The 71,083-nt window shown below is 42.1% G+C and overlaps 1 protein-coding gene across 1 annotated transcript; it reads left to right on the forward strand.

Annotated features, from left to right (window-relative positions):
- The first annotated feature begins 17,739 nt into the window (after window positions 1-17,739).
- SLC34A2 (solute carrier family 34 member 2) lies at window positions 17,740-56,192 on the forward strand. Its single transcript, XM_072861718.1, has 14 exons — window positions 17,740-17,814; window positions 34,949-35,004; window positions 40,829-40,943; window positions 41,048-41,185; window positions 41,757-41,885; window positions 42,822-42,965; window positions 43,630-43,741; window positions 45,280-45,475; window positions 46,199-46,294; window positions 48,743-48,863; window positions 49,582-49,749; window positions 51,138-51,254; window positions 51,342-51,466; window positions 53,070-56,192. Exons 3-14 carry the CDS (start codon window positions 40,838-40,840, stop codon window positions 53,643-53,645), a joined length of 2,028 nt encoding a protein of 675 aa, XP_072717819.1. The 5' UTR covers window positions 17,740-17,814; window positions 34,949-35,004; window positions 40,829-40,837; the 3' UTR covers window positions 53,646-56,192.
- Window positions 56,193-71,083: the final 14,891 nt, after the last annotated feature.

The raw sequence follows: 71,083 nt of genomic DNA on the forward strand, positions 1-71,083 counted from the left end.
CATGTTTGCCTTGGTAACTATAATATCTTTGCAAGCTCTTCATTATTGCTCTCGTTTGTTACCATCACTTCTGGGATGGATTTTGTGACTGTTCCTTAGCAGATCTATTGCAAAGTCAGTGTTGCTTATACCACTTTCTATCCAGCATAAGCTGATCCAGCTGTCTTTGCTCACAATAACTTTTCTGCTGCCTGTGCTTGAAAAGTAGTAGTAAGCATGCAGGAAAGATGACCTCTTTGCTCAGTTTAGATTCACAAGAGGGTACCAGACTTGGCAGTAAAATAAAGCTTCATCTTGGTATTATGTCACTAAGGTGTCAGCACTGGGAAGTGATGTCAGTTGAGATTGTTTCCTGAAGCTCCCTCTCTCAAGAGAGAGTTTTGTTTTAAATTCAATCTCTTTGCCAAATACAGTTTGAGTTACTAGCGTTGTGTGTCAGCGCTTCAGTAATATCTGAAAATACCATCACTCTGCGACACGTTGAGGTCAGGAAGTAGTAGTATCTGTTTTGCAGGATGAGAAACAACTGTGGCAGGACATGGATCATGCCATACATTACCTTCCTTGTCTTTTATTCTTCCAGCTGCTGCTGTCATATAGTGGACTCCTACAGTCTGCTTCTCAAGCCAACTCTTAATATGAGGTGGGGATTTGCCTTCTCTAAGGGCCTGGGATTTGCCCATAGGGAAACAGTGGTGGTGGAAATCCTGTAGTGGTTTCTGCAGTCAGTGCACTGGGTTGCTGTTTTCTGGTCTAATTTTTGGAGATTGCTTCCACTCTGTCTATCATAACCTTATTTAATCCTAATGCAAACTTGATAGTTATTTGCAGTGATGTTCCTAAATACCACACATCAGTATTGTTAACGCTTTAGATCATGGCCTGTGATTTTTCTGTTTGTTTGTTTTAGAGAAGGAAGACCTTTTATTCATTTAAAATCTCAGTACTCCTCCTACGTATCTAGAAGCCCTTTTAAAATGTGGGGCTGACACAAGGTGCTGTAGCTCCCTGACAGCTGGAGGTCTGTTTTGAGACGTGAGGGAATGTATTAGTTGTAGGTAGCCAGCAAAAATTTCAGGCACTGACTTTGAAAAAATATTCAGTGTTGCAGACGGCTGTATAAGCTGCATAGGTGACACTCTTGTTTCAACTCTATTCACTAGTTCTGTAGAAAATAGGGAAAATGTCATATGGCAAAAATAAGTAAACAGTATTTTTGTAATCTAATAGGTTCCTTAGTTAACTTAAACTTTTGGTTACAGGTAAAACTCAGATCTGCATACTCCATACTCATTTTCTCCAATTTTAACACAGGTAATAGTAAGGACATGCTTATATAACTGTATCCTTGACAAAACTCTTAATTTAATGCTTAATTTTAAACACTTGCAGTTCTATAATAGATGATTTTGAAGGAGCTGGTCGTTAATGTGAGGGAGACTGCATTTGTGCTTTCAAAGGACTTCCTATTCAATCAGAATTGTGGGTTATTTTAAGTATACTTATTTCTAGGATCTTGTTTTCTCAGTTTATGGAAGTGTTTTAAATAAAATGGGAAATACTTGATGGTGCCAGTTAGACTAAGCTGGGGGGGGGGAAATCTTTTTCATTCTAGTAGGCTTTCCAAGTGTTATTTTAAAGCATTTTTCCAGAGTTGAGAAATTCTCTAAAAATAGTTTTGTTTTGTCAAAGCAAGAAATAATTTGGAAGCATTGAGAAGAACAGATAAGTGAGAACATCCATGAGAAATGAAAATGAGTACAAAGCCTCTCTTCCTACACAGACATTATCTACATTATGGTGAAAGAGTTTTTGTTCCAAATGTTGCGATCCTCCCAGTTTCTTTCATTTCTCATTGCAATATCTGATTATGGGATTGTTTTTAGACATTTACTGAAGTAAGTATGTAAGGGAGGCACTATTTCTGTTACTCATTGCTGGAAGTTGCTTCATTGTTTGGATGGAATTTACCTAACATTTGTCCAGTAATGTAAACATTTGGACAAATATTCATAGTTTCAAAGAACTCAAAATCATTTAGCTAATAGAAGAAAAACTTCTTACCAGAAGTTGATTCTTTCGCAGAAGCTTGCAGCGAGGAGTGTTACAGATCCCTGAAACACAGTATTTGAGTTGCATCATCTTCACTGGACTCTGACATAACTTGTGTTGCAGAGGCCTCTGGAGAATGAAATTAGTAAACAAAGTCCTCTTTTGTTTGTGTTTCCACACTTTGGATAATAAGCTGTTTAGTTTTAGGAAGAGTAGTAAATGCATGTTCCTCTCACATTATGTATTCAAATACATGTTTTTGAAGTTGTCATAATTTCATAAAATATAAAACACAGGCCATCACAAAGACAAGATAGATAGAAAAAGTTTTTCTATTCAGGAAAATTCTGTTTGACTTGATATTGAGATAGGGAAGGGAAAAGAAAAAACCCATATGTGTGTATCAAATGTGTGCCAAATTTTCACTTTTATTGGAAAACTAAACCCAGCTTTGTCACTTGGGGAAAAAGAAAAGCAAAACAAGAAAACTATTTCAGTACTTTCCTTTAGCTAACAAAATATTTATCTATATTGTCTGTATGTTACCAAACATACGCCAGACAAAGGATCAGACACAAGGTATGATACGCATCATTTCATGTTTTCTACATATCCCCCTAATCTTTAACAGTGGAATGTTTTTCAGAACAGGATTTTTCTGGGTGCTCTTGATGGAGGGAAAATATTTGGTAGATACTGTCTGAGAGGTTGTTTCTACTAGCATGGGTGGGATATAAGAAGGTCCACAGCTGGGAGTGGATAAAGAATCCAAAAGGGTCAGTCATCAGTAATTTGGGCAGAGCATGGAGAGTGGGAGGTGAGTGGGGGAGGAAATGGGAGAGACGTAGGTGGAGATGATGTTGGGCAAAGCTGATGACATGAAACCTTGTGCCTTGAAAATGGGAGCGAGTGAAGACTTCTAGAGCAGCCCGAACTTGACAGATGCAGAAGGACATTTTGTGTCAGAGCAGTTTGATTCCATTATGGAGCGTACCCAGAGAGCTACTTCTTTTTCTGGTTTATTTCCACATGTAAAAATTACAGTTAAAACATAAATAAAAGAAAGGAAAGAAAGAAAAAAGAAAGAAAGGAAAGAAAGAAAAAAAAGAAAGAAAGGAAAGAAAGAAAAAAAGAAAGAAAGGAAAGAAAGAAAAAAGAAAGAAAGGAAAGAAAGAAAAAAGAAAGAAAGGAAAGAAAGAAAAAAGAAAGAAAGGAAAGAAAGAAAAAAGAAAGAAAGGAAAGAAAGAAAAAAAATAAAGAAAGGAAAGGAAGAAAGGAAAGAAAGACATTTTCTTTAGCAGACTTCCATCAAGTAGGAGGTCCAAACTCATTACTGTTCTTATCAACGTTGACACAATTTTGTCAGCAATTCTGGAATTTATTTATCTAACAGAATGTGTCAGCCCTTGCTAAGGTGCACCCTTTGCTATATAGGAGTGGTAGGCATATTAAAGGAGTGTAAAATTGCCATGCATCTAAAAATAGAAGTTTCTGGCAGAAAGCAAATGGAAATCTGCGTCATACATTTTTATTTGAAGGAAATTAACTGTAAATCAGATCTGGACATAAGAAAGGATTTGTCTTAAAATTAACAGTGTTTCTATTTGAAGGAGCATATCTGTAAATCATGTCTGGATATAATGAAAGGTCTACTTTCAAAGTGTTGTAGGCAAATACTGATAATGCTAATGCAATGCCAAATATGTAATGCCTCTTTTTTAAAATCTAACGGAAGTTTATTACCTATCTGGAAAAATGTGAATTAAAGTAGACCACTCCTTTTTGGTATTTCCCAGTACCTGCCCAGTGCTGTTTCTACATGCTGATAAGGCTATCTGTTATTAGCTTAGCTCTGGGTAACTCAAAAGGTCCACATAGGCAGGTGGGGCTGTGCTTTAAAAAGTCCTGTGCTGCATCTCTTAATTAAAACAGAAAATCTAGACAGTTGTCCTTTTTGTAGTATATGCAGTGACTTAACATAGTCTTGCTTTGTGCCAATCCATTAAATGCCTAAGGGCCAAGTTAAATGCCTAAGTTCCTTTAAAAATCTGGACCAGATTTTTGGGTGTATGGTTCCACAAACAAGATATGGCATAGTGGTGTGTTTGGATTTATAAAAATAAGCTACTGGCTGGTGAGTGCCTATGCACACCACTCTCACTTGGTAGCACCTATCAGCTCACTGGCACTATGCGATAAGGGTGTGCTCAGGGCAGTTTTTGTGAAATGCCTAGTATGCTGTAAATCCACACCCTACCTTAGCTTACAGCAACTCATGTAGGTAGTTGTGTCTTCATATCTTTCTATCAAGTAGAATTGTTTTTGGTAAAAGAACATCCTGAACCTTCTTTTTAATATAATTCTAATGAGCACATGGAGAGTATGTGCACAAAAAATGCTCAAGTTTTGTTGGATGATGTAAATCTACATTGGTTCTAGTTATTCCTGGGTTCACCAGGACTAACTGGATGTTTCCTGTGTCTGTGAGAGGTTCTGCACACCAGGCAGATACCTCTGAAAATCTGGGCTTGTCAGGAATGTTTTCCTGAGAATGGAACTGAAGCATTTGGGCATGTGCTCCTATTGTTATGAGCTCATCTGAAATGTATGTGGACCTGATGCATGCTCACAACAGATTGGTGTAGATTTTGGTGAAAGGCACGATTTTTATTTTTACTGCCTCTGGATAAAAAATTGCCAGCCTTCAACTTGCTTGCTGCAGTAACTGTGCACACATTGTAGCGTTGGTCTGTATATGCAGAGCGGCCGTTTATCAAGGATTTCCAGATACTTGCTAGCCCTATTGGAGCAGCAGTTACCTACATAGAGAAACACAGAGAAATGGCCAAAAAAATACCTAGAGGGGAAGAAGAGGGTCTGTGTGGTGGTACTCAGAAGTTTGGTGGTACTACTTCCTGACTGCTGGATAATTTGCATGTTTTAGTATGTAAAGCACTACAATTATTTTAAAGGTCCAGGTGTTTGGCACATGCATTACTTTCTCAAAGCCAAACTTTTAACTTTGTACCAGGAGACAGAAACCATGGAAGGCTTTTGATACTGTCCTTTTTCCTTTATGTCATTTCTATTTCAGCTGAAGACCATATTTGGATTTAAGATTTCTAATTAAACCTGTACTTTCCCATTTCTGACTATTTGTGATGTGATGCTAAATGAATATTACTATTCCTTCTTGTCTGGTCCTTCAGTTGTTAGACCCAGCTAGGAAGAGATCTGGGATGGTTAAGAGTCTGAGAGCCCAAGTGGAGAAGGCATTTTGTCAACCGCTGTGGGAGAAGCATTTTTCTCTTTGAGTAGATGAAGCTGTTTAAGAAGGAGCCATGAGATCCACCCTGTTGTATGAAACAGGAGGGGGGAAAAAAAAAGGAGGAATTATGTTGTGAAGTTTGATTTCAGAAAACTTCTTTGGGTTCACTGTGCAACTGGGGAGACTAGGAGCTGGGGAAGCATGTGGCTGGAGTTAATATGGGCCTTAAGAAGCCAGCTCTACCCATTACTTTTATTGCTTGCATACTTTGACTACATAGAATTGCTCTTTCTTTCCCCCTGCCCGGCTTGTTTAGGCCACACTTGTCCAGTCTGCCTTCAGTGTGTGTATTTAGTGCTGTAAGTTCCAAGTGATCTCTTTGTAGTAATTGCTTAAAAGTCAGTTTCTAAAAATATTCCACTTAGTCAAGTTGTTTGCAATAGTAAGAACAGACAGCAAATGCAGAAAATGAGAACACAGATTAGGTGGATTTGTTTTTAAATTAAATGAGTGGGAAATATTCACAGGATTCATTGTTCTCTAACTGTAAAAGCTGCTATTGAATTCCTGTTTGTCTTCCTCTTAAGTAAACATGTATTTCTGGGAGCCTTCAACCAATGTTTTTCTTTGTCAGATGCACACTTCAAATGCCAGTGTCTTCTGCTTAATGACCTGCCGGAGGCCTTGTTACGCTTTCTCTATTGACCTAATCGCTGTGTTTGGGAATCTTCTGATATGAAGGTGTGTAGGTCAGCCAGTGTCAGTAATCTTGTACCATGCTTTGATCATTTGGAGTTCATCCTAGAAGTGCTTTGAGGAAATGTACTTTGCTTACTAATAACTTCGTTCGGCCTATTTAAATCTGTACTGTCTTAATTTGTGCAGTCTGAAATATAGGTTTAATTCTCCTTTACAGTTTGTCCTAAAATGACTGTTTAGTATTCAAACCTATCACAATCAGTTGTTGTAGTGGTAGTTTTGATACATCTGTGATGTTCTGAAAGGCCATATTTTTAGGGAGAAACTAAGATATTTTATCAGACCAACAGAGGTAGCTGGAAAAAAGCAGAGTCGCTTTAAGGAAGAAAAGTGGTGCTTCAGTCTCTGAAAGCTTGTCTGTTACAGCAAATGATTGGTTGAGAAAAAACAAAATATTACTTCTCTCTAAAAACTTGTTTGGCCTGCCTTTTTAAAAAATCTTAATGACCATTTTCTGAGGTCATTATAATCTACTCCTTCACTCAAATAGTTGCTGTAACTGAAAGTGGGGTTTGTCTGAACTCACCAGATCAAGAGGGGAGAATGATTTTTACCTCTGTATGTATTCGGATGAAATGGCAGATTTGCTGTGAATGTTTCATTAGCATCACGTTCCCTAAATTTGTGTCTGATGCAGTTGTTTGGTTGCTGTCTCAAGATGCTTTTCAGAAGATGCCTGAAAGAACTTGAAGAAAAGTAGCATGCTACGTGCTAGCACAGAGAAACTAGAGCTGGTGGGCTGCGTGAGTCCAGAGATGAGAATAGAGACCCTACTCCTTTCTTTTCTTGCACAGGGGTTTGCCTTCTAAGCCATGGCATGAGGTCTGCTCTTTTTTTCCAGAGCAATTGCTGTTTCCATAGTCTGTATGAGCAGTGCTACCCTGGAGATAAGCACTGGTCAGGTGCAAAGAAAGAGAGACAAGCCCGTTTTCCTGTTGCAGAAATCCCACTGTGCTGTGGCTCGCTCTTTCTCCTCATCTCATTCACCTTATGTTGCCAGTGTAGCTGGAAGGATAAAGCACCTTTCAGCTGTATCTCTTTGCTGCCCCAGAAACGAAAGATTGGAAAAATAATGCTGAACTCATTCTGTCCTCCCTTCCTGCCAGGATTAGTGGATAGCATGTACTGAAAGATAGTTTGGACCAAAGCAAATGGGAAACTGGTAGCTAAATATTGGTTAGACAGCCAATGCATCACTTGATACCAGAATACCACTGAATTTTGGACTTAATCTGTAAACTCATCCAGTACAAATCTCTGGCTGTGGTGAAATGTGATGTTTGGGGTGGATTAATGATTCCCTCTGTTAGAAATTCCTAAATTAAAAATATGAGCAGCCTTTCCATAATCAGGAAATACAGACTAATTGCCAGAACTGTTTCAAGGGGAAGGATTTGATTGCCCATCATTCTAATAGCTTTAGCTGTTTTAAATAATTTAAAAATCTCTCTTAATTGCTTTCTAAACTTTTTAGGTTACTGTATTTATTCATTTAGTCACCTATACAAATATATTTCAAAATAAGGTGATTAAAGAAGCTTTTTCTTCCTTTCCTGATAAAAACAATAGGGGACCTCAGCCTCCTTGTAAGGCTTGTTTTGAAAACATCTAATAATTATAGGATGAATGAGCGATTTGTATTGCTTATTTATGATGCCTCATCTGGATTTGCCCTTGCCTGTGAAGCTTCATTTGGACCTTAATTAATTAGATTACTCTAATTAAAGGAAGGCCTTTGATTTGAGAGCAGGAAAGCATGTTTACATGGAGGCTACACCCTCTTCTTTATCTGACAGCATCCTTGAACGTTAGCAGCATGTAATAATTAGGTGTGTCAAGTTACGAGTTGATTCATCTTCAGGTGGTCCCAGAGGAAGAGATAGAGGATGACTGTTCTCCAGAGGAGGCTGCAGACAGTAAGATGCATAATGTTTCTTGAATGTTTCTCCTCAATTCCTGATACTTCCTTAGAATATGTAACTGCTGATATTTAAGTTCTTGAGCTCTGCAACAACCCTGAAGTGCAGACATGAAGGAGGCAAACGCTGCTGAAGTAAAAGGTAGGAGAGTGAGCAGAAACACAGCATGTGTGTGAAAGTAATGTAGCTGTGTTGGAGAAGTAGACCAAAATTAATTCATTTTATAGAGGTAAAACCAAAATCTTCAGCACAGCACTTCACCACAGCACAACACCTGTTTTGTGTGGTTTACTGTGCATGTTTCAGCAAGTGTATACACTTAGTCCCGCCTGTAAGTGATAAAAGTACTGTGTCCTTTTGAATATGGAGCCCCAAACACCACAAGCTTTATGAATTACCTTTTCTAGGGGTGATTTTCCAGAGTTGCTAAGCAGTGTTTATCCAGTGTTGAATTCATGATTGAAGCTAACCATGTTCTTTAGCTCTGATTTTTGGATTGCAGTCCACCTACATGTGGATGCAAGTGCATCCTGAAGAGAAGTTGCTATTAATTATAAAGCAGACGCAAAATACGAAGTCATGTCCTTGGTTCCCTAGATTCTGTAATAGCATCCAGAAGTGGCTAACCTTTCTTAGGATGTTTTAGCAACTTTCTGGTACATGTCAAACGGACAGCCCAAGCACAAAACTTTGTTCAGATTTCTGTCTGGGCCAATGCTCCACAGTCTTCTCCTTACACCTGATTGATTTCAGCAGCTCTGGTACCAGAGAAAGAGGAGGGGCTTCAAGTGTGTAGGAGGGATGATGGCAAGGTCCTACCTACAAGGTATAAGAGCTTTGTTTCTGAAGAAGAGGGCGCTGCAAATAGGAGAATGAACAAATGAGAGTAATTCCCCCCCCCCCACACCCCCCGTTTTCTGGCTTTCTGGGTAGGAAGCTACTGTTCATTATCCCATGCTTTGAGGTCTCAGTCTGAAGGAACTTGACTGGAGTGAGGGGTGTCACAGGAAGGACACTGAATTAGGAATTTTTACTACTAATTTGTGTTTGTTTTATTTGCTGTTACAAGGAATCTGCTGCTGGAAATGCACATCCTAACCCAGGTGTTTCCCTTGAAGGAAAACTATTCTTTTAATGGTTTATTATGAAAAAATTCACAGTATTGCCGTAATTTAATAAATAAATAAAAGCTTGAAAACTTCATCACTGGAAGAAGATAGTTAAACGTGGAAAAATTCACAGACAATTTTACTCATGTTTTGAACCTGTAACTGCTGTGAGATGAGCAAATGGTGTAGGATGAAGCCATGTATCTAGGATGTCAGAATTTTTGCCATTAAATTATAAGATCAGACCCCAGAACAGAAGCTAAGTCCAATAATATCTTCTACATGAGGTCAGGGTTCAGTGTTCAGATAATTCAGTGTGATGATAAGGCACAGGCATTAGTTAACAGTCATAAAGTAGAGATAGGGTGTCATCTAGGGAGTTTCTTCCTGCTCACAAAGCAAAACTAGCAACTTGTATTTCTGATTTTTAAGGTGTTAACCCCAAACACAATAAGGGAACACTGAAAGCTGACATAGAATTAATTGTCAAGAAGCTTTATCAATATTAAGGCCACTTATACCGAGAAGAAGGTACCAAATGAAACTTAAATTGTAACGCTAATTGTAAAATGGATGGAGGGAGGGGAAGATGGGACCCAACCTTCCCTCCTCCTCTAACTTGCCTTAGAAAATTTCAGAAATTGGCTCACACCTGGCTGACACGTTGATGCTGTGTGTTCCTGGCTCCAGCTAATGAGATACATCTCGGAACTCTCAGGCAAAAGCATCTCAGAAGGTATCCAGCTAAATATCAACTAGGTTGTGTTCTACGCTTGTGACGCTTTTGTTTTCAGTCTCCTAGCCTCACCTGAAATCTTCCTAAATAAGCTTTTGTTTGTTTTGTCTTTAAGATCATTTGGCACTGTAGGGGACAAGGACTCTGTGTGTTATCAACAAACTTTGGAGGCTGCAAATCGGGGGGGGGGGAAGGATGTATCACACCCCTGTGAGAGGGCCATGGTCAGGTGATCATGGGGAATGCCACAACTGAGGCAGTTTTAGGTGACAGCACAACGGACAACACTGGGGAAGACCAAAACCGAATGCCTCTCCTGCAAGGGGACAGACAGGAGAGTGACTTCCCATTGCTCTGGGGGAAACCTTAAACCGCCACCTGAGGGGCTTTGCACAAGGAAAGACATTCTAAATATTGGGGTAAGTAGGGGAGGGACAGGAAAGTCCATGAAGATAAGGCAGGAAATACAACTTGCAATTTTACAGGGCATCCTGAAATAACGATTGCCTTCTTCGAGGGGAGTGCATGATCCTCATCTGGTTTTGGCATAAACATCAGTGCAGGTTAGTGAGTAAATACTTTTTAATGGTTGCTGTAGGTTCAGTTTGGTTTTGCCCTTCCTGAGAGATAACAATCTGGATATGCAGCTATCAAGCTGTCTTTCGCAAAGAATACTTGCATGTGTATATGTAAGCATACACGTAGCAAGAAGTTTGATTTACATCCAAAAAAATAAATCACTTTGTTGTCAACACTGTTCCTATCTGCCTGCCAGATATAAGATATATATCCCAAGAATAACAGGAAAACTGGGTCCTCAAATTGGCATTGTGTGATCCTAAAAAAGGCTAATTTTTTTTTCCTAAATGCAAGTGAAATGGTTTCTTCTGCAAGTGAAACAGTTGTATGTAATACCCACTCTCTCAAGCACAAATAAGAGTTATTGGAATACAAGTCTACAGCCAGTTGATATATTCAAAGGGGTCGGTCTTCATTGCTGATGTAAACTGATCTGAGAATAGGTTGTCACCAAGGTGCAGCCCAGTCCTCCTCCCCCTGCACTGGCTGTATGTTCTTACCACGTAGCTAGATGTTGGTAGCTGCTGGTGGCCAGACCAGAAAGACAATCAATAAATTCATCAAGCTAATGTCTAATTGTCTGGTTTCAGATGATCTCTTCTGAGCTCAACTTCATCTTTGTTGATAAACAGTGATTTAGAAGTGCTTTCCTACTCTGATAACTGTATTTAATTCATTGCCACACTAATGAAATTAATACACAGATTTGATTAATTATACTTTTCTGTAATTCTATATTTTTCTAAGATTAAAATAATGAGAAAAAATGTTTCTTGCAGAAGTCAACTGTCTGGCATTATCTCTCATAACAACCAACTCCTGAAATAAACTTAATGAGTTGCACAGCTTCCTTAACCAGGCTAGATGAATCATTAGATAATGTTGATTGTTGTTGTTTACAAGTTTTCAAGTTCTGTGTTCTCGCTTGCTATAATAAGTGTTAGTATAATAAACAGCATTATACTTAGGTTAAAAACCACCACTTAAACTCAAAGATCAGAAAGTGATGTACAATAACCCTTCAAGTTTATTGTAACAGATCCATAACTGCTTCTGGGCTAGGTGGTGGTTAATAACATGATATGAATTCCTAGTTCCTGCAGGCACTCCCATTCACAGCAAGCGTGCTGCTGTTTAAAATGGAAAGTAGCACTGTACCTTGGACATGGGGAAAGGCTGAAAAGGCTCCTAAGCACTGGATTGCATCCCAGGGGTTAAAGAAAAGCATGAACTTGGTGGCACAGACTCAATTGCTCCTTCATGTCCTGCCTCTCCCCAAGCTTGTCACGTCTCCCCACCTCTCCAATCTGAGCCTGACCTAGCCTGGTTCCTTGTGCACTCTGGTTGCTTTGTCATCTCCTCTGCTCTCTTTAGGTATCTTCTACCAGTCTCCTTCTCCAGCCAGTCCCAGATGTCCCCCTGAGCTCACTATGGAAAGCACTACCAAAGCTCTTTGAGCTTCCTACCTGCAAACCTCTCCCCCTCCCCAGACACCACTCTCCTTTCTGTGGTGCCCTTGTCCTGTCCCCCATCAGTGCCCCAACATCTTTTTCCCATTTTGCTTGTTTAGCTGGTTTCTATTGCACCTAACTGCCCTTTTTCCTGATCTTTCCCTCCCTCAAGCATAATTTCTTTCCCCAGTCTCCTCCTCCATTCAAAGCTTCCCTGTTTCCTGGCTCTGTCTCACACTTTACCAGCCTTACCAGTACTCCTCCTCAGATCTGTCTCCCCTCTTGCTCATCCTAGACAATTCATTAATTTCTAACCCTAGTCTCCTTATCTAGACAACCCCAATGACCAACTATGACTGCAACTCCTCACTATTAGGTGATTGATTCTTGCCAGACTCTAATTTGTTTCCTCTCCTAATCTGTTGTTTCTACACACCTTTGTTCAGGTTAAATGGCACTCCCTGCCCCAGTTGTGAGCAGTGTCACCAAGGCCACTGCAGGCGTAGGAGACCAGGCTTCCCTGGTTCTAGCTTCAGTGCTGGTTCCACCTGCCGTTGCTCCTGCCGCTTTGGGCTGATGTGTGCTTTGCAGTGCTGGAGCACACGTTGTCCAGAGCTGTGCCGAGATGGAGCCAGCTCTGATGACTTTAAGTATAAAACCCATTACTTCTTTTTCATTGTTGGTAATTTTAAGGGCTTTTGTATTGTTCTGCTGTCTTTGGGAGTGCTTATGGTTACTGTAAGCATAACAATACTCTCATCTAGTGCAGACTGTACATATTCTATCAAGCTTCAGAAATACGCTACATTGGTTTTAAACATGACAATGAAAGGCTAGCTGGAGTTGTCAGTAGAGATTTTGACACCTGTTTCAGAAGGGCCAAGATTTGTCTCACAACGGTCATAGCTTTTTATTCCCATGCTCGTACCACTCAAAGCACAGCACACTGCAGTTATCTCTGTAGGTAACCTGTGAGTGCACTTCTCAAGGAATTAACCGAAAGCATAAAAAGCCTGTAGCAAGTACACAGAAGTCAAAATACAGCCATGTAAGCCTGCGCATGTAAAATTTATGCTGCTGCTTGTTATCTGTAAGTCTTTGTTATAAAACATAAAATTTCTCAAATAATATGCTATCAGGTCAGGTTTTTTTCCCCAGTTTTTTGGGGAGTTGGACTTGATGATCCTTATGGGTCCCTTCCAACTTGAGATATTCTATGATTCTATGAAATTGAAGTGCATCTTGTAAGACTGAATGTGAATGAATTCAGCTCTGTAGTAGCTCTGGCTTGTTTAATGTTTTATAGTGTATATAAAGTTTTAGGGAAGTCACATACAAAATGAGTCATCAAAACATTGGAGCAGCGCTCTAATGCAAGATGCTATTTTTATTTTGCGAATGAGTCTAACTTAAAAAAAACATAAGACCTTCTCTACCCTTAGCACTTCAGTGGCATGGAAATTGCAGCTATACTTTGTTTGCACTTGAGAGTCTAGGAGGAATCTTTGAAGGTGAAGAGAAAGAAATCAAGGTCAAAGACCTGTAGGACACTAATAGAAAGTGGAGGAGAGTGGCAGAGGACTCAGAAAAGCAAACACCTTTTGTCAGAACTGTAAGAGAATTAAAAGAAAAAGCAGAAGGCTGGCAGTGAAGCAAAAGGAAGGCAACATCCTATGCAGAAGAGTACAAGCACCTGTGTCAAAGTAAGGTGAGGATGCAGCACCTAGGCTGAGGTCATTGCAAACTTTGGCAAGACAGGTTTCATGAAATTAAATACTGCATTACATCTGAATGTCACCTGGCATGAGATAGGGTGTGGCCCAATAAGTTTCATTTAGTAAGTATAGACATAACAGCAAGAACTTTGAGAAATCCTGCTTCTGGAGTAGCCAACCTTTCACAAACCTGGGCTGGTGTGGGCTGGCAGTATGGGACCCCCTTTACAAATCCGTTGCCTGCTCACCCGTCACAGGGGTTCGAAGCGGATGGCTGCTCTGCGGTGTGTGGTGGGGATTTTTTGGTCTCTCCTACTGCAATGTCTGGAGGTGCCTGTTGCTTGGCAGGCGTGGTGCAGGGGAGCCCGTGTACCTGCCTCGGGCTGTGCCGGTAGGTGCAGAGCTGCTGCACCTGGGGGTCTCCAGCCACACCACCCTCCTGCATGGGGGCAGGGGAGGGACCTCTCGCACCCTTTGTCTCTTCTGGGGCATCTGTGCGTAACCTGGCACTCATTATTGCTAAATTCCCCTTTGTTTTTATATCCATAAATACTTCATATAAAGAACAAAGATAATGAAAAAGCAAATACAGTAACAAAAAAAGATGCTTGGTTGTCATCTGTGGATTTGCAGAAATCTGTTCTTAGGCAGAGAGACCACGCTATCTCCATGGCCACGATATCGATCTGCTGTCTCTGGAAGGAACCATTTTGTAGGTGAGGAATAATGTAGTCTTTCGCGGCATCTCTGGTGACATTATAACTGAGGCATGGTGAACAGAGCTGAATGTGAATTAGGTTTGTGTGATTTGGCTGCATGCTCACTGGGAAATGAGGCCATTGACCAACAGGCAGCATAGCTGGTGTCAGTTGGTCCCAGGTGATGCAGTTTCAAATGTAAATACACGGTGGAGACGAATTAAAATTTTACCAGCTATGGAAAAAGTGTATTAGTACACGTACCAATTTTCAGCCACTGCTTTCGTAGTCTTCAATGTAAATATATGGCCAAGATTAATCAAAATTTTACCTGATGTGGGAAAGGTTTGGTAGTACGAATGTGCAAGGTAAATGATGGAGGAGAAACCATAGAACAAAACAAATAGACATAGAAATTATTCTTTAATTTTTGCAATGGTTTTTCTTCCACATGATAGCATAATTTATATTTTTTATCTATGAATGTCTATTTGCAATTTTAAACACATTTAAATTTATCTTCTAATTATAAACATGCTAGGATGAATACAGAAAACGAAAAATAGATTTGTGCATGGATTTGACTATAGCATTCAGTTCTGAAGTAAAAAATTATCTTGGAAAAATTATTTGATCTGCCCTTAAAATCTTTTTTAAACTTCTATGTGAATTTTTCAGTTTGGCAGGTCGGCAGACACAATTTTAAGTATGCTCAAGCTAGGACTTGAATAGTACCACATATTTAATTTCATTGCATCAAGAAAAATATTGAAGATCTTAAGGATGGACAGAGAGAGGCTTGGAATACGGTTCATGTTTTTAACTGTGAGGATCATTTACCCTGGAAACAGTTAATTCAGGGACATATTGGCTTCCTCATCATCTAGTCTCTTTAAATCAAGACTAAGTATTTTCTGTAAGCTAGATGCTTCAACTTAATCTAAAATTGTGGGTTTGATGCAAAGCCATTTGGTCAAATTCAGAAACTGCAGTTGTGCAAGTCAGAGGAAATAATAAATAATCATTCCCTCATATCTATAAAAAATTTTTCCTCAGTTGTTGCTTTTATAGAACTCTACACTTTCTTGAATGCATTTCAAGGATATAGTGCACGTTCTCAGGTACTGAAACAATTAAAATTATCATCACAATTAGGCAACAAGGTATGGCAGCTGCAGTCTCTGGTTTGGAGGAGAAAGCAGAGTGGATAGCAGTCTCCAACCTATTAATAAACCAATGCCAGTGCTATTGCTTCTTTCTCTACCAGGGACAAATCACCTAAATATGCTTTGCTTGTTCTCCCTCTCTGAGTTGTTAGGGCAGTCTTTCCTCTTGTCTTTCTGGAGCAGGTCCAGGTCTGTAAATGGAAAATACATCCAGTAGATTCTGATATTTATGTTGAGAAAGCTTTTCTATAGGCCAGGTGATTTAAATAGGCCCACTGTAGTGAGAAAGGTGCTGCTTACTGTGAGTGAGGACACGAAAACGCAGCCCTTTACTTGCCCCTCTTGCCTGCAACGTGTGTTATGCAAAGCAGTGCTCACTGGTTTGTACTCTCTCAACTTTCTGAATTTTCCAAAGTAAGACCTATTCGTTAGACATCCCGAGCATGCAGTGCTAAACTGGTCAGCGTTGCAGATACCTGCAGTTCTGGGTGTTATGCAGCTTTAAGACTCAGCGTTCATTTGTTCTTGTTCCCCAAGTTATTTCTTGCAAAGGCTCTTTTATCCAGAGCCATCTCTCTGGGGGTTGTTTACTTTTTGGTTGCAAAGGCGGAAGCCTCAGCTCTTCCCTGAGAAGTCAGTGGGTGGTGAGCCTGCGTTGCTGACAGAGAAACACGCCCTTTGATCACTGGCCCAGGAATCAAGATAGTTGGGTCCTGTTATATGCCAGCTTGTGCCTGCACATGTCTGGTCAAGGCATAGCACTTGCAAACTTCACAGGGGATGTTATTAATTTACTTGGACTTACTCTTTCCATAGTGCATAGTCTTCCTAGAGCTAGGCTGGGGTTACTGCCCTTTTGACTTTCCTTTCATTGTAGGAATGCGGCTCTACTTGTTTCGGTAACATTCAGAGAAGCATGTTGTTGGTGCTAAAAATAGTAACAAATAATCATGACTACAAAGCCAAAGAAAACGAAGAGAGAATCCCAGAACCCTGAGTATGTAAGTCTTCAGGTTTGGCTGGTGTTTGTTTGGCCTTTTTCTTTAGATTTTTTATTTGTAATCAAATGAAACTTTGATAGATAGGTTTGCAGCTAAGCTGACTTTATCTGAAAGGCTAACAAGCTTTTCAAACAAAACAATTTGGGTTTTTTTATTGGATCATAAAACTCTCTTCTGTGATACTTCACAGGAATGAAGCCATGTTAAATGTTTGAGAGGCTTAGCCCACATAATTTGACATTTTCGGAGGCCAGAAAAAATCTAGGCTTCTCAGCTTCTTTGTCTATCCTTATCTGCAGTTCATTGCCGCTCCAGCTGGAGGCATTTGGTCATTCAGATACTGCAAAATACAAGAAAAGTAGAATTGGTGTAAAAAAATGTATTCTGGCAGACCTTTTTCATGTTCTTCTCCCATTCTGTGAAATGGGGGAATCCATTAACATGACTTTTCTACTTATTTATTTGCATCTGTATTTCAGCTCCATCTGCTTTGTTGGCTATGAGGCTATCAGCACAGAGGATAAAATACAAAAGCAAACCAAGTAGCTCTTAGCAAACCCCTCTGAACATGAGTGTTATAAATGATGGAGAAAATTTATTATCTGTGTTTGGTGAAAAGCTTAACAAGTGAATAGCAGGGCTATAGGGCCACAGAAAAGGAAAGGGATAGTTCTGCAGTATTTCTGTGCTGAAGTGCAAGCAAATGCATGGAGCCTAGATTTTAGTATTTAACACCACCAATGCCTCAAAGGTTAAGCCTCTCATCAGCTAATTATGAGCATCCTCTGTGTTGCTCTGGAAGCTGCACAGCTGCAAGGTGTGACTCTGGAGTCCTGCTGCCCATGCAACAGAGGTGTGGAGAGCTGTACCTCACAGCCTGCAGTCCCATCCATGCCTCTCCTCTTACAAGGTTAGTTTCTGTTTCCATTCTTTTTTAAAAATTGAACTATTTTTATTACGCTAGATGTATATTATTGTTATTATCCTGTTTTATTATATATTTTTAATTATACTCAGAGACATGAAGACTGTTGGTGATCAACCATACGAACAGCTATGAGAATAAGAGACGTTGAAGAAGTACCCTGAAACGTGGGATGCTGTGGTTCCTCATGTGTGCCTGTAACTTGACTGTTTGGGCCAGAAAAGGAGTGTTTGTCACAGTAAAAGGAAGCCCTTGGTAATGTCAAAACCAGTTTCATTAGATGTCTGTGGAATTTGGGCTTCTAATTCACAGAGGACAGGTCAGTGCCAGCCACTGGAAAATGGCACAAGAAAGACTTGAAGCAGTGCCAACCCAAGCTCATCTATTCATAAACAGTGCCTTTGCACAGAACTGCGTGCTTGGATCCAAAATCAAGGTAGGTGCATTAGAGAAATGCTGCACTCTATCACGTACAACCTGGTAGTTCAGACACTGCTTAGCACTGATGTGGCGGCACCACCCCAGCCCTCTGAATTCTGCTCCCTCAGAGGTATCTGTGCTCTGTTTCAGCAGTTCATGGAGACCGATGTAAGCAAGCAAGGAGCCTGAGACACACACTGCTGTTCAACAAGATATGCTCTTTGGCACTTTCACTGTAATCTCATGAAGCAATTTGTCTTACAGTCCTACTTGCTTTAGATATAAGACTAGTTCTGTGGAAGTCAGGGAGTCCATTTGGAAAGTCTGAGCAGAATGAAGCTTTTAGTGAATAAAATTGGATGGAAAAAAAAGGGGTATGGCATTAATTATTATTAACACAGAAAACCACAGATATGTAACACTTGCCCATTGCTTTCCCACTTTTGTGAATGCAAATGAGTCTTATGCTTTAATTGAATTCTCTGCAGTTTCCATCAAACATTAGCCAACACTTGCTCATCCAGAAGGTATTAACACCCCATCCCACTGATGTCAATGGAAAGAGTGGTATGGTCTGATTTTGGCAATTGGATATAGTATAAATTCAGCATAGTTGTGAATGTAGCACAAGTCTAACAGAAATCAATAACCAGATTTCTGAATGTGAATAAATAGGCTAAAGACACACATTTGGGGTTGGGTGTCATATATTGCATGACTATACATTTTTATAGGCTTACAGGTGGAGCAACAAATTCTCATATCTAGGCTTACATATATTAGTATTTCTTAATCAGCACTATGGTGTACAAAGTTGGTAAAAGCATCTATTTAAATTCTTAATGTTACTTCTGGAATAACTGAAACTGCTTTAGAATACATGTTGAATTTTAACAGTAATTCAAATAAGTATAAAAGAAGTTTGCAACATACACATAGATCCAGAGCAATAGGCATAGCTCCACAGAACACAAAGCTGATGCAACCTCTTTCAGGTTCTTTTAGAAATACTAGAAACACACTCCAGAAAATCCAAACTACAAACTTGAGCTGATGGGAATGGTGAAGCTGGACTACTCTTTATATTGAACAGGAGGCTGTTATGCCTTTTTTTTAACCTAAAAATTCCACTACTGCAGAAAGATGAAAACAGTGGAGTTAGTTTAAGATGCATATTTTAGGGTGTCTTTATTTTAAACCCAGTCTTCCTCTCATTTGCTTAAAGTCAAGCAATGTTGCTTAGGTTTGTCTTGGTTTGGGATCTTAACTACACAGAGATGTAATCCCCCGACTACTTAAAAGGGAAAGAAGAGCTTCTTAACTACTTCTGCTGCACCACGTGTTTTATGGAGTTAGCCATTTTTCTGAGAATGGCATCTCTTCATCAATAGGAAACATCTAATTTATCCTTTCTTTCTTTTTTATGGCTTGCAATCGTAGAGCGTTGGCTTGTAATCTCCTCATACTTTGCATGCTGTTTGTCACCAGAGGCAAAGCTGAGGTTTCTGTAGCATGTACAATCAACAGTTGAGCAATGGGGAATCTTTCCTTTCTCATGCTTTGCATGCCATTAGGTTTGGGGCACTGTTATTTGTTTCCTTCTTGTGAGCTGGACATAAATTAGAGTTCCTGAGTGCTATGTTTAAATATCCCATGACATTTCTTTCCTGAACTGTGTAAGTCAAAAGTCAACACCCAATCTTTCTTCACCCCTGTGATATCTGCTGATATTTGCAAAGCACTGTGCATTGTCCTAGCTGAACTCTGCAAGACAGGGGAGTGTGGTACAGTGCACGAATGTGGCTGCAGCGCAAGGGCACCTGAAGAGTATTGCTGCTGTAGAATGGCACTATCTCCAGACTAATTACAGTGTCCTCTCTGCAGTACTACTTAGGCGATGCAGTTACACTATTTTAGTTCTGGAGCTCGTTTGGCAGTAGGTCAACAAACGTAAATACTGGCTCCATGGGGCACGTAAATATATCTCAGGTCTCTGCAAAGGTCTTTGGTAGACAGCAAGTTCAGACTGCGGTCCAGCTGGCATTGTAACTGAAAACATGGTGGGGGTTTTCCCCTCCATTTTCTTCTCCTTCTTGAGGGACCATACTTTAATATTCTTAGTGCTTTGCTTCTCCTCTGTTCTGGCCTTACCCCACTGCCTTAAGGGTGGGCTTGATCTGTTTAGTCCTCTTCTCTCAGGAAGCCCTGTCCTCCCAGGGAGGATACTCACCGCTGCTATGTCTAAAGTCATCAAGTCCTTCAATCTAGTCCAGTGGACAGGAAAGTTGCTTATCACTGCCTTCTGGGAGCTCAAGATACCAAGCTTATTCCCCTGATGTAACCCATCAGTCAGCAGGGTTCACAGTATGCTGATTTAGTTCAGAAAATGAGTTTAGGGAAAGAATTCAAATGAGCAGATGTTTGTAGGCTGTCTCTTCAGTTAGTAGAGAAAAAAGCAGTGGTACTGTGGTGAGCTGCTACACTGAACACCTTCTGGAAGAGCAGGTCTCTCTGCATTGGTTATGTCTGACTGGAAACTATCAAGAGTAACCTTGTGAGGCTAAAGCTAGCTATTTCGGTGCCTCTCTTGGTTATCGGTTCTCAGGTTTTTTACATCATTTGTCTAACAGTCATTTTAACACAAGCATCCAGCCCTGTGCTCTTCTGCAATTCCCAATTGCTTCTCTTTTCTTTCTGGATGTCAAATATTCTTGCTGTGCCTTTCAATGTGCTGCATCTTCCAAATTACCCCCAAGACTTTCTGCAGTGAAGGTATATGTTGTCAGAACAAACCCTACATGATAAAAAAACCCCCATAATTCTTTTTGCCTGAGCACATTCAGTGTAAAGCTATATAAAGAACTGGCATAATACAAGTACCTGAAGGTAGACTGGCCCAGGCTGATGCCAGGCTGATGCAGATGGACTGCTTCCAGAAGCTTCCTATATTGCTTAGTGCTTTTATAGCTTTCTTATCTATAGGTTGAAAGGGAGAGTCCTCATGTGGAGGTAAATGAAATACAGATGTCAGGAATTTGTAAGGATTTTCTTTTTTTTTTTTTTTTTAAGACTATGACAAAACAGTGACTATTATGCTAGTATTCATTTCACTGAGCTTAGCCTCTTCAGAGACCAGTAGTAGTCCAGGCTGCCTACAGTTAACAGAAGACAGATCAATCTATTTTAGGTAAAGTTTTTAATGTAGGCGAATTAAACAGTTTTTGGAGGTATCCATGTTTTTCCAGTGACTAGAAAGGAACCTCAGTGTTTCTGTTGCTCCAGTGGTCAGATGGTCTTTACACTTCGGAGGATGAGGGAAAGGATGAGAACAAGGAACCAGCTCAAGAGAACTACGAGAATGAAACGTATCACCTCTGTAGTTAGGTCCTCTTGAAATAAGGAATGCAAGCTGAAATTATTGAAAGTAGTTACAGATCAGTAGCTATATCTTACAATTAAAAATCCCGGTTTTAAAGTAAATATTCAACATGTCTTTCCATGTAAAAACAAGAACATCCTTTATTTCTGTTCTATGGAGTGGAAGCTACTAGAGGGCAGTTTCCATTATCGAAAGGACCGTCTGAAAGCTTGCCCTCTTTCTCTTTTCAGCTCAACATTTTTCAAATTTTCAAGAACTGATTTTACTTTGTCTTGTTGCCTAGCATTTGGATGAATACCAGATTTAGAAAGATCTTATTTTTCTTCTTCTCCAGTGGGAATAAGGGATTTACAGAGAAGCTGCATTTTTCTAAACAGAGGAAGTTAAGATCAGCACTAGAAAGGTCATGTACTTTCTTGTTGGTCTGTATCACTAGAAAAGCCAGCTTTTAGTAATGCCATTAAACTCTACAGATCTCTGAGTTCTTTAATGATATTCATCACATCCATAAGTACTTCTTGCCTCTTCTTGGCAATTACTTGCTATTCTTATAGATAGTCACTGTTCGATCTAATCTGTTTTAAATATCTGAATCATATGAATGTAAAAGCAGTAGTGTTGAGAAGAGGGAAATTTAATGTGAATTAATGCTTAAAGAAAGGTGGAATTATCTTATAGTTTGCTTATGTATCTGTAATATATGGCAAGCAACAGCATGAGGGAGGTGTTTCTATGGGAGCATCTCTTAAAAGTGTTGTCCTCAAATTACTCCTGTGAGTCACTAGAAGAGACATAGTTAAGGAAATTATCAAAATTGGAAACTCTGTTTTGTACATCTGTTTGTTTTGGGTTTTTTTAAAGCATGTTAAGCTTTGTGTTTAACTAAATTCTTCACATGGTACTGTAACTATTGTCTATACCCATTAGCTTTTTTCTCTCCTCCTTCCCTTCTTTGAACTTCTAACTTTTAAACTTTCATTTATTATGACCTTTATGTTTTATTTGCCTATAAATGATTTTTTTTTTTAATTTCCTGAGCTTTGATGTGACTAGCTATTATTAGGATGCAAAATTTCTTCCACACATGGGCCCTCAATTCTTTTTGCATCCAAGAGTGATACACATCTAATATGGGCAACAATAAAAAGGCTATTGTTTTCTCTATTTTCTGACCACTAGGTGAATATAAGATATACATTTCTAATCTTACCATGTTTCCTTTGTAGTCTTACTCACCAGGCAATTGGTACTTGGTGTTAAACATACAGAATTTGATATGCTGGTTGCTGTGGCAAATATTGGTCACTTCTCATTGTATGAAGGGCAACTGCATTAGCTAAATGAGCTGTATCTTCAGGCCCCTTCCAGATGGCCACCTCTGCTCCAAAGCCAGCTCTGCTGCTGAGTTGCTCAGGTTATCAACTCCTAATCTTTTCAAGTGAAAATGAGTTCAAGTAGCTCTTGACCCCAGCAATTGCTATTCAAATTACCCTGTCCACAGGTGTTTGCGTGGAATAGTTGTGGTTAGAAGAGGATGTACAGTCAAGCCTTACTGGGAGTTACTCATGAACTAAACTTTCTGGGCTCACATCCTACAAACCTTTCCTCTTTTTTGAACAACAGTCCAATTCCCAGTCCAAGAAAAACCTTTCCTTCAGAAGTTTTATTGTTATAAAATGTATGACTCACGAAGAGTTTTGACAAATCAGCATTCCCTAAGAAGCTGAAGGTCCCAAACACCTACCTCCATCTCTAACCTCCTTTCCTGACTCCTCGGGGTTTTAGGCAATGCTTCAGAAAGGCAGCTTGAGTGATCTGCTCCCATTTCTCTAAAAGCGCTCAAATGACAAAACGCTGAATATATGGCCAGTGAGACACTGGAGTATTATGTTGTTCCATCAAGCTGCGATGAGTGGCTTGACGTATCTAATTTCAGTTCCAAGTTCCTTATTACCTTTAGGTACACTATTGTTGAATACAAGCCTGTGTTTCCTGTGCTGGCCTTCTACAAAATATAATTAATAAATTATACAAGCTGTTTTGAATCAAATGTAAGAAAACCAAAGTTAATTGAAAGGGCTTAAAGGTGGAGGGTGGTAGAGTGGCTTCCTTCTTCTCCACGGTCCCTGAGATGTGCCATGCTGGCTCTCCTGCCCAGTGATTTCTGTATTGGGCAAGGCTCAAGTTGTGCCAGCAAGCCTGACCAAGTTCCCGGGAAAGGTGGGAGGACTTTCCTGTGAGCTTTTCCAGCTCCTGGTTTTGTACTCAAGGGCTATGGAGTGGTTTCCTCCTCCTCAGAGGCTTCCTCTGTCCTGGCCTTTTCATCTCAGGGTGGGCAGAGGAGACCTGCCACTGCAAGTTTAGCAGCCATCCTGAGCTGGTTCTGTCTGCTTGTGTCTCTGGCTGTGAGCAGTAGTCCTGAACTCAGCAGATACCTTTCAGAGGCACGAGATGTGTGACTTGGCACCAGATGAAGGCTGCACCAGGTGAAGGCTATGCCAGCTGCTCTGCATGACACACTAAATAAAATTTCTCTGCTGTCAGGTAGGAAAGTATTTACAGTAATGACTGAAAGCGTCCCCCATTTTGTTTCTCAATATTTTTGACACACTGCTTTGTATGCCACTGCATTTGGTGAATAAGGGTTTCCAGCGAGTTCCCATGCTGCACGTGCAATCCTAGATACAGTGTGCTCTTATATGTTATTATTTGATGTAAGAGCAGCTGAGGTGATGACACGCTCTATAAGGCAGTTCTCACCTCCAAGATGTACCTAAAAAAAGAGAATTTTAAAAAGTGATATTACGTTCAAAAGCCTAGAGCCTGAAAAGGCTCACGAGTGTAAAACAGAATGAATCCTCTGTACAGCCCTTTTCTGGCTGTGGAAATGATAGGTGTGTGTTTTGTCTTTAAGTAGCAGATAATTTGTCTTTGCTTATACACTTAGCACAAGGGAGGATCCACTCCCTTTCTGTCTACTGGACAGAAAGTCCAGTGCAGGTAGGTTGTGCTAACCCACAACATTTTTGAATAAAAACATTTATTTTCTAGGCTTGCTGAATTCCTTATCTGTGTTCCTGTGAAACTGAGTATATTCTCAGAAAGGAAGTAATATCTAAATCTGGAGAAGTATTAGTGTGAGAAGTGTGACATTGGTGAAGAGCTATCTGACAGATGTATATCAGTCAATCAGTATTGACAAGGTTTGGAGTATCCTACCGAAAAACCCTGAGGACTGCAATACTAGAAATCAGTCTAAACATATATAAAATACGAAATGGGTAGATGGCAAAAGTATTAGCAGTCAACTGTTGTTGGCATTGGCTGGAAAAGTAAGTCTATGGAGAGTAGCTTATCTAGCCAATTCTGGCTCCCTATTCTTCTGTAGCACTGGAGGAGTCATCTTCCAAGACTAGCAACTCCACTGTAGCTCTAATGCCACATTTTAACTTCTTGAATCTCAAGCCAAGGCTAAAATTCCTTTAGTGAGGCTTGTTCCACCTGCCAGAGTGAATACTGTGGCAGAAATGGCCTTAGCATCCAGATTGTCCCGATTCAGAACAGAAAAAATAAAGAAAAGGTGGAGCTGTATCTTGCAAACATTTCTTGCAATCCCTGCAATCCAAAGCCCACAAAAAACTATGCATTTTCTTATCTGTGAACAGTTCTACTGTATCACCAGGATCCATGGACTAGACAAAGCATCAGCCTTGAACCTCCGGGTCTGTGAACTTTCTTTCCTTCTGGCCAATTGTACACTCTTGGGGGAGGATGAGATCTGCATGTCTCCCCATGTGTTAGAGCTGGTGAATGTTTCTGCGTGGCAACAAATTACAGCACAGCTGGGTTTGCTGGTGGCCGAGAGCGAGGACCAGCTCACACATTAACAAGTGTGACTGTGCGGAGAACGCCTCAGCCCTCATCCCCCTTCCCTTCCTCCGTGCGTGCCTGTCCTTGCAAACCACAACCAAGCTGTCAGTCGTGCGGTTTATGGGGCTTAGTGGCACTGCTGTGCCATTCCTCAGCCCTGCCAGCTCTTCCTCATCACCGAGACGGGAACCCCCAGTTCGTTCCCAGAGGATGGCCCACCTTTGTGGGTGCCGGCGTGTTATGCCGGGACAGCTGCATGGGGTGAGCCGCCCCAGCGTGCTGGGTTGCTCCTGCATCCCACGGAGCAGAGGAGAGAGGTGTTTGGTGGGGGGATGCTCTGCACTGATGGTGGTCTGGGTGTCCAGCTCAAAGCAGAGCAACCTAGCAAGGGCTGTGGCTAGGGCAGGAAGGTTTCCAGCATTTCCTTACAGCTTGTGTAAGCCCAAATGTTCTTTCAAACAGTGGCAGTGTGAGCTGCCTGTGGGCAGCCTGACTGGGTGACCAAGGGGTCACAGGGAGCCAGAGGGAACTGCTCCAGGGGTAGAGGGGACCTGATGCTGTCGCCTGACTGAGAGGTGGCACATCTTAAACAACTTAGCGGAAAGTTTTTCAGCTTTCTCAGATTGGCCACCCCAATATTCCTGTGCTTACTGGCACGGATAAAACTGCCCTAAATCACTTCTTTTAAGAAAGCGCTTTCAAGTAGAGAAAGTTCTCAGCAATGGTTGTTCAAAATAGGCATGTTCCTGACCTCTCCTTCAAAGAACAATTTTAAGCTCAGGACTACCTGGAATCTGGAAAGGTTAAAATAAGGATTGCAAAATAGAGGCATGTTGGTATTTCATGTATGGTATGCTGTCTATCCCAGGTAACATTAACTTGTCCTTCACCAGGAATTGCTCTTAACCATTTGTATCTCTCTTAATCTTACATCTTCAACATGCTGTAACAGATTAATCCCCTTTAATGTAGAATGCGTTACACAAACATCAGATTTATTATTATACTATTATCAGACATGAGTAGCCTTATGCATTTTGTTTACAGAATGCACCAAAGGTGCTGGAAACTGTTCTATATGCCTCCTGAAAGAGATCGTGCTGCCTTTGCATTAATAACATTTATGGTCTGCTTCAATCTTCAAAGTGCAAAACCAGTAGCCGAATCTGCCACATAGTAAATACTACACCTTTCAGAAAATGGTGGGCCTAATACAACAAGAAGCAGTGACTTCCCAGAGGAAATATCAGTAAGTCAGTAAAAGAAGCACAATAACGTGCTTGATTACAAATAAATGGGTTGTGGGAGCTATTTCTCCTTCCTCACACTACCCTTTGCTGTGATGGTTTGCTGTCTTCATCTTCGTAATATCCTGCTGTGTCAGAGTGCTTCATCTTTGCAGGTAACTGCATGACGTATCACAGACACGAAAGACAAACTGCAACTGGTAACAGCACTTATGTGGACTTCTGTGAGTAAAAGGGGAGGGAGTTGAATCAAGTCTTGTGCAGTTGTTTGGTGTGTGCAATCACACTGTAACCTCCACTGGAAAGCTTGACAGTTTGCTGTGTTCCTATTTTCCAGGGCTTCCTCACACTACATATTCGTTTATGAGAAATAACCACGTGTTTCCCAAGGCACCATATCTAGACACGGATGCTCGACTGCCCCCAGGCCTTGGCGTAGCTGTCGGAGTGTGCATTAAGCATCCTCGCAGGAGCAGGGGCACGTCCGGGGCTGCAGCCTGGGCCGGCGAGCACAGCCAGGCACCTCCTCCCTACCCACATCCCCAGCACCGTTTGTCCCTGCAGGCTGCGGTTCCCAGCGGGCGCCTCGGACGGGCTTTCATCCCGGGCGCAGTGTGCCCTGTTGTCCTTAATGCACCTGGGCTGAAGGAAGTCTTGGTCATTATTCCTGATGCTAAGTTTCAATGAAAAGAATAACTGCAAGCACAGGTCAATTAAATCTGATCAAGGGCTTCAGTCTGTGGAAAAGTCATAAATAATAATTACTCTGAAATGTCTGTTTTGAACATCTCTGAATATCACAAGCTCTATGTTTCATCCTCTTCTGTTTTATTCAATATTTTTCAAATAAAGAAGCTCTACAGACTTTTTTCAAACTCACATAATAATGAAACAAAGTGCTACTGTGCTATATAGCATATGAAAACCCTTGCCGTGACTAACGGGGTGAAGGCTGATAAGTCAAAACTTATTTCCTGTAACCGGTAACAGTTTATGAGGCTTGTGGAGACCAAGATGATAAATAAATAGCAGACCAGTCCAAGCATGGGGTGGGGATCAAGGACAGCACGTAACGTATTTGTAAATGGGCTATACATAATTTATTGAAATTAGCATAAAGTCACAGTTTTACAACTCTGTGAGTCTTGAGTTACACATCAGCTGTAACAGAGACACCCCTTTAAATCTTAATATATGCAAAATGACACTTGTTACCTTCAGGTTTAAAAAAAAAGTCCTTCTAGTACAATTAAGAAGCAATTCTTGTCTTGTTGCTGCCCTAATTTATGCTTGTTCCTTAAACAAAGAAACACTTAATTTTTAAAGTAATGGAAGTCTTATGTTTGTGATATTGCCATTTTATTGATACCGCAACAATTTTAATGAAAGTGCATTAACTGATTATTACATCTATGCTCCTACAGAGTGATAGAGATACTTAGCAAGACTCAAAAGCAAGAGCTTAATTAGGTCATATTATGCCAGGAAACTTATGTTCATCAATAAGCATAATATTCAGGCTTAAGTTTGAAGAGGCTTTAGAAAGCAGACAAAATATATATATATCCAGAGGTTTATCAGCTGATCTGTTCAAGAGAGGCAAAATTATATTTTCCTATGCAGAGGAATTGTTCATAATAATTTCAATAGTTAACAGCATCCACCTTTTACAGCAAGATGGTCTCTGCTGTATTACCTCTTCGGACTTGAGCGATCAGCCAAAGTTTGGATCTGTTTGCTTTAGGAAAAAAAGCTAAGGATGCAGTCAGGTATGCTTGAAGTATCCCTCTATATTTCCAAGAAATGTTCAAATTCCTGTTCTGTGAATTCAGCTTATGAACAGGACAGAGCATATTTTGCTGTGATTTGATTTTTAAACCCCTTGGTTAATTTTCCCTGCCTCACTGCTCGAAGCATCTTTCTGCCAGCACTGAGCCCAGAGGTTCAGAAGTTTATTCAGTACCTTTGAGTTCTGCCCTGTGTGTCCCCGCATGAAAGGCTGTTACATATTTTCCTTGTAAAGAGACTCAACTGCACTAAAAACACTCGCATCAGTTTCTGTTTTTTAATGGAAACTGGCAGAGAAAACCCTGCATATCGGCTAAGGCTGAGGGCTGCGAGGAAATGCTTTCTGTCTTGGATCCCTCTTTAGGTTTACATTGTGGCTATTACAGTCTTCCTTTGGAAAAGCAAATATTGGTCTCATTACTCCCTTAATTACCCCTTATAAAGCCAAAAATATTTGTGTAAAAGGATGAACTGTAAACAGTTAAAAAGCAGCTACTGCCTGTGTGCCTTGGTCCATATGATGTATTATGTACGCACATGTAAGTTCTAAGTCAATAGGAATTGTAATTATGTGTCTGCGGTAGATTTTCATTTTCAATAGTTTACAAAGAAGCTATGCCGTTAACAAATGGAGACTGTCTTCTTATTCTAGCGAAGTCACTCATTACATGGATCTTAAAGAAGTGTATAAGAAGTCCACGGGAACAGAATTATGTTAAAGAAAAGAAAGCATTAAATTTTTCCGTGTGGACTTTGTTGTGAAGGCTGAGGACCAACATGAAATTTAAACTGCAAGGAGACTGGGGATGGCTCCTGCACCACGTACAGTGTCATCTTTCTGAGAATAAAATCCTCCAAAACCATCCACAGTTTTTACAGGTGACAGTAGGATTGGATCAAAACAGTTCATGTGGCACAGGTGTTGTGGGGAGAAGTTGCTGTGACAGAAGGAGAAAATTCTGCTGATGAGGGGCGCAGAGAGGTCTTCTAACTGCAAGATCTCACAACTGTGCAGCAAAACTAATTTGCCTAATGCAGTAAGAAAATGACAGTAATGCTCACTCCAGAGAGGGCCATCTCCGCACCCGGGTCTTTAAATGACTTGACCTGAGAGCCTTTACTGATTATTCTGGCAGAAATATTAGATGATAATCATACGTAATCACTCACGAACTATATTTTAAGGACAGTTACTGTATTTGAGATTTATTGCATACCAGATGGTTTAATTTTGCCGTTAATTTTGCAGATCTAGTTTAAAGATCTGTACAGAATTAGCATGTTGGATAATTAGTTGTATGGAAAGTAAGTTCAAATAAAACAGATTTATTCTTTCACCTTATGGCAACAGATCGCCTTTAAGGTACTTCACCTAAAGTTGCCCAAAAGCTGTTTCAGAGATGAAGATTGAGGAAGGAGGTACTGCCAAGCATTTCACAACAATAAGTAACAAACGGTGTCATCGGTGAAATAATTTGCAATTTTTAAACTAGAGTTTGAGGTGTTTAAGGCTAGATTTGGAATGTACAATTCTATACTGAATTAGTGCATATATACCCTTTGAAAAAGTAGTGTGTTTGTGGGAGAGTATTTATTTTGGCAGAAGTCCTCATTTTAAGTCATTCTCAAATGCGCCTTTTAGGCAGAAGTCATTTTGGTAGAAGAGAAAGAAGCGTTGTACGCTCATGGAGTTGTCCATGTGGCTGTTGTACCTGAGCAGCAGCTCTGCAGACAGCGTGTGGAGGCCAGCAGGCTGTGCAGCGCCGGTGCAGAAGAAGGGGACAGGCTGGAAATGTGAGATGAGTCTTCTCTTCAGTATAAACACACTCAGCTGGCTGGCTGGTAATTATACTTGCTCATCCTGCTACCGGCAACACCATGCCTAGTGTCAGCCAAGGGTTAACAAATTGTGCAGGAAGAAAACAATAGATTTCTTAAAGAAAAAATCTTTGAACTCTCTGTGAATAATAAAGGAGTCAACGACACCTACTTTCCCGAAGCACTTTGAGATCTGTAAATGAAGGTTTACATAAGAGTGTAAATATTATTATTTATTTAAGGGCTCTCACGTTTCCCTTCACCACTTCTCTTCTTCTTCTTCTTCCCCGTTACTTGTTTGTTGGGAAGATGCTATTTGCATTCATGAGTATATGTCCACAGTGGGAGGCAACGGGAGGATGCGGAATATGGGATTGGTTGAGAGAGTGAACAGGAGCAGGGAGCGTAGGGGGTATGGGGTGGGGGCGAGGCAAGGGGAGAGACTATAAAAAGAGTAAGAAAAGGTTAGCAAGAGGGGAATAATATTGGGTTTCTTTTGCGATTAAATATTTCTTGCCCTAAAGCATCAGCAGGCCTTTGTTTTGGGGTTGGGGTTTTCTAATGGACATGTCTTAAACCTTTTAGTTAAACATTCAAGACAAACAATAAAAGTTTAGAGCAGCTATGATAAAAAATGGTTTGAAAATGTATCTGGGCTTTCGCTTTCAAAGCAGGTGATACTCAATGCTAAAAATTCGTATTTTTAGCATTCTGGCTGAAATCAAATTCAGGCTAGTACTGGTGCATTTTTTTCACGTGCCACGTTTTAGTCTGTGCCGTTTTGCCTGTCGTCGTGCCTCCTCTGGGAGAGGGTAGAAGCGCTTGCTGTCTCGCTGCAGGGCTGGGCAGAGCTCCCACTGCTCCGAACCCACAGTCCCCCTGTGCCTGCACTGCAGGCTCTGGATGAGCAGTCCCTTACGTTTTGGTAAATGTTGAGAATGGGCACTGATATATGTTAGTAGCAAAACATCGACTAAATAGGAAGTTAAAATAAGATACTCCAGGAAGAATAAAAACAATTGTAATATGTGACTTTAATGGAAAACATAGCTATCACAGAGGATGTGAAGAAAACAGCCCCACTAACTTGTAGCCCAAGGATGCATTTGTACTGACAAAAACATTTGAGGCATGGTTGTAATGAGAATAAGCTGATTTGATAAGACCAAAACAGAGTCCCTTTTTCCTTTGAAACACAGCTATCTGCCTAAAATTGTTGGCCATATTATTCCTTCATAAAAACTTTCCTGTATTGAAATATTTCTTTTCCTTTTTAGCTGTGAAAGCCCTTCCTGTAGTTTTTCTCTTTGTGACTCCTTCACTTCACATTTTATTTCCCCCTCCTGTTCCTGGCATTGCCTCTGTTGAATGCTGCCTCTTTATGACTTTATTCATTACTCAGCTCTGGAAGTATGTTAACTACCATAACTCCATTATTTTTTTTGCGTATCATTTGTGTGAGACGAAGTGCATGGCATTGCAATACAGAAACTTATGATAGGATCCAGGTTCTTTATACATTAAATTAGGTGTTTTCTTATTGCTGGCAAAGTAGTCCTAGGAGTTCTTCTTTACTATTTCCAACTATAGTAGAAATATTGGGCAAAAAATTGGTCTGAGGATGCATTGCAGCCATACCCACCTAAAGCAGAAGAGTACAGGATAGCTAAAAGCAGACCATTTCCTGGTAGGCATTGAAGCTTCAAAGACAAATTTACACTTCTTACTGGAAAATAAATTAATTAATCAGCTACAAAGTTGTAGCATTTACTTTCTGTTCCAAAATCAAAGCATCCTATATAATGCCAGGGTCAGAGTCTGCTACAAATATCAATTCCTAGTAAATACCCAGGTCTATATCAATGTGGGATTTAATATTCACAAAACATACCTGACTGGGTGTTTTCATTAATAAACCGTATTGTTAAAATGTTTACATGCAGAATACATTTCAGACAACAGAGAAAGCCAGGGCTTAAATTCTTCCAGGTAATTGCACAAAGAAGGAAGGTGTTCTTCAGCTGAACAGGGGTAAGTCCTTAACCAAATAACTGCTCTGGCTGTAATTCATATTGCAATCAGCACTGGTCTCTCTCGTTAATGATCAGGGCTTTGTGTTTTACATATCTGGAAGAGGGAAGGCTAGTCTACACTAATGCAGTTCCCAAATGTGGACAACTAGGTTGGACACTGGTAGGACACTTGTAGGACAACAACCATTCAAGGTTTCTGAAGAAGTTAAAATAGAAGATGTTGTTTCCAAATGATGGAAACAATACCAATTCTCTTCAGAAAAGAGCCATGTAACTGTTTTCTGGAGTCCCAACTTCTCGAATGCACAGTAAGTGTTTAGCTGTGCATTCTTTGGATTTGTGGAACACTGAAAATTAAATTAAACTGTAAGAGAGAGTTTCTCTCCTGATGTTAGCTGAGAGTCTTGCTCATGCATGCTGTCTTTTGAAGCTGTGTCTACTAAAAGAGCAAACCTCATCCTGTGAATATTTTTGTTAGTGAATATATATCTCGGGCTGCTCTGATACCTTTGCAGGATGGATGACCACTTCTTTTACTTCCCTTTATTTTTATTTTAATTGTGACTTAGGTGCACTTGGCTTACTGTACTAGGGCCTGGGTCTTAAAGATGAACGGGGTTGACACTTGCACAGCAAGTACCCCTTTTGTATGGGAGACCTGTAAGGGAGCTTGTGGCACAGATCTCTGTTATGTAGACATGTTTCTTGCCTGTGTTATAACTTCTTGCAACATATAACAGTGACTGGACAGAGTTCACCTCTCACAGAATTTGCACATGCCAGGAATTTTTTCTCATTCTGTGTTTGAGACATTTTCTGTGGTTGCACCGCCTGCTAAATGCTAACTATCGCAGGTACTATTCCAAGTAGCTGCAGAGTAATCCAGCACCTTTGTGATAGGAAATCAGACCCTTCAAATTTTCTTGCTTGCTTTGTTTTATTAAATGTTCCCTATCCAATAATATTTTTTGAAATTAGGTAAGTTGCTTCAAAGTAAACCCTAAAGGGGGAAAAAAGAGCATTGGGTTATTCTTCCTTAGCAGCAGCATCTTTTGAATCTGTGCTGGATGCATGAAAAGCGCTCTGGACTACCGCTGTGACTGCTGTGGTGTCCCAGGAAGAACTTCAGCCTCTTCTCCTCTGATCCTGAATGAGGGAAAGGCTTCTGGGACAAATAACACCCACCTTCATCCCTTGTGGCTAGCTCCTTATGGAGACTCTTCCAGACTGACTCTGCAGAGGTCCACCCTGGACTTCCAAAGACAGACTGTAGATTGCCTGCCTTTGTGTGAGCGGCTGTTTTTTTTTTCCTAAAGGTTTTTTTGGGAATATGACGGGTCTGATGTAGGATTGTTGCCTTCCTAAAACATTAACATGGTCAGCGCATAGGATTGTGGTTAGCAAATGGAATGAGCAGCATTGGAATAAAAATGCTGTGGAAGACGTCACCACGCGCTGGCTGAGCCCTAACTGGGTACCTGGAACGTGCCCATCTCGTACCTTCTCACTGTCAGAGCTGGGTTTCACAAAGGGTGACTCAGAAGAGAATAAGCCACAGCTCAGAGAAACAAGAAGGATTCCCAGTTAAAAGCTTCATCTGATTTACTACATGTAAGGCATCAATGAAAAACTACTATTTTTAGATGCAATGTTGAAGTATGCTTCTGTTAAGAAAACTGAGGCTGTGAGCCACCAAGATGGACCTTGGGTCCATTTTCCATCACTTCTTCCCACTTTGGACTGTTCTCTGCTTTGCGCAGAAGAAAAATCAGTTTCCTTTCCATAGCCGTCTCTGTGCAAACTGCAGCTGGGAAGGCGAGGCAGGGCTGGTGCTTTCATCCTTGGGCTCCGGCATCAGCCGTGCCCAGGGTAATGGGGGCGGCGGGGTGTATGCCAGCAGAGCCACTGAGGCCAGGGGAGGTGCTCAGCGGTTCCGCCGCCATGGCGTGATGCTGCGTACGGGGCTGCGGAGGCTTTTACGATCACCGCTTATTAAACATTTCTGATGCCAACGCAGGGGAAAAGTAAGTTCTGACTCACGGCTCCAAAGGCTGGGCGTCTCTGCGGGACTGAAAGGTGCAAAACGCAAGAGTTTTATTTTTCTAGGTTACTAAGTCACTAAGCTGCTGGGAGATATGACCACGTACACGCAGACAAAGCAGATCTGCTGATTAGGCTGCTGGTTTACAGCTTATTTTCTCAGTATAAGTTGCCTGTTGAAACAAAAAATTCGAAGGTAATAAAGCTACAGTGCCTAACGCAGTCCCACCCCCCAGCTCCCCATTAAGCTTATCAATAGAACAGACAGCAATGCTAGTGACTGCTTTGTCTAATCCGTAATACCGTACTGTATTTATTGAATAACCTATCTATTTATCATATAGTCTTCCTCGCTAGTGTTCTGAATGCAGTTATCAAAGGTGTCCTTACATCTTTAAATCTCATTTAGAAGGAGAGCCACAGCCAAAATGCTAATGAGCTCGCCTTAATTGTAAACATTGAGCACTGATGAGAATGAAACTCCATCCTCTGTTCTCAAAGAAGTTCTTACCTCTTTCCTACTTACCCCGCTTTTTTTCTGATTCTCCTTCACTTCTGTTCTTAGGCAGACTAATAGGCACCTGAACAGACAAATAGCAGTACTACATCTTCTTCACACCCTTTCGACAGACTTTTGAGATTGCAAAATATTTTTGGAAAATTATTATTGGAAAAAAGATTACTGCATGATCAGGCAGACAGCAATTTTTCAGGCTGGAACAAACCATTCCCCAGCATTCACATGAACACATTAGTAACTCGTACTTAAATGTTGATGGGACATTTTTTAGAATGTGATAAGTGTGAAATAGCCTGTCGTTTTATCAGGCTTGGTTGCTGCCCACTCCTGCTAAAAAAAGGTTGATTGTGATCATTAAGTTGCAGGTAGGCAGTGCCTCTGGACTGTAAAATAGGAATGTTAGTGCGCAGTGATGAAAGCAAACTTTGCTCAACACCTGTCTATATATATTGCAGGTTTCAGTGGCTGCCCAGTTGATCCGTTCGCTCTGTTGTCTGGGAATAAAGAAGTGGTAAGTAAGAACAACTAAGACTAAGTTTTCTTTTCTTCTTTTTCGAACTTGTTTAGCTTATAAATCCAAAGCTCTGTTTTTGCAGCTCAAGGAGTGACAACAGAGAGCTAACGTGGGGAACGGGAGTGGCATGTGAACTGTCATGCACTTGTTAGCATTTTCACCTTGTGTTCTTTCCACTGCCTTTATATTTTAAGGAAGTGATAAAAAATCATAGTTCTAAAACAAACTGTGCTACTTTTCGTCTGCAAATAACTAGATCTATTTTTATGGAATATGATAAAGAAAAAAAGCATTTTATTAGCCGCTGTCAAAAAAACGCCCAGAAATAACTGCTTATAGCATAAGAAAGTATTGTTTTAACTGTTATTTGGACTGAAAAGAAGTGAGATTTTAAGTCATAGTAAACAGTGGTATTGGATACTGGAAAATGTCTAGGATATGATTAATGAAACATTGGAAGGAAATACTGTCAGTTCGTGTGTTAGCATAGATAGCATGCAAAGTCTCTGTGCTGCACTACGGCTGTGTCAGGCTATTCTTGATGGAAACATTTTCTTATGCTAATTTGGTTTGATACATGGAGGTAAAAGGAATACATTAGTCTAATGTAGTTAGCTCAACTAATGTGGCAGTAGGCAGAAATCAACTGGTTTCTCAGTAACTTTTATTAGCAGCCCTTCCTTTAGATCAGTAAGTGTTTTTAATGTCATTACTTTTTCCTCTCTCGATTCTTTACTATGTGTTTTGTGTTCGGGATGGGGTAGATCTGTTGTATTTTCTTGTTGGTGGGATTTTTTTTGTTTGTTTTATTCTAAAAAAGTTAGTTTTTAATTGAAATACCTAGTAGGCATTTCAAGTAGTTCACTGATGTTTTCTGGCTCTGGCTCCTCAGTGGCAGTGTCCGGTGCTTTGCGTGGTTGTGAACGCAAAAATTGATGTTTGGTATTTGTTTTCTCTCTGCATTTACTTAGAAATTAGTTCTCTTTACTAGTTTGTTTTACATGGTTTTTTAGTTTTGCTATGTGTTAGATCCAAGCTTGTGAGCAATAAGTCTCAGGGATCTATAGGAATAAACAGTGAGCACAATGCTCATTTTTTTTAGCTTTCACATATCTATTTTTTCCTTTACTACTACATTAGTTGAAAGTTTACATCCTGGCTAAGCCTGCGAACTTATTCAGATAAAAAGCCCCAAGGAAGCGGCTGGTACCAGAGCAAAGGCAAGACTTGCTCCTAGCAAGGCTGAATCATTGCTGGTGTTTATTTAAGTCGTCGCCTGTTCTGTTGCACCTGGGGCTTTGTGGCTGCCATGGAACAGGTTCTGGGGTAAAATTATCAGCTGATGTAAAGCTGCTGAATGAATTTGTGCTGGCTGAGGATCTTTCCTTTCCTGTCTCTACATAATGTACTTCTATGTCAGAAATGATAAATTTTGAGGGGGGAAAAACCCAATATTTCTTCAAACTGTGTATAAGAAGGATTGCTATGTAGCTTGGTATTTACTCCTATGAAGTATGTGTGGTAAATATTCATATTTACTAAGTCATATAGTTGGATATCAGATTAGCTGATAAATCCCTTTTTAAGATAAAAACCATAGCACAGTCGTGAATGACAAGAAAGTGATGTGTATTTTGTAGAAAAGCTGAGAGAGAAGGAGAGCAAGTGAGAGAGGGGAGAGCCTGGCTGAACCCAAAACTTGATTTGGAGCTGCTTAAGCAACCTGTAGGCACATGTATGGTCACGTCGGTGGTTGTTGCAGTTATTACCAGTTGGTTTTGAAAATATTGCTATTTTCTTCAGTACTTTTATTTCATCTTGGTTTGACTGGGTCTGTTCCCCTGGAGGTTAGATTTCTCTAAGGCTTACTGCTTCATAGTTCTTATTTCAGGCACAACGTGGCCTTTCAGTGAGCTGTCACGGGTGGAGAGGTACAAACAATACCATCCAGGCACGTGCAAGTGGTAGTTCATATTCTACATGTTAAGTCCAGCAAAATAAATAGATTTACAACTGTTTCTGGTTTAAAACTGAAAAGCACCGAGCGTCTAGCCCTGCAACCGAGGCAATGCTGTTACAGTCCAATGATTCACTGAGGAACGCAATGTAGGGCAACTGCATGACACCTAGTGTTGCTCAAATAATTCCCCAGAGACTTTAACTCTTTGAAATGCTGCAATGAGAGAGCGAATATGGCTATAAAAACCACCGGGGCCCACTTTGGCTTTTGGCTTCGACTTTCTCTCACATTTTATTTCAGAATTTGAATGCCATCGTTTCCATCTATCTCCCTCTTAGGAGCAGGAGGTTTCAGTTTCTTTTGGAGTTAGAAAGGATGTCACACGTAGTTAGCATTTTCCGAAGGCGAGGAAAGACTATACTTACACCGAAAGGAGCACACACGGTGGTGTGAGAGGATTTGCCACGAGGTTCACGGAAACGGACTGGATTACAGTTTGCCCAGGCATTAGTTTTCAGACCTTTGCAATATGCATAGCATATTTTGACCTGCCGCTTTCAGGAGGAAATTAGCTCCCATTTCAGCGCAGCTCCAAAGAGGTGGATATCCAAAGCGCCAGTGCTTATCCGGATGTGAGCTCCACGACTACGCCCTGGGTGCAGGCATCTTGGCCGGCGTTCTGACAGCTAAGGCGGGAACCGGACGCGTGGCGCTGAGACACCGGTGCTGAGACACCCGGGCTGGCACGGGGTCGGGCAGAGCTCATCGCTCTGGGCACCTCATCCAGCAATTGTGGCTATCCTGCCTTTGGACCTGGACTGGTGCGTCCAGCTGAACATAGCTCCTTGTTGCGGCACGCATCGTCACCGGCCCATCCTCCGGCCGTTCTCTAACATGTTCCTTCGCAGTGTAGTTATGTCTTCGGTGTTCAAAAGTAAACCACTATTAGGGTTTTCATTGTCATTTATATCTTGCGTCAAATGATGTTGGTCTTTTATACCGCACTTGACGTCAGCCTTTCCAAAGACGCAGCTAATATGAGCTGCTGGGGAATTATGCAGTTAGCTTTGTCACCCCACTGCTCTGCTCCTCTGCAGCACCCAGATTTTCTTCTGGGTATTTTCTCAATATGTTAATGTCTGCATTAGGGCCAAGGAAGAATTCTTTGAAGGGAAAACTGTAGAATGTAGATTATCCTTGTAGCACAGTGATTAATTAACAGTAAATAGCTGTGGCCGGGACTCTAGCAAACAGAGTATTGGGTGGCTGTAAACTATCTTCTCAGCTGTTCCTCTTAACGAGAGTTGGGATCTGGAGAAAGCTGACAGCTTTGGTAGCACTTCAAGGACCTAGATGGTTCTGCTTTCACCAGTCCTTGATACCAATCACACAGAATGGGCCATTCTAGTAATACCTCTGCAAACCCAAATGCACGAGACAAAAACTGTAAGGACCTCCGGTATTCAAGTCTACCTTCCCAAATCAGAGGCTGACTAGGACTCATATGAATAATTTTATATACATACCTATAAAAAAACTTCCTCCACAGAGGTGGTCAACTCTCATTCTAGGGTATTTAATCACATAAAGCAAAAACAATAATAATACATGACGTACCTGTGGGATCCTGAGCACCTCAGGAACATGAGAGATGCTTATTATGAAAAAATGCCCTGCTGAATTCTTGAATGGGGAGAGTTTATTTAGGAGACATAGAGGCTGTTTGTCTGTTGAAGTTTTCAAGCTCCAGTTTCTCCAGTGAATGCATCAGCTCAATTTCCGTACAGTAATCATGCAGGCTGAATCCCTCATTTCCATACTGAGTGTAACAGAAGAGCTGTAAAAGTACTGATGGCATCTCTAGGGCTGGTGGTGTCCAGTATATTCTGTCTCTCTCCATGGTGGGAATATGTTGTCAATGCAACTTCACATCTGAATTTCCAACGCATTTTCACGATTGCATTTCACTGAAGAAGCACTTGCTCTGAGCAGTTATTTTTTTTAGAGTTCTTTGAATGCTGAACATGTATAAATTAAACTCGTTTAACAAGACGGAGGTGTTCTGGCATGGGTGGGGCTTGGAGGTTGTTCTGGCATGGGTGAAAATATGAGAATTTGCTCCAAGCAAATGGAAACCCTTGTTGAAACAAGCAAGAGTGATTTTCTTCCATCTGTTCTGAGATCTTTCTTTGTGTATCTTGGGAGCTGCTCTGGATCTTACGCCACAGATAAAGAATGTGTAAAAGCATAGTTTTTGCTAATGGGATTGTAGAATAAGTTTTCCTGCTTATGTGGAAGGGGAGATACTCTTTTCTTTGTGGAGTGCCAGAAAACAATACCCTCCTCTGTTACAGTAAGACACGACTGATTTTGTCTGTGACATTTCCTTCCCAGCTAAAGGAAGAGGATGTGTGGCTCCTTGACGTGGGCAGGGACAAAACATTTTCACCATCAGCTACATAAAGTATTATGATTAAATGAATGATTAGTTATACTCCCTTAGAGTGGCTGCTAAATGCAGGTGGATCTTGTTTACGGGAGCATGATACCAAATCTGACACTGACTTTTGGAGGCTGGGCACAGGTGCCCTGTTTATGAGGAGCATTGCAGACAAATTCACTCACCAATGTTTCAGCTGCGTGGGTGCCAGATGTGGCAACTCTGCCCGCGGCACTGACTGACTCGTGTGACAGAGAGGGTGGAAGAGGCAGACCCAAAGGTGAGGCTTTTCTGGGTAGGGTTCACTTCTCCCATCATTTCCACTGAGTTTTTGGTCATGCTGGCTGAGCTAACCAACAGCCTTACGAGCCTAGAAAGGTAGAAGTATTATCATATATTGCCTCGGCTCCCCATGGTCACCTCCCCCCTCTTTCATGTCCCTCCCTCTGGCTTCTGATATTGGTGAAGTAAATAAGTAGGACTCTTCCAGGTTTTGGTTCAAGGAACAGGTGCCTCCTCCTCTTGTGCCTGGGCTAGGTCTGTCACATGTACTTGTACCTGTGCTGGCAAGATTTGGCCATGTGATGTCTTATTTTTTAAGTTATTATTTGTTAATATTACAATGCATGTCAAATGTGCTCAAAAGGGGTCAGGAAAGAAGAGGTTCAGGCAGAGAGCCTACGTGAGATGGGTGAGCCTGACCTTGCTGCCACTAGCTCAGCTTCACTTGCAGCATCAGCTGTGAGTTACAGGCAAATATAGACCTGCAAATGGCCACTGCTGTCTAATTATGCTCTTGTCCAGTCGTTCAGCAAGCATCATTCTGGAGCTTGAAACTCTGGAGTCTTCCTCCGCCTTGTCCAGGGTCACGTTCCCCTCCATGCTTCCGTGGGAATGAACAGTAAAGCCAACAAGAAGATTGTGTTTAGCATGTGTGACCCAAACTAGGAAATTCTTTAGGGAAGAACTTTCTTTGCTAAGGTCTGTATATTGAGTTACCAGTTTGGTAATGGCAGTCAGTTAAATCCAGAAGGTGGAAGAAAGTAAAACAGTTCTCTGACTTTTTGCTGAAAGGAGATAAAATGAATTAAAGAAAAAAAATGCCTTAGGTTTGGAAAGCAGAGGAATGTTTGCTTTCATGACAATTAAAAGTGAACAAAAATACAGGAATGAGATGGAAATAATTTTTTTAATTGTGTAAATTGCACAAATAAATCAACTGTGTGATTTAAAAAATAATTGAGAAATCGATTTTGCAAATAAAGCAATAATTCATAAAGACTAGTAAAAAGCTGTTTTCATGGACAAATTGCTTCCATTCCATTTCCATCTCTTTGGCTCTTAATCATATTTCTCACATATCCTGTTGTAAGTTGAATATTTTGATTGCACGTGCATTTTAATCAGCACTGCTTTGTTAGTCACAGATCATGGCTCCCTGGCCTGAGGTGGAAAAGCCTGAAACCAATAACTACATTGGGGACTCTTCCAAACAAAACCAGAACATGACTGGGAAAGAAGGAGAAAATCACAAAGGTAATGTGTGTTCACCTGTGAGTTAGAGAGATATATATGTTTTGGGGCTCCTTGGAGAAGATGGAAAGTAATTAAACCCTTTTTTAAATGTTCTATTTCATCAGGCAATGTGGCTTCACTTGGAAATAAAGGGGAAATTCAACCTGCATTTTCCACAATAGCCTTGATAGATGAGACGAGGCCAGAAGAAGATGACCCATGGGCTCTGCCGGAACTGCAGGACACTGGGGTCAAGTGGTCAGGTAGCCATTTCTCAGTAAATAAGTTACCTCTATTTATTTTTGCCATCACTTCTGCTCTCTTGGTCTCAGTTATTCTTCTGAAATGATACTTGCTGCAGAATTGAATTTAAGATTTCAGGAGTTTTCACATGTAGGCTTTACACACTGTCTCACCTTCCCCAACAGTGAATGGGGATATTATATTTAGTCAGTTAAGAATCTGGAAATCATGCTGCTTACCTTCCTTAAAACACAAGGAGATATATGGAAAACAATCCAAAACTAATATGGTTTTATATCCAGGCTCCTATTGGTCTGCCTTTACTCCGTAGGATGACTGTGTAAAATGGAGGGTCAGTCTCAGACTTCATAAGGCTTTTGTCATATACCAAAAGCTTTTACATGGTAAAACTAGGTAAACGAACTACCTGCTTCTGCAGTTAAAATTTGATTAAGAAGAACATTCTTTCAAGTTTAATCACACACTGGGGTCACAACACTGTCTTTGACTCCGTAGTGCACTAGATTGTTCCAGAGGAGAACACCAGATACATCAAGCAAGTCTTTTATGCGTAATGTATTTGTTTTGCAGAACTGGATAGAAAAGGAAAAATCATTCGTGTACTCTACGGGATAGGGAAGTTTATTATGCTACTTGGATTACTCTACTTGTTCGTGTGTTCTCTGGATGTACTGAGCTCTGCTTTTCAACTGGTAGGAGGTATGAAAATGCCTAAATTACCAAGAATAAACTATGAATGAGGCAGTAAATGTAATCTGAGTGGCTAAATTACAAGTATCACTCTTCAAGAACATTCTCCATAGATTTATGTTTTGAGATATAGATTCAGAAGGAAGTAGCTCTGATTGAAGACTGACGGTTTATTTGAACGGTTTATTTGAAAGGGCCTTTGTTTCTCAAATTCCAAAGAGCTGTTGATGTAGGGATTATTGGCCTTGATTTCTTAGTAGGTTCCTGTTGCTTTAGTTACAGTTTACATGAATACATCTGTGCATAAATCTGTCCCATGTGAAAAACATTTCAACAAGGTGAAATATGAAAATTGAGCTCTTGGTCAAAGCATCCAGCACTGAAATGTCCTCCAAATCCTTCAAAGATGAAAACTATTGAAATGTATTTTTTACATTTACCTATCTCCAAGGGTTGAATTCTGTTGATGGATTCACAAGCGGTTATCAAAGAAATATGTGAGCTTCTGTGGAAGTATTTTGGATTTTTGGCAACACAGAAAGCTACAGGACCAGAATTACTCAGGATTTTTAAAATAGTTTTCCTTGCTGCAGTAACCAAAAATATCAGGGCAGTAATAGAATTTAAATCTAGGCATGTGTGGTTTTTTGTCCTACAGTCTTTTCTCTGATGGCTGTGGTTTTATATGGTTCTCTGCAGAGTTCAGTAGAGCTTGTTCAGTCGTTGAAATGAGAGAATATAAAGTATTCTCTGATAACTGAGAAACGGAGAGTTCAGGACCTGAATTTGGATCCCTGGGCTACATCACCTTGTACCTTCATTGGCTGGCAAGCATGGCTATATATGTATCAATTAAACGGTTGAATGATCTTTAATTAAATGCTCTGATAATTCCTATGGACTTTACCTTGCACTGCCCTCATTCTAAGAATATGTTTTTTGCAGGTAAAGCAGCAGGGGACATTTTTCAAGATGATTCAGTCCTGTCTAATCCTGTTGCGGGATTGGTGATCGGAGTTCTGGTGACCGTTATGGTCCAGAGCTCCAGCACTTCTTCATCCATTGTGGTCAGCATGGTGTCCTCCACGCGTAAGTCTGCTTACAGTATCTTCCTAGAGATCACTCATAAATCTTGGTCTGGGGTGCAAACATTCCCACCTGCGTTCAAGTTGTAGATGCTTTGCGTGTAAGAGTAGAGACTGCAGGAAAAAATTTTGGCAGCTGTTGCCTGATATAAAATTTTAAAAAGTAATAATGATAACAATAATAATAGTAGTAGTAGTAGTAGTAGTAGTAGTAGTAGTAGTACTAGTAGTAATAGTAAGTCCATAATTGCAATGAAAATAATTGGAAGCCTTGGCATTTAATGCATTAATTTTGGAAGTATCTGCATACTTTTCTCATGTTAGCCAGTTACCGAACTTCATTTGTTTCTGTGGCATCATTTCAAAATTCTGCAGTAAGCAGGAAAATGCCTGGGAAAGAAGAGACTTTCTCTTGGTCTGGCCCTCTAACATGTGGTGAAAAGGGATAACCATGGGCTGCTGTTTCAGTGGGGATCACGGGACTGTGGGAGTACCATGTTCCCAGGGGGCTTGATTAAAGCAAACATAACTTGATTGGAGCGCCTAATCCCAGCGACATCAAGGGAAGTCAGGGTTCCAGTGACATTTATAGATGTTAATTTTCATTGGAGCAAAGGCCTTGCTGATGATCTGATTTTTCATTCAGTGCTTCCTTTTCTGCTTTCTAGTGCTGTCTGTTCAATCAGCTATTCCTATCATAATGGGAGCAAACATTGGCACCTCAGTTACAAACACGATTGTGGCACTCATGCAAGCTGGGGACAGGAATGAATTTAGAAGGTATTGTACTTAAACACTAGATCCAAAAAGTTGCTTTTCTTCCTTCTTTGTAGGTTTTCTTCTATATTCCCTATCACTACTACTGCCATTCAACCTTTCTATTGACCAAAATTTGAACGTCTAGTTAGGAAAGTCACGAGCATGGCCATGGCCAAGGTATAATGCTGTCTAGATATATGGCTTCGTATACTTGAAGAAAAGCATATTGGGTTCCTTTAAAAGTTTTGTGTTTTTGTAAGAATCCACCATTTTTAACTGGATCTTGCACAAGGATAAATTTTCAACTGCTCCCACTATACCACCCACCTTTGATTATCTCTTAATCATGGGAGGGCTGTACAGAAAGTTAATATTACAGTATTTTGGTCTACTCTCCTTAAAAGAGACTTCAGTGTTGAAGGTTTTTTAAGTCTTACTTTAAGTCAGTAAGAAAGAGCTGGTCACTGTAGTGAAATGAAGTGTTCTGGCTGTCAAATATACACAGTGACAACTTTCAGGCTGCCACTTGACATTATCACTGAGAGAGCTCATGGCTTACTGGAGATGAGCAGTAAACTTGGGAGGGATATGAGACTTTGGTACCTTGTCATTTATGGCATACCAGACGTATGAAATACACCTAGCCTAAGCGTATTTCTCCAAGATTTACTGTCCTGAATCTTTGGTTGTGCTATTCTCTGTCACTTAAATTCCAACATCAAAGTAGCCTATTAGTATCTGGTCAGGAAAAGAATTTAAATAATAATGAGAAAGAAGTTGATTTTTAACATTCATTAACATCATTAACAATCACTTCAGTTTGTAAACTGAAGGTTGTAGCACTGTCAGTTTTGTTGGCCTACTTTGCATGTTCCCCTGAGTTCCCCTCAAGCAGTTTCTCGCTGGGAACGTAAATTACAGGATTAGCATTTCAAGGAATTTTTCCTCCACATTTTCTTCCTTCACAACGCTTAATTTAAGGAGCTATATTTTAAAACAAATACAGGCAGATTGCAGAGAATTAGGAGGACCACAAGCAGCTATTAGGAAGGTGGGAAAGAGTGCCTCTGAGGGAAGAGCTGTGGTTCCTCAGGCCGTGGAGGAGAACCTGGAAGGGAGCTGTACGTCAACGGTTTGCAAGAACTTGTGAGAGGGCTGCAAAGAGCCATCTTCCCCCATGAGTCACGGAGAACAGGTCCCAGAGGCAACGCCTGGCTGAGCATTAAAAATGTACCAAAAATGGGTGAGAGGCAAAACAATTGTAGGCTGTACAGCCACTTCTTTCTTCAGACGGATACTCTTGGCAGCCTCATGTTAAGGATCCCTTTTGCCTTTTCTAGTTCGTCTTGTTTCACTCACTTGGCTGGCTCTTTCACTCAGTCAATGGTGTGGAGACAACTTAGCACTCTACAGCAAAGCAGCCATCTCCTGTGACCCCAGAAATGAAATGATTCCCATCTTGAAATGGGCTTCATCCCCACCTCTATGATTTCATATTTAATTGATGTTGTGCACATGTTTAATTAAAAGCAGCTCTGGTTTTTCATTTCTTCTTGCAGGGCCTTTGCTGGGGCAACAGTCCATGATTTCTTTAACTGGCTTGCTGTGTTTGTGCTGTTGCCCATTGAAGTTATTTCTGGCTATCTTTACCATCTCACCAATGCTATAGTTGAGTCCTTTCATCTTGAAAGTGGTGAGGATGCCCCTGAGCTACTAAAAGTTATCACAGACCCCTTTACAAAGCTCATCATTGAGGTAAGCTCTTTCTCTCTTCAAGGAAGCTGCCTACTTGGTTCAGTCACAGCTAATTAAAATGCTCTGAATATGGGGGGGGCTCCCGCTCACGTCTTTGTGTTCTTGGGGTAAAGCTCTTTAGGAGATGGATTCTTTTTATTCACATTTTATAAAGCCCCAGCTCTATATTCCCTGTTTCTATTTCCCCCACATTTCACCTTAATTATGATAGATCTAGCTAGGAGGACTGGGAAGGCAGGTGAGGACAAATACAGACAAGTGTGATGGATGGCATGGCAGCCTGTTGCCTAGACATTGGCAGATAGTACTAGCTGAGACAACCTAGCCCAGCTCTATGTAGGACCTGCAGAGATGACACTAAAATTATTGGAAATGTGCGCACATTTAGAGGGGCAGCTGGAGGCCAGAGGGGATGCGCACAGCTAAAATGACAGTAAATGCATTTAGGCAGTTGTGCCAGTGTAGTTGTTTAAACAGAAAGGGCGAGATGAGATGGTGGATGATCTGGGGAGAATGAGACACAGTGTTTGTGCGCGTAGAGTTGTACCTTTTTCTGGGAGTAAACCCCCTCCTACCTGTAGGGCAGCAGCTCCAGCATTAGAGATGGTCATGCAGGCTTTACGTGGCTGAGCTTCCCAAGGGAGTTATTTCAGCAGAGCTGAACAGAAGTGTGTGATGCAGGTTGGAATAATGCTTTTTTTCTTTTTTCTTTTTTTTTTAAAGCTTGATAAATCAGTAATAAATGCAATTGCTACAAATGATGAATCAGCAAAAAACAAAAGCCTGGTAAAGATTTGGTGTGTAACTGAAACCAATGTGGTGAGTATCATGCTAAATTCATTGGCAGGTTCCTCAGGAAATATATTACTGATCTGTAGCTGACACTCCTTATCATAGGATTGTGAAATTAGATTTTTAAATGGGTATTTTTTTTGCAACAACAGAATAATGAAAACAATTTAATGTAGTTTTTACTCTCCTTAAACCAAGGATGTCATCCCAGTGGTGAGCTTGACCTGGTTGCTTTCAGTACCATGCAGGCCCTTGCTTATCAGAACTGGTGGTTTGGAGCCAAGCCTTTTACTCCTTTCATATTCAAATGCCTTTAAACTCCAATACTCCTACCAACTCCCTGAAAGTGGAAAAAATCTGCAATACAGGCCAAAGAAAATATCTTTTTGCCCACCATTTATCTATTGACCTAACCAGCTTTAGTCTTATGTGTATGAGGGTGATCTGGTGGCAGCTGGTTATTTGCAGCTTTCTTGGAAAACTGCCCTCAGAGAAAGCCTCTGTGGGGCTATGTCCCGTTGTTCTTCACCCAAGCAACACTGCAGCTTGAAGGAATCTGTTGCCCAGGTCAACACCAATGAGTATTTTGGTAAACTGTGGAGCTGAGTGTTTGGTTTGTGTTGTTCGGCTAACTAACAATTAGAGCATTAAATATCCCTTGGATCTCTAATTGTATTCTACTTGTCGGTATCTATAGAAAAGTAATTCCTTAAGTCCTGAGGCAGAAGATACTTAAGAACACACAGTGGAGGTTAAAATTAAGAGCTTGGGTTTTTAGAGGAGCCCAGCTCCTATTGAATGATGGTCTGGATGGCCAGTGAAATGCTAGCCAGGGAGATAGTGCCAGGAGCAGAGCTGTGTTAATGTGAAACTCTGCTCAGGTTACGCTGCGGAGGAGCTGGGTATTTCTCCGCAGGGGAGGCATGGTGCTTGGGCAGCTGTACTGCTTGCAGGCTCCCAGCCCGCACTTGGCTACCCCTCCGCCACACTGCCCAGGCAGGCACAGCCTAACTCGCAGGGGCGTCTGTGCCCCTGAGTCCTACAGTCCCCCCACTCTTAGAAGACAAGCAACTACAGGGAAAGTGCAGGCTGAGGGTTGCATTTCCATATACACAATTTTTGTCTGTGTTTGTCTGTATTTTGGCTGGGAAACTACTGCCCAAGCATATAGTCAAATTACAAAAACACATGAAACCCCTACAAGCTTGACTTGAACTTGGTGGGAGAAGAGGAAGATCATTTAAATGATTTGCATTCCTAGTGGGTTAAACTCATTTCTGGCAAAAATGATTAAACAGACTATGGCAGGGAGAAATACATGCAGACCCCATATGTTTAAAGCAAAACATGAGGATAAACATTTTGATCTAATGCAGCTGCTTTGAAACTCAGACGTCTGAAAAAATTTCATGAAGGCGAGAAACAAGATTGTGTCGTGTTTGTAAAGGCTGACGTGCTGGGGCAGGCCGGAGACCCCCTGGATGTGGGGGCACTGGAGCCACCCCCAGCTTTGCACATCTGCATCAGCTGGAGGGGGAATGTGAACGCGGGTGTCTGCAGGCAGTGCCCAGAAAGAAAGGATGATTTGCCTTTCCCTGTTTCTGCAAAAGAGAATCACTCCAACACATCTTAAAGACAGCTGTTCAGCAGTGTGGTTCAGAGTCCATTTGGCTGTTAGCTGCTCTTGTGGGGAAGTACAGTTCAGTCAGCAAACCCTTCCTTAATCTGCATAAGGACTTATGGACCTAGCATAGGAATGCAATGTCTGGGCTAGGAGCTCTTATAAGGAAGGTTTTATTGCAGTATAAATAGAAATTCAGGTTCAGCTCAGTAATACTAATGCTTATCATAGTTGTAGTAATTAGCTCTTAGATAGCATTTGAGCTTTAAAACGGAAAGCAGTAGCAGCACTTCTATTTTGGCAGATAGGAAAACTGAGGCACAGAAGGGCAGCATGAGCAGCCTGTGCTTATCCAGCAATAGAAGCTGCACTAGTATTGTAGTATTCTGAATCACAGTCCTGTGCAGTACTCACCAGACCATTAATTGCAGTGAAGGTGATAGCAAAGAGGTCTTTCTTTGACCCAAAGAAACTGTGGCACTGGCTGGAAAAGGAATGCCACTGTCTCCCAGCTGCAGCCAGACATGAACCTCATTCCACAAACCCTGACATCAGTAGTTAAGGTTCTTAGCTACTGATGACTTGGTGCTATGGTTATTACAATGAAGAAGGTTCGGGGGATAGTTTAGTCTTTAAATATTGTATTGATTGACTTGGGTAACAGCACAACCATTTATTTTAAGAATGCAAAAAATTTTGCCTTGTCATTAATGTGGTGCCAGCTTACAGTCCAGCTTACAAATCTGCCTTTAGTTGATGAATGCTTGGTTGCAGTAAAATCCTAGAACTTTGCATGAGCTCTTAATGAAGGGTTGTAGGTGACTGAACTATCTCTTTTGTCTGGCAATCCTTAGACACTGCAGAATGTCACAATTCCACCTTCAGAAAACTGCACATCTCCTGACCTTTGCTGGACTGGAGGAAACATGACATGGACCATCAAGAATGTAACTGACACAGAATATATCAGTAAATGTAAGTAGTAGAACTAGTTCCCCTTTGGTAATATCTTCACAAATGTGCATAGCTTTCTAATGGTGTTAACAGACCACTTCAGAGGTATATCGAGAGGCACTCGCCTGTGTATGGACACAAGGTACTACTGCAGGTGCAGTCAGAGCAGCCCATGCTCATAGTTACACAGCTGGAGTTACCAGCATCATCATGGTATCTGGCTGCAGATGGATCTTTCCATGCTCCCTGATATCAGTAATTGAGGTCTTCAGTATCATGTCACCCTCACTGTTCAGGTGACTTGGAGCTACAGTTACTTTGCTGTAATGGTGGTTTGGATATCTCCATCCCTATGCATGCCCTTCAGGACTTTGAACAGTCCTTCTCAGGCACGCAGCCACCTCTGGGAAGAGCCGACCCACCATCCGGCTCGGAGGACACCAAAATTTCCTCACACCGTTGTATTCCCCTCCCTTGCACATGGTCGCCCAGCTCCTGCCTGCCCCACAGGGGTGCCTGCTGTGTACTTTGTAAGCGTGTCCATACAAAAGCCCCTCTTGCCCCCCTCAGACATGGCTTTTTTGGAGCAAGGCAGGTGGCGTTTTCACTCTTTGCATCACCCCCTCAAGCTGTGTGTGCTTTGGTCCCATTTTCTTAGGGGCATGTATGAAAACTGGAGCTGGGCTTGGGATCAGAGAAAAATGTGGCTAGGCCGATTCATTTTCCTTTTCTTTTTCAGGCCAGCATCTCTTTGCAAACGCAAACCTGCCTGATCTCGCCATCGGTCTCATCCTTCTGGCTTTGTCCCTGCTTGTTCTGTGCTCCTGTTTGGTGATGATCGTTAAGCTATTAAACTCTGTGCTTAAAGGACAAGTGGCGAGCATTATCAAGAAGACAATCAACACTGGTAATTATCTGCTTTTCCTGAAGGTTGTTTTCAGGAATGACAAGGACACTGAGCACATCTATTGATATCTCCTGTTCTGGCAGATATTATAGAATAGTTTAAAGAAAATGGTATTAAACCAAAATCCCCCCCCCCCCAACAGTTTTTCTCCTCAGCATGTTATTTTCTTTCTTTTAAAAATCTATTAGCGAACAGCTTTCTTGTGAACTGCAGTAGATTAACAACAACAGAGACCAAAGTCCAGGCTCTGTTTCTTGTTGTATAATCATTAGCTGTTAGAAATGTAATGTTCCCATCCTCAAAAGATAACGCTGAAGTGCTGAGATCATGATTGCCTGCTCTGGCCCAGAGCCTGCGTGTTTCTTCTAAAGTAAGTTGAAAAAAAGTTTGTAGTGATTAATGATCTAATTCCCCTGCTTGCCTTGTTCCACTCCTTAACCCTCTCTTTAGTAGGATAAGGCAGCCCTGAATAGTGGTACTTTCTGTCTTTCCCTGTGTTCTCCAGGTGTTTTTTCAGCCTGGATCCATTGAGTGCAAATGTTTTTATGTTTCACTTGGCTGCTTTTTCTTCATCCTCCCTTGAATGGAGAGGTTAGAACCTGTAGCAGAGAAAAGCAGTCCTGGCATGCCTCTGGTTGTGGTTGAAGAGAGGGTTCACAGAAATGGGGAAGGCAACAAAGTGGTCCCCATGCTGTCTTCTCTTCTCCTGGGCAAGGAACACTACCTGAATCAAAAACAAGGGGTAGGAAGTAATCAGCTGCTGGTTACTGTTAATTTGTGATCTACTCTGTGTTCCTCTGTGTCTTCCCGACTGACTAAGTCCTCACTTCTTGGCTCACTCATAAATCTGCACATTATGGGGGACCATTGTGCCTAGTTTCTCCAATCAGTATGATTAGTTTTTCTTTGCAAGAGTTAACAGGTGAATTTTTAGGAGGTGATCTGCTTGAAACTAGTTAGAACAAACAACCTGATTTTCTCAGGATGGTCTTCAGAGCTTTCTGAAGATCCAATCCATGCAGCAGGTGCCTGGTTGCCAAAACCAAGGCACTCAAGACACCTAGAAGGTGTTGTGTTGACCTCTGTGGAAACATTTCTGGTACCTAATTGTATTACAACATTAATGCTGCCCTGGGTCAGGACAAAGGTCTACCTAGTCTATTATCCATCTGAAAGTGTATCCAGTGATGGAAGGTTGGAGAGGGAATACAGGGCACAAGGTAAATTAGAGTAGTAGAACTGACTCTGACCCAAAATCATTATGTAAGAGGCAATATGCAAACAATATATCTACAACTGAAATGCTTAATAGTCTTTTCACTGCTGTGTTCCTGTTACATAGATCATTCTGCTATCCTAAAGACAATGTTCTCCCTTTATTTTTTTAGATTTCCCATTTCCTTTTACTTGGCTAGCTGGCTACCTGGCTATGCTAGCAGGGGCTGGTGTGACCTTCGTTGTCCAAAGTAGTTCTGTTTTCACATCTGCTATTACACCCCTTGTTGGTAAGTTGTCAGTGCCGTATTCTTTATCCCCATGTTTTATCTCCTCCATCATTCTGAAACTACTCAATCCTGCTTCTTTTCTCCTAGGCATTGGTGTTATAAGCATTGAGCGCTCTTATCCCCTTACCTTAGGAGCTAACATTGGCACAACCACGACAGCTATACTTGCAGCTTTAGCAAGTCCAGGGAGTACATTAAAATATTCATTACAGGTCAGTATAAACCAATGCTTTCTTGCCTTCATTTAGAAGTTGCAACTTTTCTGAAGAAAAACCTGACAAAATTGGCTCTGATGCAAATATACCATGGATGTCGTGCTTGAATTTGAGCTATTAATGGCAGCTCATTAATTTCAACTACTAGAGCAAAAAGCTTTTAATAAGCATTCTCAGAATGTCGCTATATAGTAAAATCTTGCTTTCATAAATTGGGCTTGATCTTATCGAATTAATTCAGAATTGAGACAGGGTTGGCCACTTGACTCCTGAGTGTGGGGGCTCTGCAGCTTAGAATTCAGTGGCCACATCTCTGACAGCCCTCTTAGGTAGTCCCCTGTGAGGGTTACTAATTTCTGTAAGTTCCCTCCTCAGGACCCTAACTCTGTTCATGCAGTATAAGTGAAGGCTGTACAACCTATAAGGTGGCAAGCTGTCTACCTACCTGAGGCTGCAGTGAGCACCGTAACATCTGTTTTCTCATTGTAAATCTAATCTGAGTGGATTTTATTGAATTCCTTGTTGCCTCAGACTGTTTGAAAAGTAGGCACCCTGGCTTTAAGCTCCCATTTACCACCCGGTAAAGAACATTCCAGACAGAAGATAGCATTTGAATGAACCCTCTACATCAAAGAGTGAAAAGATAATGAAGTTTCCTTTGTGAATAGGATTAATGTTTTTTACTATCCACAATAAATCAAGAAAATTACAGAAACCATTTTATTGTCCTCAGGCACAATAGTACAGATGTAATCATGAGAAGATACTATCTTGACCAAGCTCAGATTTCATGATAACTTGCTGTTTTTATAATGTACTTTAAAAAATAAACCCCTGTACTTTCATGTTTACTTTAGTCTGATAACAGTTATAGAACGAAAATAAGATAAGGTGAGCAGGGAATGTACTGTTTTGTTCAGTATATGCTTATTCTAAGTAAATTCTGAAAGCTTTAGTAAGTGGGTGTCTCTTCATGCTTATTTTTTAAAAAACAATTTTGAAGAATGTGAATCAAATTATTATAAAAGACCCAGACCAAGTCACATTCCAGGAATCTCCTCAGTGCTCTATAAACTTTCAGCTAATTTTTGGAAAATCCAGGTTTGTACCATTAGCAATTTCTCAATAGCCTGTATGCAATATCTAATTTACACTTTCCATCTTTTAATTGAAAAATCATGGATGCAGAACCCAACAATGAACAGTTCTGGTCTAGTTCTCATGCCTTACTAACAACAGGATTGTTTCCTGATAGCTGTTTGGTTTGTCAGCTTTATTTCTGATGGACTCAATTTCTTGCAGTTGAAAGCTGCATTTTAAGGCTTCTCCATCTGCAGGGAGATAGGTTGTCCCCTTTAGGTTTGCCTTGTTTCCAAATGCTGTCCCCTGTTTGTAGGCAGTGATCTTCACAATGTATGAGGTATTACCGAGCCCTTGCTTTGTGCTAGGAAAGGCCTTGCAGTGAAATGGCACGAAAGCAAGAAAAAAGAGTGGGAAGCAAGGGAAGGGAAACTATGTGCCACTAGAAGTTATTATCATGTGAGTAGGAGCATTTAAAGGCATTTTAGTTAATGAACTTCTCAAATGTTTTTGCTTTCAGATTGCCTTGTGCCACTTTTTTTTCAATATCTCTGGGATTATTCTGTTTTACCCACTACCTTTTACCCGGCTGCCAATCCGCATGTGCAAGACCTTGGGAAACATAACAGCCAAGTACAGATGGTTTGCTATATTTTATCTTCTCGTCTGCTTCTTTCTTTTGCCTTTGTTTGTATTTGGTCTGTCACTGGCAGGCTGGCCAGTCCTTTTGGGTGTTTGCCTCCCCCTGTTTGTTCTTTTTATTGCTGTGATTGTAATTAATATAATGCAGTCGAAGCGACCACATTCACTGCCTGAGAAGCTCCAAAATTGGGATTTCCTACCCATCTGGATGCACTCCCTAGAGCCCTGGGACAATATGATTATGTCTTTGCTCTCCTTTTGTGGGAAACACTGCTGCGGCTTCTGCAAGTGCTGCAAAGTCAATGCAGAGCAGGAGGGTGCCAAAGACAAGCAGCTAAAAACTATGGAGGTTTATGAAAATACCATTGCAATGGATGATGAAGAAAGAAGTGGAAGAAGGGCACCAGCTGCAGCTTGTGTTGAAAAAACAGGAACAAACAACACAGCCTTATAGTAGCGGATCAACCCGTATTAGTAGAGACACAGCACAGGACAGTCCTTGAAAACCACCGTGGACAATGCACTGAAGACAGAGTGAATATTTTGTTAGGTTCCTGCAGCCAGTGATATATCACTCATCAAGGAATGCAGTCAAACAAGCTTGAAAAAGTCCCTAGAAAATCTATTATCAGTTGAAAAGCTAATGACAGATTTGCTTACAGAGGATCTACTATGTGGTACCTTCATCCAATGCTATCAGTAGCAAACAAAAGAAATCCTGATGTAGTCCCATGAAGAGAGGGATGAAAGACGTGGTGATCAATTCAAACTTAATTAAAAAACAAACAAACAAATAATGCACATGTAGAACAACCTTTCTGACCTACTGGCTTATTCAGCAGAAGTTACTTTATAATACCTAAAAAGCTCTGGAAATGGGGAAAAAAAAAAAAGAGAAAAAAAGAGAATTCTAATGTTTTCATTGGCCTGTTTGCAGGGGCCAAAATGGAAAATAATAGTTTTCCAAGTATGGACAAAATCTGTTCTCTGTGTGTGAAGGAAAATGAAATGCTGGGACATCCTTCAGAAGCTCTGGGAGTCCTACTCTGGCATAAGGGTGTGCATAAGCCCATTTTGAGCCCGCTCTGTCTCCTTTAACACCTGGGACAGGAGTTGTAATCTTTTATTATCTCATGCTAAAGTCCATAAAAGTAATTGCTGATCCCTCTGCCTGCTGGAGGTTAAGCACTGGGTTTGGAGACACTGGGTGGCTACCAAAGGGCTTGATGGACTCAGGATGTGGTTGTGTGGCCATTCCTCTCTCTAGATGGTTCTCTCCAGTCCTGTTCACCATGTAACCCCACAATCAGAGGAAGGGTGCAGGAGGGAGGACAAGTGGCCAGTGTAGGGGAGGAGACAGCCGCCCAAGCCTGGGCTGACACCAGGAGATCTGTGTGCAACTGTGGCTCCATTTGGCTGAGCCACAAAATGACCTTTCAGAGTAGTAGTGGAGACTGGCTTTAGAGCTACAAAAGAGGGAACCTGGAGAGCAGATTATGGCTAACGCAGGACATACGGTAACATTTACTGGAGAGAAAGGAGTGTTCACTCTGCACCATCACTTTGTGCTCTGAACCACCCTCCTTGGAAATAATGTGAATTTTACTGGCAATTGTATATAGCAATCCAAATCCCAAGTAAAATCCATAAGTAGTGTAGTCACTACCACGTGTAGTCAATCCATAGGTAGTGTAGCACTGAGTGGGAAGCTGCTTGTGCTCAAATCTTACTGTTACTGATGTTTTAGTAAATGCTCATGAGGCTGCTCTGAATCATGGGCTGACAAAAGGCATCATTTCAATGCCAGAAAAAGAGCATTTCAAAGATGGACTGAGTATTTCTGCTGGCCTTCAATAGCTTAGATATCAGCGAGTATGGGATAATATCTGACGTCCAACCACTAACGTTAAAAAAAATCAGGTGGCTGAGTGTAGGCCAAGTGTCATTTAAAGCCAGTTTACATGGCTGAGTTGTAGATTAAATTTGTAATGGAAATGCTGAGAAGACCCTTAGTTTAACATAGCCACTCAGTGCTGCTAGAACACATTTACTTCTGAATAGTTGTTTGTTTTCTGCAGAGCTCTGGAGTTCAGTAGGTTGAATTTGGCTATCAGGTAAACATGTACACTTTAGAAGTGAAAATTGTTTTAATTTACTTTTTTAAACTCACATTTAAACTGGAAACTACGTTGCTGAAAATGTGTTTGCAAATTGCATTCATACTGAGATTCCAACTGTTTCTGTAATTGTGAGCCAGTGACAAAATGCTTAGAATCAGAGTGAATTTCCAAAAGCATCTAGTTTTGGTATAGTTCTGCTCTTTTGGGGTTTAGTAGCAGAGAGCAGAGTTCTGCCAAACTATTCTTTTAAAAATTATTTTCCTTGTCCTTCCTATAGTTGAAACAGAATTTTGTCAGCATCTCATTTTTAAAGTGGAATTTTGATATCTTCAATAATTATTCTTCGTTTTATTCTCACAATTCTGGATGCTTTCAGAATCTGTTTCTTTAAATCCCAGTGTGCATTTCCTATGCTCTGTTTCTTTGGGAAAAATATGAGAAAAGTATCCAGAATTCTTTCCAAGTTATCTCAAGTTTCCATTGACCACGCATTGAAACAGGAAACATCTACTTTTACTCATTTCTTAAACAACGTGCACCTTATTTTGCATCTTGAGGTAAAACCATCAAGCACAGTGATAATAACTGTGGGAAAGCACTTCTTACAAAAGAATCAGGGTAATAATTAATAGTCAGACATATCAGTACTTTATGGTTCCTCATTGTAACATTTCCCCTATGAAATATTCAGTTCTTACTCCCCTCTCTCCTTGCTCCAGGCCATATTGTGCCATTGTTTTAGGCAGATTCTGACAAAGATTTCTGTTTAACACTTGACAGCACAACATGTCCTGGCATATTTCCCCCCTACTCTTACCAAAAGATATTTACACTTTATTTATAATTATTTGAGTGTACAGAATTTTTTGTAAGTTATACAGAAAAAGGCTCGTGATTGTGTTATATATTACATATTTGAAAACTATGCAATGTTTGTCTATAAAAATGTAAAAAAGAACTACTGTATATTTTGTAATATAACTTTTCAAATTGTTTGTAACTGTGTATACTGCATATTATGGAGGCTGTTGGCTCCATCAATTGGTTACATGAAGATCGTTAGCAGTACAGAGACAGATTTCTTAAAGATGAAAAACGCCTACATATTTTCATAATATGGCTTAATGCACAAGGATATCGAACTCTACTTTTCTAAAAGATTTGAATTTTCTGTAATGAGGAATTTTGGAAATACAAGGTTTCTAAAATACTTTTTTAAACTCTTAAACATTATATCTTTTAACTGTTTTGAGGACAGTATATGGCTTTATACTTTGTCATGAATATTCATCTCGTCTGTCCTCATGCATTGAATGTAAAAATAAAAAGAAGTTTTAAAAAAATAAGATCTTTTCAAAATAAATGTTTATATACATATCATGGAAGCTTGCAGAAAAGTAAGTATGCAGACAAGTTCTAGTCCTAGTTGGTGCAATGTGCAAGAAATGAGGTTAGCATCAAAAACTAAAGAAAACCACCAGAGGCCTGTGTGTCCAACATTTTCATATGAGTGAGAGACTTTCATGTGAAGAAAAATAAAAACAATTGCTCAGTGTAATTGTCTGGGTCAAGATATTTTCTGGCAGGGTTCTGCAGGCTGGCCTCAGTGAAGGTAAGCATGGGACAGCAAAGCCAGGGCTGTTGTTAGCAACAGGATGCATGATGAATTATAGAAAATTATATGTACCGCTATGCTAGGCTCAGATTCTCCCTTCTGCATGAAAGATGGCCAACAGAATGTTTCCAAAATGCTTCTTATATCCCATGACCTGAGTGATGTCTGCCTTATAATCAGGCAAAAATAGTCAACTTGCTCTTTTTTTAATCACATGTGACCTATGGAGCATTAAGCAGATGAAGAGAAATAAAGAGTACTCCTTAAATGCCTTAAAGATTACTAAAAAAAGGTCATTAGACTTCCTAACTATAAGCTCAACAGTAGCTGAGGAACCAGTCCCAAAAGCAACTGTCATTCCCAACTACACTGTATTTTAGTGAAACAAAGGTAACAGAAGTATTTCTTGGAACACAAATATTTATGCACTACAGTGTAAACTTGTCTTCTTCTATAAATGTAAGCAGTAAACACCCTGGGCCTGTGGTTTAAAACTTATAGCTTCTTACACTCATGCAGAAATACTATAATTCTGTGCACCATCACCCTCCATGACTCACTGTCCATCGGGAATCAAAGTGCATCCAGGAAACATGCACGGGTTGTGCCATCCATCTCACCATTTCCAAACTCTTTTCAGAGCTACCTAGGGCAAAGTTCAGCAATGCCTATAGGTATTTAACAGCAGGTATGTCATGAAATGCTGCACTGATCAGAAGCCTTCAAAATGTTCAAAATAGTGCTTCAGCTAATTGCCTAGTTGCTCCTGCCACTGGTCTCAGTCCTCTTCCTCTCTGCTTGCAACTTAACCATGTTGTCCACAGCTCCTTCTGGTGCTTGTGCTTTTTTTACCCTCCGCTGAAGTTTCACGTTCACTTCCCCAAGTTTCAAATTCTTGATAACACTGCATTTAACTGCACCAGGCCTACCACTATGAAGGGTCCTCATTAGTCAGAAATGCAGGTTAAATGCTTCATCATCTCCTTCTTCAGTCAGGTCCCCAAGACAGCCGCTGGCCATGTCGCTGAGGAAAGCTGTTCTCTGATTTGCAGAAAATTATTTGGGGATGCAGACTGGTGTGATACCACTGGCAGTAGCTTAACCAACACACAATAGCAAAGGATCTGACCCCCTCAGTTAAAAATAAGCAGTGAGCAGTACTGAGCAAAAATCCACTATTTCAAAAGCTGCCTAAGGGAGGATATACTGATATACTCTATACAGATACCAGGGAATGCCAAGCCACACTTCAGTTGCATAATTTCAACAGGCTTTGTTCCATGCAAGTGACTTATCTGCATTTGGATGTTTTTTTCTCTAGCTGATGCCCAATCCTGGTGTTGCCACATGCCAAAGGCATGACACTGTATGACACTGCATGACATGTGCATGACATGTGCATGACACTGTGGGTTTACAACCCACTCATGATATTTTTACAGTGAATACTCTGTAGATCTTAGTCCCTTTATTACAATTCTACTACAAAGGAAACACGTGATTCATATGAGAGAGCTGTTTACTTTGCATATTGGATAGTAATTATACTGATTTTCATTGAGCTGTCCCTAGCAGGTTTCCCCTAAGAACTAAGATCCCAGTGTTTCAACAAGACAGAGAAACAGAGCGAAGGCTAGCATTAAAATGTGACAAACATTCCGTCTTACTCAGCACCTGATGAAATTCTCTAATTGCCATTTACACTTTTGGGGTGTATCAATCTTTTTACACTGCTCAACGTCTGAGGACACATTACCGCGGCATAAACAATCAGAGTAATTACAGGAGGAGATATTTTGCAACCAACACCACGGTTGATAGGTGGGTTTTTTTTACACAATGCAAAAAGCATAAATTACAGGGCATGCAAACAATTTATGGAGCAAATGCTGCCCTTGGTTAGGCAACATTCAACCATAATTGACATTAGGAAAATTGGTGCACGTGTGAACTAGGGTGGAATTAAGCCCTATTTTAACTGACTAATGCAATGGCCTCAGGCACTGGATCTCAAATGGTTGCCAGCAGAAGGCTAGCTCTGGGTTGCTGTATAATACAAACATATAGTATTGACCCTTGCTTGTTGCTTCCACCTGTTATATTGCCTGAAAAGATATTTTTAAAGGTACCTATCAATGTAATTTCTCTGTCTTCCTCAAAGACTGTGCTAGAACACATCCTCAAACACTCCCCAGCAGAGGGGGAAGCATATGGCTACTTCTGCTTGCTAGGTGCAGAGCATCTTTTGGCCCGTGCTTGAGGACAGGTGTGACACAGGGAGCATTTCTGATGAAAATGACAGCACAATGGCTCTGGTCATAGAATCACAGAATCACAGAATTGTTTAGGTTGGAAGACCTTTAAGATCAAGTCCAACCGTTAACCTAGCACTGCCAAGTTCACCACTAAACCATGTCCCTAGCACCACATCAACACGTCTTTTAAATACCTCCAGGGATGGTGACTCAACCACCTCTCTGGGCAGCCTGTTCCAATGCTTGACAAACCTTTCAGAGAAGATATTTTTCCTAATATCCAATCTAAACCTCCCCTGGAGCAACTTGAGGCCATTTCCTCTTGTCCTATGGCTTGTTAACTTGGGAGAAGAGACCAACACACCACCTCACTACAGCCTCCTTTCAGGTAGTTGTAGAGAGCAATAAGGTCTCCCCTCAGCCTCTGCTTCTCCAGGCTAAACGACTCAGTTCCCTCAGCCGCTCCTCATAAGACTTGTGCTCTAGACCCTTCACCAGCTTTGTTGCCCTTCTCTACACACTCAAGAACCTCAATGTCTCTCTTGTAGTGAGGGGCCCAAAACTGAACACAGTATTCGAGGTGCGGCCTCACCAGTGCCGAGTACAGGGGCACGATCACTTCCCTAGTCCTGCTGGCCACACTATTTCTGATACAAGCCAGGATGCTATTGGCCTTCTTGGCCACCTGGGCACACTGCCGGCTCATATTCAGCTGGCTATTGACCATCACTCCCAGCTTCTTTGCCGCTGGGCAGCTTTCCAGCCACTCTTCCCCAAGCCTGTAGCGTTGCATGGGGTTGTTGTGACCCAAGTGCAGGACTCGGCACTTGGCCTTGTTGAACCTCATACAATTGACCTCGGCCCATCGATCCAGCCTGTCCAGGTCCCTCTGCAGAGCCTTCCTACCCTCAAGCAGATCAACGCTCCTGCCCAATTTGGGACCACCTGCAAACTTACTGAGGGTGCACTCGATCCCCTCATCCAGATCATTGATAAAGATATTAAACAAGACTGGCCCCAAAACCGAGCCCTGGCGAACACCTACCGCTTGTGACCGGCCGCCAACTGGATTTAACTCTGTTCACCACCACTCTTTGGGCCCGGCCATCCAGCCAGTTTTTTTACCCAGTGAACAATACACTTGTCCAAGCCATGAGCAGCCAGTTTCTCCAAGAGAATGCTGTGGGAAACCATGTCAAAGGCTTTACTAGAGTTCAGGTAAGCAACATCCAGAGCCTTTCCCTCATCCACTAAGCGGGTCACCTTGTCATAGAAGGAGATCAGGTTAGCCAAGTAGGATTTGCCTTTCATAAACCCATGCTGACTGGGCCTGCTCACCTGGTTGTCTGGTACATGCCATGTCATGGCACCTGAGATGATCTGCTCCATAACCTTCCCTGGCACTGAGGTCAGACTGACAGGCCTGTAGTTCCCCAGGTCCTCCTTCTGGCCCTTCTTGTAGATGGGCGTCACATTTGCTAACCTCCAGTCAAGTAGAACCTCCCCGGTTAGCCAGGAGTGCTGATAAAGGACTGAAAGCGGCTTGGTGAGCACTTCCGCCAGGTCCCTCAGTACTCTTGGGTGCATCCCATCTGGCCCCATGGACTTGTGTGTGTCTAAGTGGTGTAGCAGGTCACTAACCATTTCCCCTTGGATTATGGGGGCTCCATTCTGGTCCCCATCCCTGTCTTCCAGCTCAGGGGCTGGGTACCTGGAGAACAACTGGTCTTACTATTAAAGACTGAGGCAAAGAAGGCATTAAGTACATCAGCCTTTTCCTCATCCTTTGTCATTATGTTTCCCCCCATGTCCAATAAAGGAGGGAGATTCTCCTTAGCTCTCCTTTTGTTGCTAATGTATTTATAGAAATATTTTTTATTGTCTTTTACAGCAGTAGCCAGATTAAGTTCTAGTTGGGCTTTGGCCCTTCTAATTTTCTCCCTGCATACCCTCACAACATCTTTGTAGTCCTCCTGAGTTGCCTGTCCCTTCTTCCAAAGGTCATAAACTCTCTTTTTTTTTTCCCTGAGTTCCAGCCAAAGCTCTCTGTTCAGCCAGGCCGGTCTTCCTCCCCTCTGGCTCATCTTTTGGCAACATGGGGACAGCCTGCTCCTGCGCCTTTAAAATTTCCTCCTTGAAGAATGTCCAGCCTTCCTGGACCCCTTTGCCCTTCAGGACTGCTTCCCAAGGGACTCTGTCAACCAGTCTCCTAAACAGGCCAAAGTCTGCCCTATGGAAGTCCCAGGTAGCAGTTCTGCTGACACCCCTCCTTACTTCTCCAAGAATCAAAAACTCTATCATTTTGTGACCGCTATGCCCAAGACATCACCCACAAGTCCTTCTCTGTTCACAAACAACAGGTCCAGTAGGGTGCCTTCCCTAGTTGGCTCATTCACCAGCTGTGTCAGGAAGTTATCATCTTCCACACACTCCAGGAACCTCCTAGACTGTTTCCTCTCTGCTGTATAGTATTTCCAGCAGACATCCGGTAGGTTGAAGTCCCCCACGAGAACAAGGGCTAGCAATTATGAGGCTTCTCCTAAACTGTTTACAGAATATTTAATCTGCCTCTTCATCCTGGTTGGGTGGTCTATAACAGACTCCCTCCATGATATCTGCCTTGTTGGCCTTCCCCCTGGTTCTTATCCATAAACACTCAACCCTATCATCACCATCATTAAGCTCTAGACAATCAAAACACTCCCTTGCATACAGGGCTATGCCACCACCGCTCCTTCCTTGCCTATCCTTTCTGAAGAGTTTATAGCCATCCATTGCAGCACTCCAGTTGTGCGAGTCATCCCACCATGTTTTGGTGATGGCAACTATATCGTAGTTTTCCTGCTGTACCATGGCTTCCAGCTCCTCCTGTTTGTTGCCCATGCTGCGTGCATTGCTGTAGATGCACTTCAGTTGGGCTATTGATCCTGTCACCTTTTTGGGGCAGAAGCCCTAATTCCTACGTGACCATTCTCAGGTGCTTCTGTGGTTTCTAACACATCTATAACCCTTGCGTCTCTGCTGTCACATGGATCTCCATCCCCTACCTCCACTGAGACGGCACACCGAAGGACCTTGCTAGCACACCGTCCCTCAAACATTGGCATGCCACCCTCAGGCTTATCTCTAGCGAGCCTGGTTTTATCCCTTTCCCCCTTCAAATGCCCAGGTTGTGGGCTTGTATGCTGGAAGTTGAAAGAAATGTAGGAGGTCTAAGTGTGTCCTGGGGAAATCTGCTTAGCCTTGTTGCTGCCTTTGGCCAGGCTGGGCATTTCTTCACTGTCTCTCATGGAAAGGGGAAAGAGGAAAGGAGCAGGAAAAATCCCAAGGAGCTCATTGTGGCTCAGGTGGGATCCCATCTCTGCCTTCAGTCCTGTGTGCTTGGCACAGCTCTGCTCCCCTCCCTTCAAACACGCCAATGCTGCTGAACCAAGGAACCCCCAAGCTGATGTTCACCCAGCTTGGGAAAAATAGGGGCAGGGAAGATATTTCATTTTGTCCCCTCCCTCCCCCACATTGCAAGCCTGGGATCTGAGGAATCACAGACAGAGCAGGACTGGGACTGGAGGAACAGAGCTCCAAAACAGAGCAGGACTTCTGGGGGTCGGATGAGGGGAATTGATATTGGGGCTAGGCGACAGTTTGGACCTTGTGGTTAAATGACTGCATGTACATCACAGTAGGCAGAGATCACTTTGAATTCATCAGCGGCAGTTTCAACACTAGCTTGAAATGCAGGGAAAGGAATCCATTTTACTTCCTTTGGAGTAAAACAAAACACCTGGTGAGCACAGTGAGGCATCCTAAGCCCAGGCTCATGGAGCTGGCAGTCCTTCTCTACATACTTCATTGTCACAGATGTGATGGAACACCTCCTGTCCATACCTCCTAGTCAGGTAGGAAACCACTAGCCATGCATTCACAATCTCAACAAAGCCCTCAATAAAGTGGACTCAGAGAATTTGCTGAGGTTGCTGAGGAGGGAAAGCAACCCAGTGTTCAGGGGCACCCCACCACAGGGCTTCATAGAATCATTAAGGTTGGAAAAGACCTCTAAGGTCACCTAGTCCAACTGTCAACCCAATACCTCCATGCCTATTAAACCATGTCCCGAAGTGCCACGACTACATGTTTTTTGAACTTCTCCAGGGATGGTGACTCCACCACCTCTCTGGGCAGCCTGTTCCAATGCTTGACAAACCTTTCAGTTAAGACATTTTTCCTGATATCCAATCTAAACCTCCCCCGGAGCAACTTGAGGCCATTTTCTCTTGTCCTATGGCTTGTTAACTTGGGAGAAGAAACCAACCCCCACCTCACTACAGCCTCCTTTCAGGTAGTTGTGGAAAGCAATAAGGTCTCCCCTCAGCCTCTGCTTCTCCAGGCTAAACAACCCCAGTTCCCTCAGCCGCTCCTCATAAGACTTGTGCTCTAGACCCTTCACCAGCTTTGTTGCCCTTCTCTACACACTCAAGAACCTCAATGTCTCTCTTGTAGTGAGGGGCCCAAAACTGAACACAGTATTCGAGGTGCGGCCTCACCAGTGCCGAGTACAGGGGCACGATCACTTCCCTAGTCCTGCTGGCCACACTATTTCTGATACAAGCCAGGATGCTATTGGCCTTCTTGGCCACCTGGGCACACTGCCGGCTCATATTCAGCTGGCTATTGACCATCACTCCCAGCTTCTTTGCCGCTGGGCAGCTTTCCAGCCACTCTTCCCCAAGCCTGTAGCGTTGCATGGGGTTGTTGTGACCCAAGTGCAGGACTCGGCACTTGGCCTTGTTGAACCTCATACAATTGACCTCAGCCCATCGATCCAGCCTGTCCAGGTCCCTCTGCAGAGCCTTCCTACCCTCAAGCAGATCAACACTCCTGCCCAATTTGGTGTCACCTGCAAACTTACTGAGGGCGCACTCAATCCCTTCATCCAGATCATTGATAAAGATGTTAAACAAGACTGGCCCCAAAACCGAGCCCTGGCGAACACCTACCGCTTGTGACCGGCCGCCAACTGGATTTAACTCCGTTCACTACAACTCTTTGGGCCCGGCCATCCAGCCAGTTTTTTTACCCAGCGAAGAGTACACCCACCTAAGCCATGAGCCGCCAGCTTCTCTAGGAGAATGCTGTGGGAGACAGTGTCAAAGGCTTTACTGAAGCCCAGGTAGATAACATCTACAGCCTTTCCCTCAACCACTAGGCGGGGCACCTTGTTGTAGAAGGAGATCAGGTTGGTCAAGCAGGACCTGCCTTTCATGAACCCATGCTGGCTGGGCCTGATCCCCTGGTTGGCCTGCACATGCCTGTTGAGCGCACTCAAGATGAACTGCTCTATAATTTCCCCCGGTACCGAGGTCAGGCTGACAGGCCTGTAGTTCCCCAGATCCTCCTTCTGGCCCTTCTTGTAGATGGGCATCACATTGTCAAGCCTGCAGTCGTCTGGGACCTCCCCTGTTAACCAGGACTGCTGATAAATGTTGGAGAGTGGCTTGGCAAGCTCCTCCACCAGCTCCCTCAGTACTCTCGGCTGGATCCCATCCAGCCCCATAGACTTGTGAGTGTCCAGGTGGCGTAGCAGGTCGTTAACTGCTTCCTCCTGGATCATGGGGGGTTTATTCTGCTCTCCGTCCCTGTCTTCCTGCTCAGGGGGCTGAATACCCTGAGGATAACTGGTCTGACTATTAAAGACTTAATGCCAAAGAAGGCATTAAGTACATCAGCCTTTTCCTCATCCTTGGTGGCAATGTTCCCCCCCAGCATCCAATAAAGGAGGGAGATTCTCCTTGGCTCTCTTTCTGTTCTTAATGTATTTGTAAAAACATTTTTTGTTACCTCTTACAACAGTGGCCAGATTGAGTTCTAGCTGGGCTTTTGCCTTTCTAATTTTCTCTCTGCTTGACTTGACGAGATCCCTCTACTTTTCTTGAGTTGCCTGCCCCTTCTTCCAGAAGTGGTAAACTCTCCTTTTTCTCCTGAGTCCCACCAAAAGCTCCCTGTTTAGCCAGGCCGGTTGTCTTCCCCGCTGGTTCGTCTTACGGCACACGGGGACAGCCTGCTCCTGTGCCTTTAAGATGTCCTTCTTGAAGAATGCCCAGCCTTCCTGGACCCCTGTGCCCTTCAGGACTGTCTCCCTAAGAACTCTCTCAACCAGTGTCCTGAACAGGTCAAAGTCAGCCCTCTGGAAGTCCATGGTAGTGGTTTTGCTCACCCCCCTCCTTACTTCACCACGAATCGAGAACTCTATCATATCATGGTCACTAAGCCCAAGATGGCCTCCAACCACCACATCTCCCACCAGTCCTTCTCTGTTTGTAAACAGCAGGTCAAGTGAGGCACCTCCCCTGGTAGGCTCACTCACCAGCTGTGTCAGGAAGTTATATCTTCCACACATTCCAGGAACCTCCTAGACTGTTTCCTCTCTGCTGTGTTGTATTTCCAGCAGACGTCTGGTAAGTCGAAGTCCTCCACGAGAACAAGGGCTAGCGATTGTGATACTTCTGCCAGCTGTCTATAGAATGCTTCATCTGCCTCTTCATCCTGGTTGGGTGGTCTATAACAAACACCCAGCAGGATATTTGCCTTGTTGGTCTTCCCCCTCCTCCTTACTCATAAGCATTTGACTTTATCATCATAATCGCTGAGTTCTACACAATCGAAACACTCCCTAACATACAGAGCCACCCCAAGAGCCACCCCACTGCCTCTCCTTCCTTGCCTATCCCTTCTGAAGAGCTTATAGCCATCCATTGCAGCACTCCAGTCATGAGAGTCATCCCACCACGTTTCTGCAATGGCTACTAAGTCATAGCTATGCTGCTGCACAATGGCTTCCAGCTCCTCCTGTTTGTTGCCCATGCTGTGTGCATTGGTGTAGATGCGCTTGAGCTGGGCTATCAATTTCACGGCTATCAATTTCACTCCTAACATTGGCATGCCACCCTTAGGCTCCTCTCTAGTGAGCCTGGTTACATCCCCTTCCTCCTTCGAACCTAGTTTAAAGCCCTCTCGATGAGCCCCACCAACTCATGAGCAAGAATCCTTTTCCCCCTTTGAGACAGCTGAACTCCATCCATCACCAGCAGGCCCAGTGCCATGTAAACATCCCCATGATCAAAAAAACCCAAAATTCCACCGATGGCACCAGCCTCTGAGCCATGTGTTGAGCAGGTGAGTTGCCCTGTTCCTTTCAGTATTCTTCCTTGCCACTGATGGGATTGAGGAAAACACTACATGTGCTCCTGATCCCTCAACCAATCACCCCAATGCCCTGAAGTCCCTTTTGATCGCTTTTGGACTTCTCTCTGCAACCTCCTCATTGCCAACCTCCATAACCCATAGCGGGGAATAATCAGAGGCCCGTAGCAGACCAGGGAGTTTCCTAGTAACGTCTCTAACCCGGGCCCCATGGAGGCAGCAGACTTCCCTGTGGGATGGGTCTGGTCGGCATATTGGGCCCTCTGTTCCCCTCAGAAGGCAATCACCTATGACAATTACCCTCCTTTTTTTCTTAACAGAGGCAGTCGTAATACATGGGGCTTGCTGGCTTACCCTAGGCAACCCCCTGGATGGACCTTCCCCTACATCCTCATTTGCCTGGCCCTCAAGTTCCAGAGCCCCGTATCTGTTGTGTTTCTTGGGCTTTGCTTGGGGAGGGATGGAGGAGACGTCTCGCCCTCTGCAGGATGGCAGCCAGGCCATCTCTCCTCGGGTATATACACACACAGAGGGGTGCTGATGTGTTGGGTGCAAGCACTGCATGCTGGTACATTCAGGACATACATCTGCATCTGGAAGAATGACCCATGTGAAAAAGTAATCAGGCATGAGGAACTATAAAGCTGAGATATATACAGCTAGGAAAACAACACTGTTGAAATCAGTAACTGAAAACTAGTCAGACAGATTAATTGTGTGGGTCATTAACTGCCATCATTAGCCACTCCAGAGAATGAGAGGTCTGGTTCCTGATTAATTTGGAGATACTGCTTGTTAAGCAGTCTTCTACTGTTGCAACTAGTTGTGCTGTGATGGATATGGGTATTGCCTGAGAGCAGCACGAACACTCCTCCTCTGTTAGTAAAACTAACTTGTTTCCAAGCCATATTCAGCTGCCCCTCTTGGATGTGAGTCAGAGAGGTATAAGCCCTGAGAGGCAACTTTTAAAGCTGTTAAGATGTCTCAGCCATGTGTATCAGGTGACAGGGCTGAATTACAGCATACTGCAGTTTAGTGTAGAGCTTTGGGGCTTTCTCATGTCATATCAGCTTGTCACGCAGCAGTGCCTTGCAGGGGAAGACCTGTCACGCTGTACTGGGAGGAACGTTTGAAGCTACGTTTACTCAGCCACTGTCACTCTTAATTAATAATCTGTTTCAGGACACAGCACAGGGTAATTTTTTAATAAAAGTAATTAATGTGAGGTGCAATCAATGAAAGAAATCTTACTACAGGAACACAATAGATAGTATCGCAGAAGCTGCTCTTGGTCAAAAAGCTGAGCTGGTAAGAGCTGGAAGGATGACTCGGCCAGAGCACCCACAAAGGCAAAGCATAACCTCTGTTGTGCGTTAGAGCATTTGTAGGGTGGTGAAGAATGGGGAGATACGGCAGGATGCAATGGCCAGGTATATTCTCCTGGGGCTCTCCCCATACTTGCTTCACCAGCATGGTGGAGCTGTCAGGTCCCGAGGACACCCCAGTTCCCAGGGGTTCGGCCACCAGGACTCAGAGCTTGAGGCTGGCTCAGGCACGGGGCAGCACGCAGAGGGAGCTCAGTGGGGGGCCCCCCCCTCTTTTGCTAAGGAGTAGATTTAAGCCAAAATGTTCGATAGATCAGTTTTGCAAAATGCCTTGTTCCTCACTAGAGAGTGAACACTTAGCGTTTTCACATCAAATTTAGCATTTAAAAGGTTTAGCAACCTTTTAAAAGATGACAAGGGAGACTGGACAGCAGAATTCCTTCAGCATATGTACAGCATCTTCAGCAAAGCAGACTATGGTTAATGAAAAATATTACAGTGCTGAAAATGAATTTCCTATCTGATCAGTAGAAAGGGCCATTTCAGCACCATTTGTTGAAATGTCCTGGCAATTCTCCTAGATGCAAATCCCAGAGGAATTTGAAATTACTTCACCTGGGCCAGGTGCCTCGCTCACCTCAGAAACACGCATTGACCTTGGCCTCTGTAGGGCACAGCTTTCCAAGTGTGCCTATGCCTGAATGTGTGCCTTGTACAATAGGCATTCCTTCATCTTAGATCTGCAAATGACTAGTAGGATAATTGGTGCTGTGTAAGATATCACAAGTAGCTGTAAATGTTTTTTTTTAAATATCCACATCTATTTCCATGCATGCAAACAAACAAATGAAGTAGAAATGGAAAATAATAAGTGAACACTCAAAATTTTACCTAATATCTATTGGGTTATAAATTAACACCATTCAAGATGGGAATTCCGTCCCCCCACCTTAAAAGCTTCAAACAGCTTTTCAGCTTAGAAAGGATGAAGAAAAACTGCCCTAGAGAGACAAAGTATCTCAAATAATAGGTAAATCAGGGCTCCTGGGGCACAGCTGGTGATGCTTTAAAGCAAAAGGGAGTGATAGGAAACAGCTGAAAAGTGACTGAAGAAGAAAAACCTTGTTATGGGCAGCCAGCCTCTGGTTTAAGGGTATGAGCCAGAAACTACTATGTATTTAAGTGTCTCAAGGTTAGCTCATGGTGAGCAAGGATGGTCTTAGAGATGCATAGTCTAAGACTGTGGCTGTTTAATGAGGAGGTAAATATTTAATTTTTTTTATCATTTAGCACCAGTTAGTGGGTCTGAATCCATTGTACCATAGCAGAAGGGAAGGAGGTTTCTATTCAGAGTGAGTGTTTTCTTGAAGCAGAGGAGATCTGGGGAAAGGGGAGGATGTTTTTGTTTAGGCACATTAGCGATGTTCTGAAAGATGTAGTCATAGAGGATCTCTTGATTTTTATTGTAGCAGTGTTATTAATTTCTCCCTCTTCCCTGGTCATGAGCTAATTTCTGTGAAGGCTTTATGTACAAACAAAATTTGTAATTTTGTCTGCTAGCTGTGTAGTGGACATGATGGATAAACATTACTGAAGACTTTATTCTGTCCCTAGGAGAGGAAAAACAAGTAGGGCAATAGATATCTACAGGTACTTATGGCTCATTATTGCTATAATGCTTTAGGAGGGATGGATTGGATTTCTGTGCTTTAGGTGCTTCTAAATACAGAGCAGAGTGCTTGTCTTTCTGAAGAAAGCTTGCACTTTTTGTTGTGGGGAAAAAGCAGCATAAAATGTGTCTAACTCTGACAGGTTACCGTCACTACACAATGTGGCCAACTTACCTAAATAAATGTTGCAGGAACTGAAGTGCTGAGAGTTTTAGTTGGGGATGGATGGAGAAACCCTTTCTCTGCAAAAACAGCATGTGAAGGATCTGCAGGCAGATGCAAGCTGCACGTAGCACCGGGGTGATGGGGGAGAGAGGACATGGTGGTGAGGAGAGGCATTGGCAAGGAGTGCCTGGGAACAAAAAGCTTGTTGCCAGCCCTCCACAAGGAGGTAACCTACAGGGATGTTGCTGGACAGGAGTAGAGAGCTCTGGAGCTGTTAGAGCTGTGGCTCAGGGAGGGTACCTGAACTTGTGTTTGCTGAGCAGGTTTTCATAAGCTGAAGGACAGTGGAAAGCAAGAGGCAAGGTATTACAGTCATCTCCGTACCTCAGGTGCCATATCTCAGAAATTATTAATAATCACATTCTTCACCTTTTCTCCTTGGAGAACCAATCTATGGGGGGGATGCTTTCCCCTGCTCTTTCACCTTCCCATTCTCCTTCAGGCTAGTTATACCAGCTCTTGAGAATTTTGAATATCCTTGGGATGTTCAAGCTAGCATGCTCCTATTGCTATGTCTCCTAAATGTGTTTCAGGTCTTGTTTAGGGTTAAACAACTATTTTAAAAAAATCACTCGGAGATCTGCCCTGAGGCTAGATGGTCATGGGTGGCATGGCATGTGGGAGAACATGGGCAGATACTTAGAACTTTTCACCTCCAATGGTCTGGAACTTCACTCCCAAGCAACTACAGGATCCTGATGAAGTGATAGAATGCTTGGGAAAAAAAAAATAAGGCTGTGGTTATTCCAAAGAGGCACAACTTATAGCACTGTGCTGGGCCCTGGCTAGTATCTACCAAACACTGCTCAGTATTATGCAGCATCCTTGGGGAGAAGAGAGGAAAACAAACTAACAGGCACTGCAGCTACTCCAACTCCTGTGACAGGCACTGCAGCTGAACCAGAGAACCAACCCGTGCTGGTATCAGTCACCCCTATACACAAGAAGAAATCTTGGAAGCAAAAGTCAGCTCATTTAGAAAGGGATGATGGAAAAAGCAGGGCCATCATGAGGAGAGGAAGAGGAAGACTCATAAATGAGGCTGAAACCACACATTCCCTATCCTTGAGTGAGCTGTGAGATATGCGAAAAGACTTCAGCCATCGTCCAGGCGAACACATTGTCACCTGGCTGCTCTGATGCTGGGATAATGGGGACAGTAGCCTGGAATTAGAGGGTGGGGAAACCAAACAGCTGGGATCCCTTTCTAGGGAAGGAGGTATTGACGAAGTGATTGGAAAAGGGGCACCAGCCCTCAGCCTCTGGAGGTGACTCCTGTCAGCTATGAAGGAAAGATATCCCTTCAAGGAAGATGTTATGTATCGCCCCGGGAAATGGACCACCATGGAGAGAGGTATCCAGTACCTGAGGGAATTAGCCATGCTGGAGGTGATTTATGGTGACCTGGATGACAAGCAGTTACCCAAAGATCCAGATGAGGTCCAGTGCACACGACCCATGTGGCAGAAGTTGGTAACGGAACGC

This window comes from Ciconia boyciana, chromosome 5, assembly GCF_034638445.1.
Source record: "Ciconia boyciana chromosome 5, ASM3463844v1, whole genome shotgun sequence".
Lineage (NCBI taxonomy): Eukaryota > Metazoa > Chordata > Aves > Ciconiiformes > Ciconiidae > Ciconia > Ciconia boyciana.

Coding starts and splice junctions, on each gene's coding strand:
- SLC34A2 (XM_072861718.1), top strand. CDS start 40,838: ATGGCTCCCTGGCCTGAGGTGGAAAAGCCTGAAACCAATAACTACATT. Junction 41,186..41,756: donor CACTGGGGTCAAGTGGTCAG/GTAGCCATTTCT, acceptor TTTGTTTTGCAG/AACTGGATAGAAAAGGAAAA. Junction 41,886..42,821: donor TGCTTTTCAACTGGTAGGAG/GTATGAAAATGC, acceptor TGTTTTTTGCAG/GTAAAGCAGCAGGGGACATT.